At 49.8% G+C, this 70,754-nt stretch overlaps 1 protein-coding gene across 1 annotated transcript; it reads left to right on the top strand.

Moving 5' to 3' along the window:
• The first annotated feature begins 20,827 nt into the window (after positions 1 to 20,827).
• Positions 20,828 to 66,333, top strand: BLK (BLK proto-oncogene, Src family tyrosine kinase). The gene is made up of 13 exons (XM_024761407.1): positions 20,828 to 20,995; positions 47,444 to 47,552; positions 49,820 to 49,874; positions 51,356 to 51,449; positions 52,363 to 52,461; positions 53,486 to 53,589; positions 57,727 to 57,873; positions 58,312 to 58,464; positions 59,715 to 59,894; positions 61,022 to 61,098; positions 63,589 to 63,739; positions 64,846 to 64,977; positions 65,667 to 66,333. Exons 2-13 carry the CDS (start codon positions 47,445 to 47,447, stop codon positions 65,870 to 65,872), a joined length of 1,506 nt encoding a protein of 501 aa, XP_024617175.1. The 5' UTR covers positions 20,828 to 20,995; position 47,444; the 3' UTR covers positions 65,873 to 66,333.
• Positions 66,334 to 70,754: the final 4,421 nt, after the last annotated feature.

The following is a 70,754-nucleotide window of genomic DNA, read 5'->3' as shown; positions in this document are numbered from 1 at the left end:
ACTACTGGAAGTTTGCCTTACTCTTGCGGCAGCCTAGACATGGCCAAGTGCTTTTCCCAGACTCTTGGGGTTTGCAGGGTCCTTCAAAGTTATCTCATCTGCCATGCTCACAACAGCACTGGGGGTGCAGGGCACTTGTCGCTATTTCCAGGGTAGGTGTACACACTGCAAAGTGACTTGACCCAAGGTGGCTGGCCTTGTTTTCTGTGGGACTCGGCCCCCACTGTGCCTGAGACACTTGTGCTGTCCCCTTGTCCTTCACTGCAACTCCCCATCTGGGCCCGGTCCCACTTCCTTCCTTCCATCTTCTCTAGGACATCCGCTAAGGACTTTGTCTAAGGAGACATCCCACTAATGGGAGCACCTGGTGGTGCTAAAGCAACAAGTGTGCTCGAACAGGGGTTTTCTGGAGAGTCACAGCATTGACCCAACCTCTTGACTCTAGCTCCTAAATATGGATCCAATTCTTCCACTTCTTCCCGTCCCCTGTGCCACTGTCCTGGCTCACGTCAGCTCGCCCCAGCTCCAGCACCAGCCCCTTGCTCACGGCCCTGCACCCGCTCTTGGCCCCCAACCTCTTCCCCTGAGCCAGCTTTCCCTCCATAGCCAGAGCAAACGCAGAATGGAAAGCTGATCCTGGCTTCTCTCTGTTTACAGACCCCCAACAGCTCCCATCACTTCCAGGATCAAAACCCAGTATGGGGCTTCCCTGGTGGCGCAGTGGTTGAGAGTTCACCTGCCGATGCAGGGGACACGGGTTCGTGCCCCGGTCCGGGAAGATCCCACATGCCGCGGAGCGGCTGGGCCCGTGAGCCGTGGCCGCTGAGCCTGCGCTTCCGGAGCCTGTGCTCCGCAACTGGAGAGGCCACAACAGTGAGAGGCCCGCGTACCGCAAAAAACAAAAAACAGCATGGCCACCGGGCCCGTGTGGCCTGGCTCTGCCTACCTCTTGGGCCTGGCCTAGCTTGACACTCTGCTCTCCAGACCGATGCTCTTCACACCTGCTCCTCCGGCAGGGGGCAGGCCGCACTTCTGCCTCCTGAGGGAACCTAGGTGATCCTCTCCTTCCTGGGCCAGTTGTCATTTTATCTTTATTTGTGAGGCTATTTGATTAGTATCTGTCTCCCTCCAAGGCTATAGGCTTTGAGGGGCAGGAATCATGTCTGCAGGCAGAAGGCGTGGTCCCACTCAGGAACTCGGCATCCTCCTGGGTTGGCTGTCCTTGGCTGAATACTCAGCGTTTGCACCACTGCTCACCAGTGTATTCCGGCCCCAGCATGTGGCAAATGCTCTCCTTAGTGGAGCTGTCCCACCCCATCTGGAAATGCTCTCTCCCATCTTCACCCTCCCAGCCCCTCATTCGGCATGGAGCTCCTGCTTCTTGTGAGTACGTTGTCTTCACACAGACAGGCAGCCTGTCCAGGGCAGGCAGGGTCTCTGCCCCCTGCTTCCCATTCTGCCTGGTACATACAGGCCTGGATCCTCATCCAGGAGAGTCAGCAAGGCAGAGACGGGAAAAAGAGGAAGTAGAGCCCGACCTCTGCTGGAACAGTCTCGCGTCTACCGCCTAACCATAGGACAGGGTCAACTGAGTTATAGTTCGCGCTCTAGCACAGGATAGCATGTAGCCATCCAAATAACATTCTCAAAACAAATTTGATGACGTAGGAAAATGCTAATGATCTCATGCTGAATAAATAAGACTGGAACATCCAATGTCAAAGTAAACAAGACATGATGAAAGCTTTAATTCTAATAATATCTAATTCTCTTATACGTGTAGAAAAAAGATTGGGAGGGTATATGCAAATATTAGCTGTGGTTTTTCTCTCGATGGTGCGATAACAGGATTTTACATTTCTTCTACAGACTTGCATTAATTTTTTACATTTTCTGCAGCGAATAGTTTTTGTAATTAGCAATGTCAAGAGACACTATGACAAAGAGAAGATGGCCCCGTGTTTGGGGTACATACCTGATGTCTCCTGCTCTGAATGGAGCTGTCTTTTATATGAGGTGCTGTGAGGTTGGGCTGGAGCCCAGAGCAGCCGGGCCACCTGGGAGCTCTTCCCCTCCGGTGGCCCTTTGGATCAGGGAACATTGAGCCGAGCCTGGGAGAGTACGTCTGGACTTGGTGACAGCACACTGATTCTAAAGTTGCCTTTTGGATCAATCCTAGGGATCCAAGTTAGTTTTCAAGAGGCAAGATGAGTGAGGCATCTTTTGACCCTGCAGAAGTCCTGTGAAATAGGGCACTCAAGAACTATTCTCCCTACGTTACCTGTGAGGACACCAAACTTGGAGAGGTTAGGGGGCTTACTCAAAGTCACCCAGCTGGTCTGACCCCGAATCTAGAGCACTTTGTTTTGCAGCGCACTGACCCCATAGTCCCTCCAAGCAATGGGCAGGGCAGCCTCAGTAAGCGCTCGATCCACGTGCAATGGCCAGGGATGACCTCGTGAATAAGGTGACTTGTGAGCAGAGATTTGACGGAGATGAGGGAGTTGGTCAGGAGGGGAGGGGAGGAAGGGTGTTCCAGGCAGAGGGCACAGCCAATGCAGAGGCACCTTGTGGGCACACGTGCCTGCGCAGGGCTGCTTCATGCGGGAGTGCAGTGCGGGGGTGAGGGGTGGGTGACGAGAGTTGTGGGAGATGATGCCAGGGAGGTGAGAGGGCAGGGGTGCTGGCAGATCCCATGGACCTGGCAGACCATTGTAAGGACTCGCCTTTCCCCCAGGGAATGCAAAGAATGCACACCTGGGATGGGTCTCTGCTGTCTTCAGCTCCCACAGCCCAAAGTCTAAGTTAGTCTTACCTGTTCCCACCAGCCTTTTTAAGCTACTCATGGACAAACTCCTTTGTCTAAGGCTCCTGCGTATCCCTCCTGGTGATGAAAATTTGGTCCCCATTCATTGGATGAGAGAAGGAAGGAAAGAAGAAATTTCTGTTTGGCTCTATTTCCGGAAGACACGGAGGGTGCTGACACCGTCCCCAATTAGAACTCGCAGTCCCTGGCCAGAGTCCTCTAGTTTCTACCATCTGCCTTTGGGAGGGACATTACCATCATGGGTCCAGCATTTTAAGAGGATCCAGGAAGTGTTTGTCATTTGGAGGCATTGATGTTGGCAAGGATAATGGCTCTTTGCTGCCCTTATCTCTCAGAAGAGGTTGACTCAGGCAGAAGCACTGAAGGGAGGTGGGGGACCAGCTTGCCATCCTGTAGGGAGCCTTTTTCCGGGGGGGGGGGGGTCAATGAGCATTTATGGGCGGCTCACTCTGTACCAGCCGGTGCTAAGTATCGGGTGCGGTGCCTGCAGTTCATTGGTGTAGGAAGTAATTAACAAAGAGCATCCACCTTAGAACTGGAGTTGGGCAGGTGTCAGATGCCGTCTAAGCCCAGCTGAGGAAGATGAGGGACCTGGCTAGGAGAAGCAGCGGGGAGGCCTGACAAGGGACGTGGCAGGAGAGGAACAGCGTTTGCAAGAGTGTGTTCAGGCCAGAAGGGGCTTGACCGTGGCTGAGAGGATGCAAGAGAGGCATGACGGGCTAAGGTGAGGTCTTTGAACATGACTCTGAAGGCAGGGGGTTAAGAAGGATGAGTGTCACGGCTTTTGTGTCTTAGAAAACCTGGATGGATGACGGGACAAGACGGGAGGAAAGGAGACCAATAAAGAGATTGTTTCCATCTTACTAGTCTGGCAGGGAGTGGCTCACTGCGTTTCCCAGGGGATGCTGGACCGCGGGGTGTTGGGGGAAGGGGCACAGCAGGGGATCTGTAGGCCGGCAGGCTCAGGTTGAAGCCCTAGCTCTTCTGTGACTGGCGTGCGCCTGTATGGCGTCACTCAAGTTTTAGTTATAGTTACTTCATCTGTACAATGGAACTCATTTTAGTAGTACTAGCCTTATACGTGGGCAAGAGGGCCTGCCTTGGACCCCACGCTTTAGAGAGCCCTGCTCTGGGTCTCCCCGGTAAGGGGGCCGTGAGGCCAGAGAACGTGTGCCCACTCCAAATCCATTCCTTCCTTATTCTGTGCTCTAAGCATCCAGGATCCCGGAGTTTCCTGCCCAAACGGCCAGCATCTGGGCCTGTGCAGGCCTCTTTCCTGGTCTCCGGAGTGTGGGTGAAGGTTGGACCCTCAGGATGGGGCTTCTCCTGCATAAGCGCAAGGGCCCTCAGGTCAGAAAGGAAAGAGGGAAGGCCACGGGTGGGGCTGAGACCTCACCTCCCTGCCCCTGGTGTTCCAGGAGTCCAAGGGTTTGGAATTGAAACCTGCCTTTGAGGTTGTTATAAAGATATGTTTGTCCAGGCAAGAGGAAAGAACAAACATTGTCTAACAGTTTGTTAGCTTGGTTTACAACTCTCAAATATTTGGACACATGGCGCGTGGGCCTCCATTTATGTGCTGGCTTTGGACCTCTCAAACAGTGAGGGTGGGCCTGATTGCAGGCCCGGCTTGCTGGTTTGTTTAAGAAGCCCAGACACTGCACGCAAGTGTGAACTCTTGTCACCTGGGCACTCTCCTTTCCACCGTGGCTTGTCCTGCAGAGTTTGCACTTTTATGGACATTTGTGAGACTCACCATCTAGAAGATTCTGCAGAGTACTTCCAGGCCCAGCACCAGCACATTTGAGTGACAGCTGGAATGAGGCCTCCCTGGTACTCCCAACTCTGGAAGGAAAGAAGAAATGGTGACACTAATGATGGCGGTGAAGCAGCCCTGACGGTCAGAGGAGAGCCTTTAAGCATCATCTCACCTCCTTTGAATGATGGAAAGAGGCTTGGATAGGAACCGGGAGATCCAGGCTCCAGTCCTGGCTCTGTTACTCATTAGATCTTTGTCAAATCACTGGAATGAGAGGTTCAAGCTCTGGCACCTTCTGACCCAGGATTCCATGATGCTCCCCACTCACCGAATAGAATGTATCATGCCGGGCAGAAGGCAGGACCAGAGGCTGCAAAGTGGGAGGGCCTGGCAGATGCTTCAAGTCTGGGTCAGCAAGAGGTCAAGGCCAGCTAGACAGAGAGAAAGAGTCCTGTGGGTTTGCAATGAGGCTGGGGTGACAGCCAGCAGGTGAGACACTCACAGACAAGGCTGTACCCCCATATCTTGGGTAGCGCTTGCTTTTCTCTGCCTTGCTTTAATCTGGCGGGTGGAGTGGGGTGAGGTGCTCCCGACTGATGGAATCACAGCTGCAGACTCCCGGTTGCTTCACGAGCTCAGCAGTGCTCCTAGCGGCCGATGACTTTATTCTTTTCATATCCACCAGCCAATCTCTAATGATACAGAGGCCAAGGATGGGTGTCAGGAGATGTTGTCACATACAGGGATAAAGTTGATCTTTCTATCACTAAGAAAACCTAGACCATAAGCATGGGCTTTAGAGGCAGAAACAGGGCCAAGTCAAAAAAGATAACGGCATGCTTGTTATCCATCACTGGGGAGGGATTCTGGGGGAAACCAGTCTGTGGGTCTTCATGTTCACCCCCTTTCCAAGAATTGTACCGCAAGAACAGACCTCCTTAATCTCCCTTATACTTAACTGCTCTCCCCAGATCAACTCAAACTGACTGCCCCCATAGAAGTTGAAGCAAATGGGATACACACTTTCTCTCCCACCCCATCCTGACCAGCCAGGAGGGGACGAAGTATACGGAGTGCCCAGTTCGGGCTTTGGGGACCTTGGGTCTGATCCTGGCTCTGCCACTTGCTGCTGGGCGGCTTTGGGCAAATATCTAACCCTTCTGAGCCTCAGTTTCCTCACCTACACATCAAGGGTAACAATGCCTCCCACTACGGGTCGTTGTGAGGATTAGAAGCAATGCCTATAAAATGCCTGACAGAAGTTTGGAACAGAGTAGGAACCCAATAAACGATGTTTTTTTTTTTTACCATGTCTGTGCGCCAACTGATCCTCCGATTGTGCCCCATCTGAGAAGGGTCGTGCGTGTGGCTCGTTCTAGCCTAAACCGCAGCATGAGTAAATATGAAACAATCAAGCCGGCAGGATTCCCGAGCGCCTTAGCTGCCTTGTTTGTCTTCCTTGAACATGAAGTAGCTCTGTTTGGAACCTGACACTAGGAAAATAGGACAGAGCACGGAGCAGAGCAACATACCCCGTGGTTCAGCCACAGTCCTCAGGCACAGACTCAGGGCACTTCCTGGCGGGGACGCAGCCAGCGCTTAGCATGGTCGCCTGCCACTACCCTGACTACCATCTCATGACTAGGACTGTTTCTGGTCCAAGGACAGAACTGGCAGCAGACAGGGAGAAGCACCCTGAGATGGGCCTACAAATGCTCTCAAGGATGTGAGAGACCAAGGGACGGGTGACAGATGGTGAACACACAGAGAAATTACTTCTGCAGAACCCCCTGTGAGTCACTTTCAGGTTAATGCTTCATGATAGGATCAAAATGTTTAGCAAACAGAATCAGCCCTCCTTGAAAATGGTGGTTGTGATGATGCCATAGGCTTATGAGAAGGGGGAGGCGGAGGGGAGAGAGAGAGAGAGAGAGAGAGAGAGAGAGAGAGAGAGAGAGGAAAAGAAAGGGGAGGAGGGGGTGGGAAGAAAGGAGGAAAAGAGAAGAGAAGGAAAATATTCAGAATGGTTCTGTGGTCTGAATGTACCACCCTGTGTCTAGTTTCCTCTGCCAAAGAAGAAATGGAAGGAAACAAACTAAGCCAGGGATGCCAGAGTGTCCCGGATGGGCTGCTGGTGATGGGGTGGGTAGTTTGAGAGCTGGGTCGTCTGTCCTCTCCCGTCCTAGGCACGAGTCGATGTGGCTCCCTTAGTTCACCTGGGACGTGGTCTGGCCACCACTAGCCTCCCTGACACTGACTTACAGAAAGACAGCAGGGGCTCTCTCTCCCCTGTCATTAAAGGGCCTGTGTGATCAATCCTCTTTTCTCAGGAGCTAAAAGAGGGTAGTAGATTATACCATCTCCTTTTGCAGGAAATCAGCGAAGGGTCAACTTTGCTCTGTCCTTTCTGCAGATGGAGAGGCCGAGGAGAGAGTGGGCACTTCTCTAAGTGCCCCACAGCCTGCATGGGAACCTGACTGCTGACCTCGGGACATTAAAATGTTTTCCATTTATGACTTGAGAAAATTCCACAACTTGCCCCACCTTCCCTCAAGGCCCAGGGGGCTGAGGTGTTTGCACCTGGGTACCTGGAATGTGTGTGAGCCGAGTAGGGGCAGAGCCATGCAAGCGGTCCCCTACCCCGTACCTTTCCGGGCCTGGAATTCAGTCCTGTGTGTGGAGGTGGTCCCTCCCAATGCTGAAGCAGGGGAGCGTGAACTTAGGCCACTCTGGCTGTAGGCCCCCAAGTAGGCTAGAAACTCCAGCGTGTCCTGTTTGGGAGACTGTTTTAAGCTGGAATGTGGGGCAGGGCTGAGGCAGGACTGGAGCCTGGGGAAAGAAACGAGTTAACTGGAGGGTACTGAGGGCCGAGCAGTGGCGACCTCCCCTCTTGGGAGCCTGAGAGGAGAACTGAGGCCCCAAAGACCCAGGCAGCCTGTGCCTTCTCCCTGCGCGCTCTGGGCTTTCGAACTCCTGCTCTGCGTTCCGCTGAGTCACCAGGCTTGGTCTCAGCTTCTGCTACTGTCCTGCATGGGGCCCAGGACCGTCCTGGGCACTCAGCCCCAAAAGCCCTTCCACTGACTCGGCCGTGTCCCATCAGGGGTGGCCACAGCAGGCCGGGGCGGCCCCTCAGGGGTCCAGGGAGGGCCCAGAGTTGCCAAGCTGCAGACGTTGCCGATCTCTCTTTAAACTACGGAGAAAGTCTGATTTGCGGCAGCTCAGCCTTCAGGGTTTGAAGCTCCCAGAACAGCTGCTCTCAGCTCAAGCCGGTCATTAGCGGGCTTGTGGGTTGGAGGTCTGGGAAGAGTTTTCCAGGAGGCAGCACATTGGAGAGGAAAGCGGACTGGCCTGTGGGTCAGGAGCCCCGGGATCCAGTCCTCGTGTTCCTGCGCGCCAGCTGGCAGCCTGAGCAGATCTCTTTCCTTCTCTGAACCCTGGAAAATGGGGACGGTAGGACCCAGGTGAGGATCCTTCAGTCATTCACCAGCTATGACCGATCACCTTCGGTGTGCTGAGGACTGCTGGAGACCCTGGGGACGGAGTGACAGACGAGAACGGTAAGGCCTTTTCTTGTGGGGCTGACCTGTATTCTAGTCAGCGAAGGAGACGGGCAATAGCCATCAGATAAACCGATCAATACGGTAACCTTACTTACGGCTAAGTACCATCCAAAAAATAAAACAGGGTGACTCAGGGAGAGAACCGGGGTTGCGGGAGTGTCCAGAGAACGCCACTGTCCAGGCCAGTGATGCCTTGTGTGGGGTTAGAGCGCTGAGGTGGCCGTGAGCGGGCAGATGCCAGATCTCGTGGAAACGGAGCACATAGGATCCACTGTGACTGGGGAAAAGGGATGGAGAGGATGACTGCTGGACATTTTGCATGGAGCTACAGAGTCAGTGGTGGTGTTGATTCATTGATTTGGGGGACGAGTGGGTCTGGGAGGGAAAATTGAGATACTGGTCTTGGACATGTGAGGTCAGAGACCCTGAGTTGACTCCCAGTGGGGATGAGGTGAGGATAGCCAGGCACCCCGTTTCGGAGCATGGTACGGAGCTGCAGAGCAGATAGGAGGGGTTCACACACGGTGAAGGTCTCCTGAGGTGTGGACGCAGGTTTCCAGAGCTCTTTACACACCTCCCACCCACCCACCCCCTTTCAAACGCACTCCCATCCCCGCCCAAGTGCCGTGAGCACCCCACTGCTGTCCCCAAACTTCCTCTGCAGGTGGCTCTGTGCCGTTCCCACTTCTCAGCACAAAATCCACATTCGTTGCCTCCTGGATCCACAGCCTGGCTCCCAGTTAGCTGACCAGTAGGGAAGCAGCCACAGACTACTGACCACTGAGGTGTCAGTGACTCTGGACATCTTATTCTCTGGTTGGGCATTTTCCCCTCTTTCGTAGGCGGAGGTGGCTGTGTAGAGGCAACCAGACACCGCCCCAGCCCAAAGGCCTCATAGATGGAGGTGTTGGGTGTTTTGATTGGGGGCCTGGCTTTGAGCAGTTCAGAACCCTGAGGCCTCGGATTTCGGTGTGCGGAGCTTCCCGGGGCGGGGGAAAGCTCCTTTTTCCTGAGGGAGCTTTAGAAGACACAGAGGATGCTGGTTCCTGGGAAAGGGTGCCCCAGAGACACTGCATGGCGGCTCTCACCCTTGGCCCAGGTGTGAAAAGTGTAGGTTTGGGTTCTGGTGATACAGGCAGGGTCAGTGAACTCTGGGATAAAGAAACATCTTAGCAATTCAAGGAGGGAGCGCCATTGTCTCAGCTACGCTAAAACGATAGGGGTCCCTAATGAGCCCGTGGGCACTCTGTCTTGGTGGATAACGGTATCTCCCTTTGCAACTGAGGGGCAGGAAGGCCAGTTAAGGAGGGGCCTGGGGCTGTCGGCTGAGCTGGGATCTTCACCCTTGCCGGGGGGCAGGTGAGCTATGACCTGCCCAAGTGTCCCACAGAGAACAGCTCATGCTGAGGGGCTTCGAGGGGACCCAGGAGCCAGTCCCCTCTCAGTGCTGGCAGAGGAAGCCCATGGAGAAGAGAGGAGGCCAATATTATCCCATCGCCTCCCATTCAGTTTTCAAATACGGCACGTCTGCTGCCTCGTTCTTTGGGCACGATCACCCCGAATGACCCGGCCTCTCTGACTCCAAACAGGCCTCCTCTGTGCAGGAAGAAAACACCCACCAGTGGTCCCAGCTTAGTGTCCTCAGCAGAGAGCACGGGCGCCAGAGCCAGACTTTCTGCGTGTCCATCCCGGCTCAGCCTTTTTACCACCTTGTGACTTAGGCAAGTCACTTAGCCTCTCAAGGAATAGAAAATAAACCACCTCATAGAATTGTCTGAGAACTCAAGGAGACAATAGCTGTACAGGGCTAAAAACAGTAGGTGACCACAGCAACGTGCAGTCAGAGTCAGCTGTCATTACCATCATCTGCACGGCCACCCCAGGGGTGCCCTTGCTGGCCGTGCTGGGGCCCCAGACCTCTCCGCAGGCCAACCTTTGTCGTCAGAAAGGTGGCTATTATGGCCAGGAGCCATCGCCCTTCCCTGTGACCGGGCAGCACCCCTCTTACCAGAAGAAGAGGGAAGGGAAATCTGGCGAGGCACATAGAAACCAACGAAACAAACACCAAATCAAAGCTAAAAACAACAACTTCCACAATCTTCCACAGATTTGCCCCAAACTGTTTAGTCTAGTGACTCAGACGGTGGTGGTCAACTTAACCTCAACAGCACTTAGCCTGGGGCCGTCCACAGTTGAATGTCACAGGAGTGACATTGGTCTGCTCAGCTGCCATAGCAAAGTAAAACTGACTAGTGGCTTCAACAACAGACGTTTATTTTCTCTTAGTTCTGGAGGCTGGAAGTCCAAGATTAAGAGGTTAGCAGGGTTGGTTCCTTCTGAGGCCTCTCTCCTTGGCTTGCAGACGGCCTCCTTCTCCCTGTGTCCTCGTGGCCTTTCCTCTGTGCGTGTGCATGGCCTGTGTCTCTTTTTGTGTGTCTACATTTCCACTTCTTACGAGGATGCCAGTCAGATTAGATTGGGGCCGACCCTAATGACCTTATCCTAATTTAATCACCTCTGTAAAGGCCCCATCTATAAATACAGTCACATTCTGAGGTCCTGGATGTTAGGGTTTCAACATACGAACTTTTGAGGGACACAGTTCAGCCAAAAACTAATTCCATCCACAGAACTCTGAGATGTACAGAATACACAGACTTTAGGAGGACTTCAGAAATCACCAAGTCCATTCCCTGGAATTTGTAGATGAAGCTCAGGGTCCTGCAGCCATTTGTCCAGAGGCACAGAATAAGTCAGTGCAGGACAGGGGCCAGAGCCCTGGGGCTGCCCTGCTAAGCCGAGTGGATTAGGCAGTCAATGTGTGTATCTGTAAGAAGTAGGTGAGGAGTTCTCTTGCGCTGGGCTGTCTGTTGAGAACTCAAAGTACGATCACGATCGTAAACATGCTTTGTAAACAGCAAAGCCCGCACCCAGGGAGGCCCCAATGTTTAGACAGGCAGGAGAAGGTCATGGTAATAGAGGCTCTTGGTTTCTGAATCTGTTCCTTACTCAGAATAAGGAGAGGGAACGGGCTTTCTGACTGTGTGCCGGGCTTTGTGCAAACGTTCACATTTATTTATTTATTTATTTATTTATTTATTGCGGTACGCAGGCCTCTCACTGTTGTGGCCTCTCCCATTGCGGAGCACAGGCTCTGGACGTGCAGGCTCAGCGGCCATGGCTCACGGGCCCAGCCGCTCCGCGGCATGTGGGATCTTCCCGGACCGGGGCACGAACCTGTATCCCCCGCATCGGCAGGCAGACTCTCAACCACTGCGCCACCAGGGAAGCCCCACATTTATTCTTAACAACAGCCCTACTTCAGACTAGAGATTGCTACCCCATTTTGAAAAGGAGAAAATTAAAAATCAGAGGACTGAAGTGACTTGACCAAGGCCACTATTTGTCAGTGGTGGATCCAGCGCTAAGTTTTTCTGACATAGCCACACTCTCCTCACCTCCAGGGTGAGGCCAGGGACTTTGGGGAGGGCCTTAGCCAGGAACAGAACCTTTAAACACCGACTTGCAGTGAGGTCCCTGGCTGGGAGAGCGCAATGCTCACAAGTGCCTGGAGAGCCTTCCTGTGACATCCAATTTTTATCTGGGAGGCAGTGGATACAACAGGCCGTCCTAAGAAAATGAAGTGCAAAGGTTTAACACTGTCAGCATAGTCTCTGCAAACCACAGTGCAGCTGTGCCCATGGGGACATGCCACACGTCCAGGCTCATGCCCTCCCGGGAGCCGTGGAGCCTGCCTCACTGTCACTTGTTTCATGCGTCCAGCCAACACGATCACAGTGATACTGGTAAACGTCTACACGATGTTCACGGGTCAGGAACCGTTCAAAATGCTTTGTCTATATCAGCTCATTGAATCCTCACAAAATCCTAAGAGACAGGTATTATTCTTGTCCCCAGCTAGATCGAGCAACTTGCCCAAGTTGTCTGTGCTTTAAATGTCTATTGCAGGGTTTGACCAGAATGTCTTTCTCCAGTTGCCAAGGTCTCGACCACTAAGCTATTTCAAGGACACACGAGAACTCGCTCATAAGGATCTATGTTACTGGGGCATCATGCCTTTGACTTATAAGAAAAGAACATCTTTGAGGGCCTTTTGAGGGCCAGGCACTGTGCAGACCTGTCATCTCCAGAACCTGAAGAGCTGGGTTTTGTTATCTTAGTTTTAGAGACAAGGACGTTGAGGCCCGGGAGGTTAGGTGTTGCAGCTAGAGTCTCACAGCCAACAAGTTTATAACACTGGGATTTTCACTCTTAGCTGCTCCTGTGGTCTCCCTTTTGGGACCAATGCTTCCCAGACTCACAGAAGTCCCTTCGAGATGTTTCCCACCAGTGTTTTGGGCTCTGTAAGCTTGATATCTGAGTGGTAGTAATTTAGTAGGTCAAAACCAGCATTTAAAAAATGAAATAAAAGCACGCAGAAGAAAGGGGAAGGGATAGGAATAGAACACAGTAGAATAAATGAAAGGTAAGAATAGGTAATTTGGGGTGAAATTTTGGATTTAGTTATTTACATATGTGTACTGGGTTGTAATGTAAATTGCAGGTCACAATTAAAAAAAAAGTTTGGAAGCCATTGCTGTGTGCTTTCCAGTCCTTTTGTCTGCAGGCACCTCCTCTAGGGCCCAGGGGTGGACTTTCAAAACCTTTATGATGGGCCCTGTACCCTCTCCAGTTTTGAACGGAGCTATTTCTGAAAAAACAAGCCCTTTTCCTGATTCACTTTGTTATAAAGCAGAAATTGACACACCATTGTAAAGCAGTTATACTCCAATAAAGATGTTAAAATAAATAAATAAATAAATAAAACAAAAACACAAGTCCTTTTCCTATTGGAGTTCCCAAGGATTAGGGATAAGTGCAATTTGGTGAACTTCTGGATAACTGCTAAAAATCACATTTCCCTGCTGCCTCAAGATTTTTTTCAGGGCTGCCGTCCCAGAATCTCCCTTTGCTTCTGGGCAATAGTCCACCTGTGAGTACAGAAGCTCTGCCCTGCCCCCTACCCCCCGCCCCATACCCTGTGTCATCCTGTTCTCTCTCTCCCTTTCTCCTTTTTTTTTTTTTTTTAAATCTAGTTTTAGTGTCTCTCAGGGTCATACATGTATGTAGTTTGAAGATTCAGAGAGGCTTGCCATGAAAAAAGGGCTCCTTTGCCTCTGCCAGCTGCCGGCTCTCTTCTGCTCTCCAGACTCCATACTTTCAGAAATTCCAACAGATGCTTGTGACACTTACCCCCATTTCTCCAAATATCAGTAGCAGGTTTAGATTGCTACTTCTTGATTTTTTTCAGTTTCAGACACGACCTTTTGATTTCTTATTATGAAGCAAATTTAGCTCTTCTCGATCTCTCCGGCACACCCTCCTTATCTCACCATCTCTCCAGTAGAGCCCTGTAATTTTTATAAGTATTCAGTGTCTGTATTACGATCACATAAATTCTACTCGCAGCTGAGCCATATAGTATACTACACTTTTTTTTTTCAAACACAAGAATAAACTTTCCCTGGATATAATTGACTTAATTTTTCATTTGCTTAATTATCTATATGTTTATCATTAATTCAACCCTCCAAGCTAGTTGTCCCTAGTTGTGTAAGTCTCTTCTTAATACATTCGAACGTATTGGGCAATCTGATAATATCACCTTCTTGAAGAAATCCCCTAGAGCCCTCTGACCTACTCCAAAATGCATGGGTTGTTCCTAAGCCTGCATCACAGTTATTTTCTTGAGATTTCTCTTCGTTATTTTCTTGGGAATCTCTTTCACCTCTCTCATCTTGGCTGTTCTCTTTCTTGGATCTCGAGTCTTTTTCTTCCTTGATTTCTTTTTTCGTTTTAATGGTGCACGTCACCGAGTCCCTTCCTGAGAAAGGCAACGTGGAACCAATGTTCTGAGACCTTGCATGCCCCAAAATGTCTTTATTCTACTCTCTCTCCTAATTAATAGTTTGGCTTAAGACAGAATTCTAAGTTGGAGATAACTTTTCCTTAGAATTTTGGAGACATTGTTCCATTATTTTCCAGCTTCCATGATTACTTTGAGGTCATTGGTCCTCTGTCCCCTGTTTTTCTCTCTGGAGGCCTGTGGATGGGTATTCTCTTTACTTCATTGTTCTGAAATTCTATGATGCAGTGGTATACTTGATTTTATCCATCATGCTGAACACTCAGTGGGTGTTTTTGGTGGTGGTGAGAGTTGGCTGGGGTCCTCTTTGGAGAAGGCTGCTGGGATGCTCTGGTTCTCTTTATTCCCCGCGGGAGGATGTTGTGTTCAAGAAGATCCCTCTCGGTGCTGGGTTTGGCATGAAGGTATGTTCACTACCACGGTGGCACTGGAGTCTGAGGTGCAGTCGTGTGTGCCGTGGTCATAGGACCAGGTCTGGCACGTGCAGAGCGGCTGTGGCCTCCAGATCCAGGGTGCAGGCATGCTTGCTGTGACAATGATACTGGTGTCCAAGAGGCAGGCACACATGGAGTGACTATGGCTCTGAGGTTCAGGGCACAGTGAACTTGCTGTGGTGCTGGTGGTGCCAATGTCAAGTGTATACAGAGTGGCTTCTGAGCTAGGGTCTTGGCCATGGGTACAACTGTTTTGGAGAGGGGAGGATGGAGTGGGGACATGGCAGCTCTGGCCCTGGGGGGGAATGCAATGGCAGCTCCTTTCAAGGCAGGGAGCACAGCAGTGGCTTCTTCTCCAGGGAGACACAGTAGTATGGATTCCAAGCATCTCCGTTTGCTGGGGTCAGTGTCAGCAAACTCTGTGGAAGTCCTCAGTGGTGAAAGCTTTTGTTGTCTCAGTGGTGACAAGGGCTGCTGTGGTCCTCCTGATCTCCCTTCCCCCATGTGGGAAGGTCCTGCTGAGGGCATCCCTCTTGCCACTGAGCTGTTGCAGACTGGGGGATGGGGTGATCCCAGGAAGATGCCTCCTATGATTTTCTATGCAGTCATCCTTGGGTTTTGTGCTCCACTGAGTTGCTGCAAGTTCTTTCTTTCATTCAGAGCTCTGCCAGTGCTATGTTATTTCATCTGTTGTAGTTCTTTATTAGTGTGTGTGTGTGTGTGTGTGTGTGTGTGTGTGTGTGTGTGAAGGACAAGTATTGGGACTTCCTAGTGTGCTAGCTTGCTGAGATCACTTCTCCTCTTTACTTTTATAACTTTCTTCAATTTCTTTCCTTAATGTTTGCTCTAGTGATTACAGTATGCCTCTCCAATTTATCACAATCTACTTTAAATTAATACTGATTTTTTGGTGACAGAAAGAAACTCTGGGGACTTCCCTGGTGGTGCAGTGGCTAAGAACCCACTTGCCAGTGCAGGGGACATGGGTTCGATCCCTGGTTTGGGAAAATCCCACATGCTGCAGAACAACTAAGCCGATGCGCCACAACTACTGAAGCCCGCGCACCTAGAACCCATGCTCTGCAACAAGAGAAGCCACTGCAATGAGAAGCCCGTGCACCGCAACGAAGAGTAGTTCCCATTCGCCTCAACTAGAGAAAGCCCGTGTGCAGCAACAAAGACCCAACGCAGCCAAAAAATAAATAAAATTTAAAAAAAAAGAAACAATGTAGCTCCATTTCTCACTACCCCCTCTTCTGTGCTATTATTGGCATATATATTTATATGTGCTACAAACCCACAGTATGATGTCATAATTTCTGCTTTGAGCAATCATATGTTTTTTTTAAGTTAAGAAAAGATAATATATCATTATATATTCTTTTTTTATTATTATATATTCTTAAATTTACTTACATGGTTGCCATTGTCAGTGCTTTTCATTTCCTTCTGTCAACTGGTTACCATCTGGTATCATTTTCTTTCAGTTATAACGACTTCCTTTAGTTTTTTCCGTAGTATTAGTCAGATAGAAACAAATTCTCTGTTTTATTTATCAGGAAAAGTATTTCTTTCACCTCCATTTTTTAAAAGATAGTTTTATTGGATAGCAAATTCTTAGGTGACAGTTCTTTTAGCACTTTAAATATGTCATTTCATGGAAATAAAAACAAAAATAAACAAATGGGACCTAATGAAACTTAAAAGCTTTTGCACAGCAAAGGAAACCATAAACAAGACCAAAAGACAACCCTCAGAATGGGAGAAAATATTTGCAAACGAAGTGTGGAATCTAAAAAAAAAAATGGTTCTGAAGAATCTAGGGGCAGGTCAGGAATAAAGACACAGACGTAGAGAATGGACTTGAGGACACGGGGAGGGAGAAGGGTAAGCTGGGACAAAGTGAGAGAGTGGCATGGACATATATACACTACCAAATGTAAAATAGATAGCTAGTGGGAAGCAGCCGCATAGCACAGGGAGATCAGCTCGGGGCTTTGTGACCACCTAGAGGGGTGGGATAGGGAGGGTGGGAGGGAGACACAAGAGGGAGGAGATATGGGGATATATGTATATGTATAGCTGATTCACTTTGTTATAAAGCAGAAACTAACACACCATTGTAAAGCAATTACACTCCAATAAAGATGTTAAAAAAAAAAGGCATTTCACTGCCTTCCAGCCACCTTTGTTTCTGATGAGAAGTCAATCATTAATTGTATTGTTGCCGTAAATATGATGGATCATTTTTTTCTTTTGCTGCTTGCAAGATAATCTCTTTTCTTTGGTTGTCAGTATATAACTGTGATGTCTCGGTATGGTCCTCTTTGTGTCTATGTTATGCTGGGTTCATTCCGTTTTCTGACTGTGCTAGTGTGTTTGGGCTGCTGTAACAAAATATCATAAACTGGGTGGCTTCTGAGCAACAGAAATTTAGTTCCCACTGTTCTGAAGGCTGGCTAGCCCAAGATCACAGTGCCGGCAGATTTGGTGTCTGGTGAGAGCCCGCTTCATTGATGGCCATCGTTTTGCTCGAGCCTCACGTGGTGGAAGAGAGGAGACAGCTCTCTCAGGCTTCTTTTATAAGGGCACTAATTCTTATTCTTTTCCAGATAAATAAAAGTGGGGGAATTTTTTTGTATCCAGTTTACATGAGGTTCCACTCTCATGGCCTAATCATTTCCCAAATGTTCCACTTCCTAATTAGGTTGGGCACATTGGGTATCAAATTTCAACACATGCATTTTGGAGGAACACCCAAAATGCTATTCAGACCATAGCATTGACCCTTTAAGTTAACATCATTCACTAACACTGAGGAATTTTCAACTGTTTTTTCTTCAAATAGTTTTTCTGTGTCTTTTCTTCTTTCCTCTTTTTTGGGACTCCTATTTCATTTATATTTGAACATTTTACATCGTTTGTCAGGTCTCTAAGTCTCTGTTCATTTTTCTTAACTCTTTTTGCTCTCTATCTCTCTCTCTTTTTTTTTGATTCAATAACTTTTATTGCTCTATCTGCAAATTCACAGCATCTTTCTTCTGCCATCTCAAATCTGCTGTTGAGCCTATCTACTGAATTTTCAACCTCAGTTTTTGTAGTTTTCAACTCTAGAAATTCCACTTGATTCTTTTTTTTTTTTCTGTGGTACGCGGGCCTCTCACTGTTGCGGCCTCTCCCGTTGTGGAGCACAGGCTCCGGACGCGCAGGCTCAGCGGCCATGGCTCACGGGCCTAGCTGCTCCGCGGCATGTGGGATCCTCCCGGACCGGAGCACGAACCCGTGTGCCCTGCATCGGCAGGCGGACTCTCAACCACTGGGCCACCAGGGAAGCCCTCGTGTGTATTTTAGGAGTCAGTGAGGGACATGTGGGGAGTTTATTATTTCAGCCCTTTGGGGGCTCTCTTAACTTACTTCCAGGATTTACCCCCATTACATTCTTGGGTGATCTGCAGGCCACTCTGGACAGAAGTTATATTCTCAAGCCAGAAAAGCTGCAGTTTTTCACTTTGGTCTTGAACTGATTCCATGACCTTTTAACCCATAAATGGCAGGTTTTCACCTCCCCATTCCAGATCAGATCTGTCACCTCCACCTGGCTGTTGGTTTTCACTAACAGCCCTCAAACAAGTCCATCATTCCCACGAGTAGAGCTGTGGTTCTCATCACCCAAGCTAAGGCGTGGGAGCGAGGGATAGAAACTCCACGCAAGAAGACCACAGACTCATGGCCATTCTGACGCAAGAGCAGTTTTTCAAGATTAAACACTTCTCAACTTGTTGTTCTGCCTTTGGTCATGTTCCAGTGCCTTTAAATGGTTGGTTTTAACAACTTTATCTGGTTTTTATACTTGTTTTTTTCAGGGGGAAATTGACCAGCTTCTCATACCACCATTCCTAAGTGAATCTTGGACTGGATTATTTCAATGTTTCTTCCTTTCAAATATGCTATTGCCCACAGCTTTTGATTTTTTCAGAAATGTACTGATGTCAGAAGGCTGGTGCAAACACATAGAAGAATAGCTCCGAATTTTGCATAAATCACTTTAAATGTGCAAAAATAAATGGGGGAGCCAGCGAGGCTGAACACCGAGCTGGGGGTTTCACAGCTGGGGTTTAATCTCAGCGCAGCCCCAGGAGCCCTCTCCAGGGTTCTCTAACAAATGTTTCTGCTAAGGACACCCCTAGCCTCACCTAACACATCTCGCTGCTGCCCACCTTCTGCCCTGCCTCGCCCCTTACCTCCCCCTGCCTTTTGCATGGATTCTATGACTGTCAGGATGAAAGTAGCAGAAAGTAACTTTCACTTCTGCTTAGACAACTGAAACTCAAGAGCAAGGTCATTTCCTTGTTCTTTTCTGAGTAGCTGCTGGAATACATTTTCGGGTTTTTTTCCGACCCCTGTCTGTTGGGGGTGGACAGAAAGGTGAAGGGTTTTTTTTTTCCCAGATCATGTAAAAACCAGCTTACCTGAACTCCCTGCCCTGCAAACTTCTCACATCCCCTCTCACCCTAACCTTGAATAGATCAGTCTGAGTTTGAGGAAATGGATTTTCTCTTTAGAAAGGTAGATTTCCTGCTCCCTGCTATATTCTCTGTATCCTTGGGTCCAAGTATATAAAAGTTCTTCAAAACCCACAGATTAAAAAAAAAAATTAGATGTTATTCAGGCAGCATCACTGGACCCTTGGTTAGTAAAAGACTCAACCCAGGTGTCTGCCTCTGAGAATCTGCAGGATCCTTAGTGATAAACCATGTTCAAGGCCGTCCCCTTGGTAACGTCCCCCAATAATCCCTGATGGAGTTATTGTTCCTGCCTCTGTTCTAATAATGTGCCTTGTTGAGGCGTCTATGGCTGCACTTACCACATCCCATGATACTTGTCTGTCTACCAGACCCCTTCCCAGGCTCCTTAGACTGAGTCCCTCAGAGGAGAGCCGTGCCTATTATATCTGTATCCCCAGCCTCTGGTGTGTGCTTAGAGCAAACAATCACCAAAGTTTGTTGTGTTAACTGAATTGAAATAACAAGACTGAATCGTCTCATCTCAAACAGTAACTTTTAAATCATAAGCTTGGGAGTCCTTGAACTTGTGTTTAAATGTTTAGGTCCAACTCTCAGGTGTCAGGAAGTGAATACAAAAATAATAACACCTGTGATTCACTGAGCACAGCTGGTTCTGGGCCCTGTTCTGGGCCCTTTGCTCTCAAGGATAGAAGAAGACAAAGCAGGGTTCACTACGTGCTAAGTACCGTAATAGAGACTTTTTATACATTAATCCATTTATTCTCACAAAAAACCTTTTGGGAGAAATGAAGCAGACTGTTTCCAAGGAGCCTTAGAACCCACGAACTCTGTTTCTGCTGCTGATGCCATGAACATCTGTCAAAAAGCTCTTTCCTACCGGGAACTTGCAGAGAATTACTGTCTTAGTCCTAAAATCCAAGGAGAGAAACTCCATAAGGAAGCTGAAATTCTGGACTGTGGTCCCACCCTCACTGAGGCTCCCAGACTTAAAGGCAGGAGAGGAAGCCACCCATTGGCTCCCTTTTGTCTGTGCATCAGAAAGCAGGTGTCCAGTGGCCCACCATGTCTGGCTGGACCAGCAAAGTCTCCAGAGGTCATCTCAGCCACCTTCTTGGTCCCATCGGTCCCTCCGCCAGTGCGGTACAGGACAGCACCTCACCACTCTGGGTGTTAGGGTCCTTCCCCATCACCTGTATCATTCTCGGTTCCTCTGAGTTTTCATAGCTGAGTGAAATAGCACAATTGAAGAGGCTCTGAGATCAAAATCAAGGACTGGCTAGGGTGCTAGAAACAAGGGAATTAGCCGATCCTGTGCCTCCTCTCACTCATTCTGTCGTTTGTGCTCTTAGTATCCCATGGGCTAGGAATTGTCAGGACTATCTGGAGGACAAGAAAAATCCAGCAAGCCTGGGAGAATGGCCACCCTGCTCACCCAGATGGCACAAGGCAGCAGAGCCCAAGCTCCTTCTTGCCTTGAAGACAAACACTGCAAAGCAGAGCGAAATACCTTGTCGAGTTAGCTTGGAGGTTACTAACTCTGCCAGGCTTTGCTGCAGGAAAAACAACATCTGTGTTGTTCAATCAAAACCCCATGAGAAAATTTCCCAGTGGCCGAGGGGCATTGTTACCGATGTGGCCCAGGCCCAGAGAAAGACCAGCTGCTTGTGGTCCTTCCTCGCAGGCTTTTCCTGGACCCAGTGAGCCCACGGAAGCTTTTGAAGGGCTTGGCGGGAGGGGCGGGGCTCCTTGGGGGCAGCTGTGACCACAGACCGGGGAGCCTGCCACCTCGGCCGGGTGATTGCCATCGTCAGCAGGAAGCTACGAGCTACCGAACTGATTGAGACACCTGGGATGGGCTCCTGTTTTGGGATTGCTTCCGAGCTGCTGGCTGTAGCTGGAAGGACACTGCCCCACAAGGCGCGGGGATCTGAAGAGCTATGGTGAGCGGCTGCTGAGCATTGCCAAGGTAAGATGCATCTTCTGCCTTCCCGACCGTCTCATTTCCTCAAATGGTGCCAACAGTGCCCGGAGGCCTGTGGGTGGGAGACCGGGCAGGAACATTGCTATGGGGGTTATGGGCGGAGAGAGAAGACATTCTTAGGATCCGAGCTGCAGCTGTGAACAGATTGCCCTGTTGTTTGTTCATTTCTGTTTTAGAGAGTTGTTTGATTTATAAAAGTTCACCCATCCAGGGTAGATTCTGTTTCTCAGGCTTTCTAAGCTGGAAAAGGTGGTAAATGTGCCACAGAGGAAAGAGAGGAGGAGGCTGGACCGGGTGGTGGCGGCGTGCGTGGGCACTCACGGCAGCTGTGGGCTCCAGGCAAGAGCCTCCCTATACGCGAGAGTAAAGGTACCATGGTGCAGAGCTGATGGAGGCCAGCGGTGATGCATGGGAGCATCTGGCTCAAGGTCAACGATTGGCTGTTGCTTTTGTTTCATTTTGGGTTTTGTTTTTTTTTTAATAAGGTTTTCCATTTTTCAGACATGTGGGGGTAGGGTGATGGAATAGGTTTAACGATGGCCTTTTGGGCTAAGAGATCAATTTGGCCAACTGTGAAAAGGAAAGAACAGTTGACAACATATTTTGAAAGGATTTTAAACATTCTAGGATTTTGACAACTTTTCTAGTCATTTCCTAACTGTGTTTACCGCTGTGTTTAGCCTCAACTGCCCACATTACCAATGAACTAAAGAGTTATCACCGCGTTTCCGTAGTTATAGAGAATTCCATATAATATATGTTGATACTCCTCCCTCCCGGAAGGGAGCTTGGTTCCCCTCAGCTTAAGTGAGAACTGGACTTAGTAGAGTGTATGGAAAGCAGAAAACGGTAACACTATAGTGGAGAATCCTGGCCACAAAGTTAACATCTCCAGGGATAAGTCATATTGTATTTATTACGTAACTTTGTCTGCAAGGAGAAAAGTACTTCACCTGTGTGCTCTTCTTCCCCCAAACCCATAATCCCACTCTAGTCATAAGAAAACATCAGACAAACCCAAATTGAGGGACAGTCTACAGACGATTTGACCTTCTAGATTGTCAAGGTCATGACAAATGAGTAAAGATGGGGAAACGGTCACACATCAGAGGAGAGGAAGGAGACGTGACAACTAAATCCAGAATTCATATCCGGGCTGGATTGGATTCTGGACCAACAACAACCTCAAAGTCATTCGTGAAAATAGGTGAAGTCTAAATAAGGTCTGGAGTCTAATGACTATCGTTGTACTGATGTGCCTTTCTTAGTTCTGGCAAATGTACCATGGTTAGGAAAGAAGCCAACATTAGGGGAAGCTGGGTGAAGGATATATGGGAAGTCTCTATCCTCTTGGATAGAAGTCTCTATCGCCTTGGAGCTCCCCACCTTATTCCCAGAAAGCTCCTTATTTCCCTCTCTTCACGGTATTTCTTATGATTCATTTATTTTTTCATGCAGCACACATTTTTTGAGCCCTCATTCTGTGTCAGGGGACTTAGGGCCGACACCCCACCTCTGTCTCCCAGCAGAGCTCACTGCGTTGGTTCAGGTTCCTGGGCCCTAGCACATGCCTAGCTACCCACAAGTGACCCCTCACCAGTGAGGAAGTAGGAGGCCGAGCGTGGAGGCCAGGGAAGGCCCAGACCCGGCACGAAATACCCGATGAACTCTGCCGTCCTGAGCTCAGCCATCCCCACAGAATCTGTGGTCAGCCAAGCAGCAGTGAGCTGTGCTGGCCGACGCTCTCCCGTGAGCGGAGCATCTCCAGAGGGATGCAGAGCAGAACTTGGACTCTTGAAGAGCCAGCTCCTGCGCTGCCCTAGAATCTGCAGCATCCAGATGAGACCACTAGGGGCGGCATCCTTGCTTATAAGGGGCTGCTGTTTGGAAAGGTACCAGGGAGACAGAGAAGCCTGACCTCTCCAGCACACACACACACACACGCACACGCACACCCCACAGGCCTGGCAGAGCAGGTGTGCCCTTGGTCGAAGGTGATATCTCAGCCAGATTAGAGAAACGCTGCAGAAGCAGATGAGAAAGAAGAAAGAATTATGAAGCTGTGGGGTGATAGTGTTTAGATGAAAATCACATCACTTAGATGAAGATCAGAATTAAAGAGCGGAGATTCCCACTGGGCCTACAGTCCCCTCCCTGTCATGTCCCCTGCTCCCTCACTGCTCCTGGACCTCCTCCACAGGTCCGCGCTCCTGCTGGGCGCACGCCCCCCCACCCCTCATCCAGGCAAGTCCCGCTTGTCCTGATTCTCAGGATCAGAAGACCAATGTGTTCTCTTCTGTCACCAGTGCCCAGACCCATCCCTGTGTCCCCATGGCCTCCAGCACATGCTTAGGGCTATTTGCTTGCTGGTCTGCTGCCCCTCTGGACCTGGGCTCCTCCAGGACAGGGACCAGGCCCTTCCTCCCTTCCCTCTGAGTCCCAGTGCCCAGAACGTACCTAGCACAGAGTGGATTCCCTGTGGAGTGGTTCTTGAGGGAGAGAAACAACAACACATTCTGGAATGCAAATAAGCTTAAGACATGAGGAAGAAAGCTGGAAGGAGGAAAAGCATGTGAGATTTCACGATCACCCTTAGTCACAGTGGACTCCGGGACCATGGCCACACCGGGGCTTTAACGGGGGCCCTTGCAGAAGGAGATGGGGTGTCACTAGGTCTTCAGCATGTTCTGCTCCTGCAAGGCAGAGTGGACCAGAGGAAGGTGCTGGACCTTGGGGTCAGCCAATCCTGCACTGGGACCTGGCTCTGCCACTTATGGGGGATCTGGGAGGGTGGAGCAAATGGCCTAGCTCTCTGTAAAGGGGGAACAGTTGCACCCAGCTCCAGGTACAGAAGTGAGAACTAAATTGAACAAGATGATTGGAGCATGGAGGCTCTGCCATGGCCGCTCAGCTCCCCATGGGCCACTGTGTGGCTTGTGCGTACCCCCTCACAAAAGGCCTGATGCTTCCTAAAACCATGGGGGTAGAAAGAGGTTATCTCGGGTGCCTTGTCAAGGCCACTGTCTGCTGGCCTCTTTGCACACCTTGTTACCTGAGCTGCTGCGCCAGGACCAGGGTGAGGCAAGTGGGGCTCCGAGGGTACAGAATTTAAAGAGGGTCACCCTCTCAGGATCGCTCAGGTGCAGGGGATGGTCGAATATATTCATATGTCTGCAAGGATATGAGATGCTCTGTGTTTAATGGATTAAGTCAGGAGTTCTGACCTCGAGACCACAGACCCCTCTTGAGTTTCACAGGACCTGTGAGCTCCCTGAACTTTGTGGACGCGTGCATTCTTCTGCAAAGAGCATTTATGGCTTTCATCAGATTCCCAAAAGGATCTGTCCACCCCAAAATATTTGGACTCACCAAGTCCGATGGTTAGGAAGAATAGTTTAATTTTATCTCAGTGTGCTGTATGTACAAGGCAGGGGAAGGGACTTCGGCATAGGAGAGAGACAAAGCAGCCGTAGCTGAGAGGTCCTACAGCTGAGAGGTTGGATGCCTGGGCTTGTGGAATGGAGGGCCCAAGTTCAAGTTTCAGTCCTGCCACTTCCTGGCTGTTGCAACTCAGGCATGTCACCAAATGTCTTCCTGAAATAACAATTGTTTGACCTTACACTATACTGGCAGCCTCACCTATCTCAGTAGGGGACTTATACCCTTAAGTCTCATTTCTTTATTTGTTGATAATAGCACATCACAGTGTTAGAAGAATTAAACTCCAAAGCCCTAATTCTCTGGTGAATTGAAGCTGAGGAGGACAGAATATTTCCATCTAGATTCTATTCAATGCTTCATGGAAGAATCAATTCTCCGCGTAAGAGGAGTCCTTGTAATTTGAAAAGGCACATTTCACATTTGTAACTTCTTAGATTTATTGGTACGCACATTTATCTTGAAATCTTGAAAAGGGAGAGTGTGATTTGGTTTCTCAAAAGAGGAAATGGGTTTAATAAGATTAAGAAACATGAATCTAGGTGCCTTGGGTGCTCCCCCTGTGTCGAGCTTATTGGGCCGAGAGCTGTGTGTCTGGATCTCAGTGCCTGGGCTGTTCAGGGAACCACATTCCTGAATCAGGCCCATGCACCCAGCTTGGCAAGGACACACTGTGCTCGGCTCATACTAAAGGCGCCTGTAAGAAACAAGGCAGGCCCTTCGCCGTGGCATCGTTGCTGCAATGCTGTTGAGACCGCCACCCACCACTGCACTCAGGACCACCCTAAAAGGAGCCTCGGGAGAATTTCCAGACCCGGGAGACACCAACTCTTCCAACGGGTCATTTCCCACCTGCTGCTTCAGACTCCAGGACACTTAGAGCCAAATTTCCATCTAACCATATTAGCAGCTGGGGAGCCCCATCTCAAGGTCTGTATTTCTGTGTACCTGCCTTACTGTCAAATTTGTTTTCCTGCCCTAACTTACCCTTTGGTCTGATTTCTTTGTCTACTTTTCTCTCCCGTTATTTCATACTTATTTTTATAAGTGGCCCCAAATCTTTTTGGAAACATCAGGAAATGAATAAATAAGTCAACAAAAACAGGACAGTGTTCTGGAAAGAGCCTGATGCACGGTGAGGGTACTCAATAAGAATTAGCTCCCTTTCTGTGTACAAAGCATAGAACAACCTATTGTGAGATATCCAGCTGTGGGTCTATTATAGTTAGACAAATAGCCTGTTTCAACTGTCTGTTTTTACAGTTATTGTAGCCTCTATTGTTACAGAGATTATCTAAAATTATTTCATGGTAAGATTCTTTTTATTCCTACCATTTCTAAAGTAAATGGGACTTTTCAAAAATAAATTCATTTTTTTTAAAAAAGCATTGCACTTGGGGAGTTCCCTGGTGGTCCAGTGGTTAAGACTCCGTGCTCCCAATGCAGGGGGCCCGGGTTTAATCCCTGGTCGGGGAACTAGATCCCACAGGCATGCCGCAATTAAGAGTCTACATGCCGCAACCAAGGATCCCACATGCTGCAACGAAGATCCTGAACACAGGCACAAAGATCCCACGTGCCGCAGCTAAGACCCGGCACAGCAAAATAAAATAAATAAATATTAAAAAAAAATTAAAAAGTATTGCATTTTAAGATAGGACCAAAAGTAATAAGGCATTTTATGAGTTTATTTGGGTGGCTTTATGGGAAAGGCTGAAGTCTCCTTTTCCTAATGAGAGCCATTTCTATTTTGTGGTGTCCATCTGTCTGTCTGTCGGTCGGGCTGGCAGACTCCCTGGCACCTGTCAGTGCCGTCAGGGATGTGTCAGGTTAAGACAGGCGTCTTCAGGACTGACAGCAGGGATGTGCTGTCACATGCTTAACCACCAGCTTTCCGGGAAGCAAACATACACATTCACACATATAAGTTAATCATCAGTTTTACTGGTATGAAGGATGTATGATGCATAATTTACAAACATTAATATATACAATACCCTTTCTCATAAATACCATACAGCCCATTGATTCTCCATAGAATGCTTTTGTGAACTTTTGCCAAACCCTTGTATCCAAAGTCAAGCTATGGTTGCCATCAATGCACATGAACTTCACTGATATTTTCACTTATGCCAAGAAGTAAGATCAGACTGAAACCACAAAGACATGTCGGAACTGCTCTTGTTAGTCTATGTGGTGACGCACTTCTTTACTAAATTGGAAAATAGTTTTTTACTACTTTAAAATTTTTCCCCATTTTGGGGGGCGCTATTCACAGCTACAAATATTTTTAAATGAAATCAACATTATCAACATTTTCTCCATCACTGTCTTAAGTTGGGAAAATCAGCGCAACAGATCAACCCCAGATGTATAGCCCTTGCCTATTCCTGTGGTGTAAACACTCTCGCTGTGGCTGATTTCAAGCCGCCAGCATGACTTGGCTGAACACAAAGCTGGGAGGCTGGAAAGAGGCGAGGTAGCACACCGTTATACTGTGTCCACCCTACAGATACAACTGATATAAGTAACAAGAGCAGAGACGAGAGTAAACTATCTAGGAAGTGATGAGGTTTGAGTGTGTATTACCTCCGTTTTTAATGTCATTTAATTATATTTTATGTAATTTTAATTTTGTACATTTTAATTTTGAATAACAATGTACTTAACAAACAGCTCACAGATACCCCCCAAATTTAACAATTGGCTCTTACAAACCAGCGTGAGCTGGCTCCAGCGCATGGCTGCCTGAGAGGCATAATATCTCAGTGCCAAAGTACAGATCTGTGCCTTTTCTGTACCTGGGCTTTGCTGAGCAGGGCCAAGTAGAGACTAACCTGCCTCCTGGGCTCTCCTGAGTCCCAAGCCTGGCAGAAGACGCCCAGGGATCTGGTGGTCCTGCCGTGTGCTTGGTGGCAGGGAGAAAGGAGGGGTGCGGGACCCTGGATGGAGACCCTCTCCCCACGGCAGGCGTGTCTCTGCACCTGCTGCTGCAGCTGGCGACCTAAGTCTTGGAGATCATGGACCCCTGCTGAGTTTCATGGAGCCTATGACCTCCTTGAACTTGCATGCAAGCTTTTGTGGAATGGACAGGTCTTGAGCAAAGATCGTTTATAGCTTTCATCAGATTTCATCAAATCAGGAAGGTTTGGGGCTGCTGGCACGGGAAGGATTGGTTTCTGTTTGACTTCCAAGGGGAGAAGGCGGCTTTTCCGAGTACTCCTGGGACCTGCTCCAAGAATGAGACAAGGTGGCCCCCGCGGGGGAGGCCCTTGCCACTCACGTCACCTAGAAGTGTGGGCGGAGATGCTTCCTACAGGGGACCGGGGCTCAGTGCAGGACACAGTGCTGTGGCTCCCAGCCATCAAGGCTGAGATTGTAGATGTTGCCCTTGACAACCAGGCCCGGTGGCCCTGTCACAGGTGCGGAGGAGGGATGGGGCTCAGCGAGCCCATGTTTCTGCCGCGGCCTGACCCCCGCTGAGGCTGCTCCCACCTGGGCAGCCAGTGAGAGGTGTCCGCTCCCACCCTCCCCTCCTGGTCAGATGGAGCTTCCCAGGGTCCTCCATGCCCCATTGTCACCAAGACAAGTGCCCTCTGAGAACTCGCAAACGGGAAGCGAAAATAACACCCCCAGAGAGGCTCCTGGCCCAGAGCCGAGGGGACAGGCCCTGTGACTGTCTCCCTCCTTCTGGTCTTTAGGAGGATTTCATTTGCTTGCACAAGAGTTTGCTCATAGGAAGGTCACACTTTGGTGGCGTCGGGAGGGTTTAACACCTTTCTCCTCAAGGCCCCTTGAGGGACGCGCAGGTGGACCGAGGTGGGTGCAACTCAGCCTTTGCTGCATCCATGCAAATGGCTCCGCCACATTCATCCTGGCGCGTGGAACCTCTACCTGCAGCCTGCGCAGAAAGCCACTCTCTCGTGATGTGCACCCTGCCCTCCTCCCGTCTGTTTGTGTGCCATCAGAACTGCCGTGGGGGCTGCCTGCCTGTGAAAGAGTCACCGTCACCACGTGTGGTCCTTCTCGTCCTGTTGATCAGAAAGGCCCTTGACAATGAAGGGAAGGGAAAGGTGTAAGAAGGACTGGAGAGAAACACGGGCCTCAGGGGCTTCCCTGGTGGCGCAGTGGTTGAGAGTCCGCCTGCCGATGAAGGGGACATGGGTTCGTGCCCCGGTCTGGGAAGATCCCACATGCCGCGGAGTGACTGGGCCCGTGAGCCATGGCCGCTGAGCCTGTGCGTCCGGAGCCTGTGCTCCGCAGCGGGAGAGGCCACAACAGTGAGAGGCCCGCGTACCGCAAAAAAAACCAAAAAAACACGGGCCTCAAGAGCTGGTTTTGTCCAGGTCTATAATGTTGTCAGAAGTTTTATATTTAAGGTCTTTGATGAATTCTCTTGGTTAAATACTTTCAGTTCATTGTAAGTGGGAGGGGCGCCTAGCCAATCTCCCCTGAGCAGGTGCTCAAAAGATGTTTCCAGTGTGGTGATTGCTGCTCCATGGGGCCCTGTGACTGAGGAGCGCGCCCCCATCTCCCACCCCTGAGACAGGACCCCTTGAGGTTTTAGCCTCAGGAGGCTGGAACTTGCCGGCATGCAGTGTTTGGTGCGGTAGTCCTTTTTGGACCCTGTTTTAAGAATTTTATACTAGAAAGACGAAAAAGAAAATCTGTTGCAGGCAAGGGGCTTGTTGATGTAGGTGTGCTCACACACACACACGCACACACAGACACACAAGCACACACAGAGACACACCGGCTCATACGTACACATGGACACACACACACACACACACACACACACACGTCAACAACACCAAGAAACCACCCAGCACAACAAATTGCATTGGCAACAAAGGTGAATGAATCCATTCTGCCCCATAAAGAGATCTCCAGGCCTCTTCCATTCTGGAGAAATCTAGTCGCTGGAGCACATCCTCCCCAAAGTCCTTCTCCTGCTACATACTTTCTACCGCACAATGTTTTCTGTCATCAAATAGCAAGACATGTCTTCTTCTGCTCTGAGTGGGTCTCGGGAGGGCCGAGAGCACCCACCACCACTCTCCCACCCAGAGCCAGTCCTGGCGTGTTTGCAGGAGCACGGGGCTGGGACTGGGGCTGTGGGCAAGTCAGAGGGGAGGATGGAGGTGCCAGGCCCGCCCGTCCTCGGGGTCTGGTGTTCCTTGGCCTGACTCCACACTCTGCAGGAGAGGCCGGGTCTGAAATCCCTGGGTGCCCTGCCAGCCCTTCCTCCCATCTCCTGCTAAGGTGACCAGCTCCCCTGGCATCTCCGGGAGGAGCGTGGAGTGTTCCTACAAAGGAGCCCTGAAGTGCAGGGGAAGCAGGAGTCGTAGCAAAGGCAGAGGACGGCCGGAGCTCCCCCAGGCTTCCCTGTGTGAGGGCAGCACTGATCACACTGACTTCTCCTTTGTCAAATGCGCCCCCAGGTCTCCATCGCTTTAGCTCAGGTCCCCCCTACTCCAGCCTGGATGATTGCACATCCTGGGAGCTCATCTGTCTTCTTCCAGTCTCTTCCACGCCAGTCCATCCTGCATGTGGTCGGTGAGGTCTTTCTAAAGGTCAAACGTGGCCCTGTCACCAGTCAGGGTAAAATCTCTGTTGACTCCTCAATGCCTGAGAGCAGAGACCAGACGGTCTGGGTCTCCGTCCGCTCTCCTGGCATCCACCTCCAGGCTCACTGGGCCCACCACAACTCAGAGCTTTTGTTAAATCCTCTTCTCTGCTGGAAATGCCCATCTCCCCAGGGAGAGATCCTGTGGGACCTCGAAGGTCCAGCTCTAAAATCTCGCGAGCTTCTTATGGCCGTTCCCCTCCACCGGGGCCTGGCTAGAGGCTCCCTCCATGGAGCCCAGCAGGGAGCTTAAGAGAAGCTGGGTGGCATGGTCTCCATCCCAGGTCCCATTTACACACCCCAGTTGTATCGCCAACTCCCAGCCACACACCCAGAGAGCAGAGTACCGTTCATGAGGTCACACAGATCATCAGTGACTGGCCTGGCCCTCGGGCTGGACCTCGTCACTCTTCACTTCCGTCTGTCTGGCCTGAAGACTGCCTTGAAGCTTTCCCATGCCGCGCTTGCCAACCTAAGGGGAGGACAGCGCGGTGCTGAGTTTGTTTCCTTGCTTTATTCTCTTTTACTTTCCCAAGGCCACACAGCCTGGGAACACTCAGGAATAAGTATTTGGCTCATTTATTATCCCCCCACCCCCAAATAAAGAAGAAGTAGAATGTCCTGCTTGTGAGAACAATGCCGCTAAGGGGAACCTTTGAAATTGTTGACAAGGACACCAGCTTCACAGACCGTAGCAGCACGGGTTGAGCAAGTTTATGATGAAGGTGTTGCTGCCTCTGGAAGGATGTCTGGTGGGCTCAGGGGGGTCAGGACAGAGCGTGGACCCATGTGGGAGGGTATGAATCTCAGCCGCACTCAGTGTGCAAAAACAGACCATCTAGTCTGAGCATCTTCGTTTCTGCTGGGTAGTGGAAAACCCTCCCAGGGAGCTCAGCACCCTCCCCCTTTCTCCAGGGTTGGGTCCAAGGTTGGGGGTGGGGAGCTCAAGGGAATCAGGCCTTTGAGGCGGCCTATCTGATCCTACTTCTCTATCCACACAGGCCCTGCTGGGATGTCTTATTCCAGCCTCTGCCCCGGGTCAAGGCTGTCAGGGTGCCACACCCTGGCATCCACATCCACGTGCGCTAAGCCAGACTCACACGAGTCCCCGAGGGCGCAGAAACGAGAGTCTCTGTGAGGGCTGTGCCCACCCCTATCTGATCTGTCTGTGACGGGGCTGTCACCCAGGTCCTGCCACGGGCTTCGGGACCATCAGACGAGGTAGCCACGCATCTCTCTAGAGGCCAGCAGAGCCTCGGTGGAGGAGCTGCAGAAGGAGGGCAGCCCCGCATGTGCTGAGCGCTTTGGGAAGGAAAAGCCACATGTGAAGGATGGTGATGGCGGCTCTCGCTGTTCACGACCCCCCCAGCTGCAGGGCTGCAGAGATGAGAGGGAGGCGGTTAGGAGCTCGCCTGAGGGACGTGAGCCAGGCCTGAGGTCAGAGCTGGGCTGTGAAGCCTCCATGCTAATGACTAGTGCGCTGACCATGACCTTAAGAAGGTCAAGTCTTTATTGATGAAGCTGCTGCCACTCCGCCCCGCCCCCCCCGCCCTCCCCAGGCTGGTTGCACTGCAGGAAGATCCTGGGCAATTTTCTCTTGGTGGCTGTTGTGAGAGTAGCTAAACTCCCAGGACCCATGCGGACCCTGCGGGGACCCTGTGTCTATTTCCAGCTTGGCAGGGGAGTGGTCTGTCACCTGGGTGTGTCCTTTACTTCTGACTCTGCTTGTGGATGGGGGAATCTAAAAAGCAGAAGGTCACGTACATTTAGACATGAAATTCCTCATGCTGTTTGCGGGAACCAGTCTCCCTGTCAGCCCAGACTCGGATGACGAGGACCCAAGCCTAGGAATAAGGATGCGCTCCCTCTGCTCTTCCAGTTGCAGCCTGGGGTTTTGTGCTCCGTGAGGTCTGTGGAGCTCTGACCAGGTCCACGGGGGGCCTTCCTTCTTCACCTGTTCACAGGGAAGCCACAGAAAGGGCCGCGCCACTTAGAAGCAGGAGATCCGCCACAGCCATTTGGAAGAATAGGCTGATTTCGTACAGAGTTATCATTTATCTCCTTTCTTTAAAGCTATAAGAATCATATAATACCAAAAAATTTTTGGAAATAGATATGAGCCATCAATAATTCCACTAACCTCTGATTTCTACCCAAGACTTGCTTGTCTTGGTTCATACGATGCAGCTTCTCATTGCTGGAATCATAAGGGACAGAGACCTTTGGATTCTGGAGGTTTTTTCCTTGCTTTCTTTCTTTCATCTTAACATAAGCATCTTTCCCATGGCTACATGTCTTCACAGTGACCATTTTTGAAGCTGCGTAATATTTCATTGTGTTAACTGTATTTCAAACTGAACATTTCGTTTCCTTTTTTAAACATCCTAGAGGGCTATGATTAAAAACAAAATAACATGTAGCTTGCAAAGTCATTCTGAACTACGTCACTCAGCCAAAGAGTATTCTTTCCTAGTCCTTCCGAGGAACGACAGTTATATAGGGAGACGGAATGCTTATTTGGGGGTGGAGTGGGGTGGACTTGGACTTGCATTTGAAGCCGTGGTGATAGTGGCCTGAGTTTTCATCCTCTCATCTAGCTCCCTCGTTGTCAGCAACTATATTCGCTGACCAGGGTTACTGATGTGGTCTTTGGCCGGAAAACAGACTTTCCTCTCTGTGAAATGAAATGACTCATAAGGAAACAAAACCCAAGGCTTTGGCCTCATTTGTCCCATAGTCTAAACCAAGATTCTTAATCAGGGGTCCATGAATCGTTGTGAGGGTTTTGGGGGAGAAGCGTCCTGAAAATGAATACACAATTGGACATGTATGCACATAAGTGTATTTGCTGGGGGAGGTATCTGTAGTTTTGTCAGATTCTCAAAGGAGGCTGTGGCCCCCAAAATGTTTTTAAAAACAACAGACCTCTCTTTCTCTCTCTCTCCTTCCCTCCCACCCCCTTTTGGGAGTCTGGGGTTGAAATAAAAGAATCCGAAAGATCTGTGTCTCCATACAGGAAGTCCAGGCGTGGAATGGTGACCATATGATCCTCATCTGGGGAACCTTGGATTCGAACCCAAGCCTGTCTCACTGCCAGCTCTGCGTGTGTGTACCCATTGTGCTAAAGTGCCGTATGGTTGAGAGAGTTGCTTCTCTTTTTACTTCTTTAACCAAAGCCAATTGCTAATGTGTTCAAATAAGAGGCTCTGCCATGATCATGGCCATCCTTGGTTCTTAACAAGAGGAAATGTTTTGGCCTTGCATTTCTCTCCAGGGAGTTGGCCTGACACAGAAATATTTGTGGTTGGTTAATTAACCATAGGAGATGAGCTGAGTTTATCACAGGAAATGTTATCACTCAAGGCTTAAGGAGCCAAAGAAACTTTGAAATCCAAGAGACCAAACCCAACAGTTCAACCCAACGGGTGGCAGACTTCAACCCATGACTTCCTGAATACCAAGGGGCCTCTTCTCTTCAAACAGATGTTTTTAGTAACAACAAACTATTTGGCACCCTTAAGTGACTTTGGCTTCCTAAATGTGTTTGATTCCCTTTCTCTCTTAGTAATCCTGTCCTGAATCTCCTTAAACACAAGCGTGCATACCTGGAGGCAAGACGATGGGGCAAAATTCAATCTCAGGTCTCCTTGTTTCCTCTGAGAATCTCTGCTAAGTTAACCACTTATTATTCCTGAAAATTGGCAGCCGTTAAAGGGGAAAGACTTCCTGAAATATGGGAAATAATCATGCGATAAAAAAAGAGTAAATTATTTCATTTTGGACAGCTTAGATGTAACACAATATTAAACATTAAATCAATGTGCCTTGTTGACCACATAGTATTGGCTAGGGTTCGATAATCAGTACACAGAATAACACTGGCTTTTGGTATAAATGGCATCTTTTTACTATAGTCCTGGTAAATTAAACTGATTACTCTTTATGGCAGCGGGATATTAGGGGGAAGTGGATCAGTAGGCATTTTCTTATATTTGGGTTCTCTCTGATTCATTCATTCATCCCAAAGAAGAGAAAGCTCTACTGCATATTAGAATACGTTCCAAGTGCTGAGATGGGTCCTGGAGATACAAAGATGAAAAATTTTAAAAAGCCCCTTCCCTTGAGGCATTCACAAAGTCTAATTTAGAAGGCAGGCGTTAAACAGAAGGCCCAAAGGACTGTGATTGGTGCTGTAAGAAGTGCCGTGGGCCAGAGGAGGGGGTGACGTAATGGAAACAGGGTGCCAGGATGATGGATGGGCTACGCCATGAATGAAGACTAGCTCTTCAATCAGACCCAGGGACCAACACCCAAGAAAATCATGTTGGGTGTTTCCTTAGCTCTTTTCCAGAACTTATTATCATTTCTTAATGTGGTCTAATCAATATCATCGTTAGCATGTAAAACTCTTGACTCAGTAAGTCAGAAAGAGAAAAACAAATACCGTATGCTAACGGATATATATGGAATCTAAAAAATAAAATTTTAAAAAAGGTTCTGAAGAACCTAGGGACAGGACAGGAATAAAGATGCAGACGTAGAGAATGGACTTGAGGACACAGGGAGGGGGAAGGGTAAGCTGGGACGAAGTAAGAGTGTAGTATTGACATATATACACTACCAAGTGTAAAATAGATAGCTAGTGGGAAACAGCTGCGTAACACAGGGAGATCAGCTCTGTGCTTTGTGACCACCTAGAGGGGTGGGATAGGGAGGGTGGGAGGGAGACTCAAGAGGGAGGGGATATGGGGATATATGTATACATACAGCTGATTCACTTTGTTATACAGCAGAAACTAACACAACATTGTAAAGCAATTATACTCCAATAAAGATGTTTAAAAAAAAACTTCACTGTAAACACTGCACTGAAAAAAATAAAAATAAAAACCACTGCACTGAAATCCACCTGATGACATATTAGTTATCCAGTAGGGAGATGGATAGTCTGGAAGATGGACAGTTCTAAATTTTTAGGCTTTATTATTTGGTCTTAACAGAGATTTTTATTATGTATGGTACTTTAAAGTTTACATATTATTTAAATGATTTTCACTTGATCCTTTAAGGCAAGCAGGAAACATATCCCTAGCCCCATTTTATAGATAAAGCAACTGAGGCTCAGCAAGATTTAAAAATCTTGCCCCAAATCACACAAGCTTCTAAATAAACAAATATAAGTATTTCTTGATGGTTTGGGGGTCTGTATAATAATATATTATCAAGCCATGGTATAATAATAACTGACATTTATTGAGTGCTTACTGTGTGTCAAGGCACTATTGTAAGTAAGTTATACAGTTCAACTTATTTAATATAAAATCATTCAGGAACTTGCTTTCATAAAAGTATTTTTGGCTTTTTTGCCTTTGCTCATCTTATAGATGAGTCCAGATTATTCACTTTCAAGGTTTGCTGGGCAAAAAGCATGATTGCCTTTCCAAAAATGTAATTAATTATTCAAGAAAGACTGAAGCAAAGTTCTCCCTTTTTTTTCTTTTTGCCCTTAGTAGGATATTTTCTTTTTCTTTCTTTCTTTTTTTTTTTTTTGGCCGTGCCACGCGACATGAGGGATCTTAGTGCCCCAACCAGGGATGGAAGGCTTGCCCCCTGCAGTGGAAGTGAGGAAGGACTCTTAACCACTGGCCCACCAGGGAAGTCCCAGATACAATATTTTCATACTCCCCATATAGTATCTTCTTTATTCAAGTATTTGTTAAGTTGAACTTTTGCCTTCTTTTATTACATTGAAAAAGTTATTTATATACTCTTATATCAGATATATGTTTTTCAAACATTTTCCCCTGTCTGTGGTTTACGTGTTCATTTCTTTAATAGTGTCTTTTAAAGTGCAGATATTTTTAACTTTGGAAAAGTCTAATTTATCAATTTTTTCTTTCATGCTTACATGCTTTTAAGTTCTAAGAGATTTTTTTTTGCCTAAGCCAGGATCACAAAGATTTTCCCCTATGATTTTTTTCTAGAACTATAATGTATCTTTTTTAGCAGCTTTTAGGATTTTTTCTTTACCACTAGTTTTCAGCAATTTGATCATGATGTAACTTGATGTGGTTTTCTTCATACATGAGGTTGAGTGACTTTCTTGAATCCTTGGGTTTATAGTTTTCATCAAATTTGGAATTTCCATCTTTCATTTCAATTTTTTTTCTCTTCCATCCCTTTTCTGATAATCCAATTATGTGTTTTTTGACCACTTAACGTGGTCAGTTGTCTCACAGTTCGCTGTGCCCTGTTCTTTTTCTAGTTTTATTTCTCTTTATTTATTGAAAGCACTTCACTTTAGTTTCTTTTTCTATTGCTGCTATGTCTACAATCTCTAAAACCTGCATCCTGCTCTAAAATCCTACCATAATCTACTTTTACTTGTTTATCACTTATTACTTATACATAATTTTCTAATCATTTTTATGTTTTTCACAGATGTCATCACAAGTGTTTCATTTACATTACTTCACATACTTTGGAACACAGTAGATTCAGCCAGATTTCGAAGCCAGAGAATTGGTTTTTAAATGTTAGTCTCTGACTCGGTGTACAGTCTTGATCACTGAGCCTCAGTTTCTTCATCTATAAAATGAGAAGGAGTATGTCTACTGTCAGGTCTAGATATACTATATGTAAAGCACATGGCAGAGTGTCCAGCCTTGAGTAGGAAGGAATACTAGGTCGAGTGCTAGTAATCATTAGTATTCATGCTCCCCTGTGATAGGCAAATCCTACCACAAAGAGTTTTATAAGTTAATTTTAGATCTCTGTGCCTCTAGCCGGACATCCATGTCTCACAATAATTACAGTTAACCCAAAAAATGTCAGAGGGGGCTTCCCTGGTGGCGCAGTGGTTGAGAGTCCACCTGCTGATGCAGGGGACGCGGCTTCGTGCCCCGGTCCGGGAAGATCCCACATACCGCGGAGTGGCTGGGCCCGTGAGCCATGGCCACTGAGCCTGCGCGTCCGGAGCCTGTGCTCTGCAACGGGAGAGGCCACGGCAGTGAAAGGCCCGCGTACCGGGAAAAAATATATATATATATCAGGAACCTAAGACCTTTCTTTTTTTTCTTTTCTTTTCTTTCTGTCTTTAACCTTTTCCAATTTCCTGTTTGCAAGCATAAAATAGAGCCAGCTTTTTCAGTCCGAATGTCTCCCTGCCCCCTCAAGCCTGGTAGAGGTGCTTCTCTGCACAAGCCTCCCTTCTGTTTACAAATTCCACCTCTGAGTTGCGCATAATAAACATTGGAGAGGCGGCTCAAAAGGACTGATGATGGCTAGTGCCTTTGAAAGCAATTCAGGTCGTGAACAGACGCGCATCTGGGAAGACACCTGTGAGCCTCAGCTTGAGAGAACAAGGCTTCCCGTCAGAGATGTGACACAAATCCCTGTTCAGTTGCTTCTGTTTCTTCACCTCCGTCTTCAGCCTCCTGAGGACGAGGATGAGGTTTCTGTTCAGCTCACAGGGTTGTTTTGAGGGACATGTGTATGGAGGACAAACAAAAGTCATTCCTTTTAAAGACAAGAGGATCACAGGCAGGAAAACTACAAGCGTTATTTATGAGGGACTCATATGAAGAAATACCCAAGGTCTTCAGGACTATCTTTTCTTTTTTTTTTTTCAGGACTATCTTTTAATCCTTTTTGCAAGTAATACTCCAGAAATGCAGCCAAATGAAAGAAAGGGTCTTCATGAAGTGGGGTTGATGAACCTGTCTGCATCAGCATGTTCAGGGCAGTAATTAAAAATGCAGATCCTGGGGCTCCAGGCTGGACCTACGTGTCAGAACTGCTGGGACTGGGCCTCAAACTGGCTGTAAACTCCCAGCTTTGATAATGCAAGCTTAGGAACTACTGTGCTAAAGAATCATAACTGACTCCATTAGGAAGTGAACTCATGATTTAAGTTTTTAATAAAATCAATGCAAAAAAAATAGAAACTTAAAAGTAGATTAAGATCCATGGTCCCATCAGTACCAAATACACCAGTAGTTTTTTTGTTTGTTTGTTTTGACATATGGGTAGCATGTTTTACTTATCACTACTGTGTGTTTTTTGTTTGCTTATTTTTTTTCATTTACTTTCTTTTTATTTATTTTTGGCTGCACTGGGTCTTTGTTGCTGAGCACGGGCTTTCTCTGTTTGCGGCGTGCAGGGGCTACTCTTCGTTGAGGTGCGTGGGCTTCTCATTGTGGTGGCTTCTCTTGTTGCAGCACACGGGCTCTAGGCACGCGGGCTTCAGTAATTGCGGTGCGCGGGCTCAGTAGTTGTGGCACACGGGCTTAGTTGCTCCACGGCATGTGGGATCTTCCCTGACCAGGACTCGAACCCGTGTCCTCTGCATTGGCAGGCAGATTCTTAACCACTGCGCCATCAGGGAAGCCCCTGGTTGTTGGTTTTTTTTTTTTAGTATAAATGTACATGGTGTCTCCCAATAAAAGAATTTTATTCACAAGCTAGTAATTATCACAAGAATTTAAATATCATCATGGTGCCATTTTCCGCCTAATTGCCTAACAAATTTCAAGCTTGCCTATGTCAGCAGAATCAAAGGTAGGTGACACAGGAAGCATGTGTCTATATTTTACTTAACACATTGTCACAAGAAGGCTGTCTTCCTTCCTGAAGTTTTGCTCAGCACCCTCAAACGTCTTACCACCTGAAAATCATTTTGATCAACTTTACCATTGCGGGGAGTGAATTTCCACTGCTGAAATATTTTCAGTTTACAAAATTGAAATAGCCATATGTGTGTCTCCTCTCCACTGGGCCTAAGTTGGCGACCGCTTTGACCAAGGGCACACACAAGTCCAAGTCCACTGCTAGCTCGCCCAGTGGCCCTGACGTACTCAGGCAGGAGTTACAACTCTACAGTGGGTCCTGTGCTAGCACTGGGCAAATATTCTACTAGTATTGAAAATATCGCACAAGGTGTTAACTGTGGTTTCTTGACTAATTCTAGCATTAGAATCCAGCCAGTGGAAAACTCTGAACAAGGTTCTTGCGTCGACGTCTTTGGGAAAGCACCATTTCTGTATATGTAGATACTACCCAGCCCTGGTGGAATTATGCAGGGCATTTTTTTTCTGGTGTTCTCTCGCTCTCATCCTTTACTCTCTCAACTCCCAACTAACAAGCGTGGAAGGAATGCTGGAATTAGCACATCAGTATTTAGTGACCCCTCATGGAACCATTAGTTGAAATGTTGATGAGGAGATGATCGATGGAAGGATCAAACCAGCATCACCTGAACCCAGATCTATCTCAGCATCACTGAAGCGGTGCCGCTGGACAGTTGGGCCTCCAGATAGGTTGTGACACAGAGCTCACGTCACCCTCATAAGGCATCCCTACCAGGAAAAGCTGAACCTGGATGTAGTGGACCCGGCAGAGTTAGTTCTATGTGTGAGGAAGAGGTAGGTAGAGCAGCAGGTTGTGAGCCACCACGAGGATGCAAACTCCAGCACGCAGAACATTCCACAGGACCACCACTCTGGATCCGATAACTCAGTGGCATGAAACAAACCTAAGCAGGGGCTGGGGGGCAGTTCCAGTAAAGATGACTTGAGAGAGACTCAACCATCCCATAGCATGTGTGAAGCTTGTTTGAACCCTGGATAGGACAAACCAACAGCAAGAAGGCATTTTTGAGACAACTGGGGAAATTGATTGCGGATTGGATGTTACATAAAACCGCAGAATTATTGCTCATTTTGTTAGGTGTGATAACGACATTGTGAGAAAATGTCTCCATGTTTTAAAGACACGTGCAGAGTATGTGGAGGTGACACAGCATGTTTCAAGCCATGAGTTTCATTTCATTTCAAAGTTTCAATCCTTTATTTATAAAATGATTTGTCTTAAAACACCTAAAGTACTTCAATCAAGAAAACAATTTCTAGGGCTTCCCTGGTGGCACAGTGGTTGAGAGTCCGCCTGCCAATGCAGGGGACACGGGTTCGAGCCCCGGTCTGGGAAGATCCCACATGCCGCGGAGCGGCTGGGCCCGTAAGCCATGGCCGCTGAGGCTGCGCGTCCGGAGCCTGTGCTCCGCAACAAGAGAGGCCACGATAGTGAGAGGCCCGCGCACTGCGATGAAGAGTGGCCCCCGCTTGCCACAACTGGAGAAAGCCCTCGCACAGAAACGAAGACCCAACGCAGCCAAATAAATAAATAAATAATAATTTAAAATGAACATCTGGTTAAAAAATAATAATAATTAAAAAAAAAGAAAACAATTTCTAAAGATAACTGGTGAATCTAGGGAGATGAGTATGGAGGTGTTCATTATACTCTTTATTTTTATATTTAGAAAGTTTTCATTAAACATAGTTTTAATCTAAAAAAGTGATATCTGAGCCATCCGTTAAGGACTACCTAGTGTTTTCTTCCAGGTGGAAGTGATTTCTTCTTGCTGCGCTCACAAGACCTCTCTTCTGTACGTCACCTGCCTACCCTGATTGTTGTGACTTGAGTGTACGTCTCACCGCTTATCGTCCCCCGAGAACGGACGCCTTCCTTGTTTCATCTCTATGTCTTCGCTGTGTCTGACACAGTACACGGTTGACAGTGACTGAATGAACACAAGAATATAGTTTCTAAGAGCCAACACTGCAGCTGTTTCATGATCACATGTGGGGGGAGCGATATGGGCAAAGGTGATATAGCCTCATTCAAGTTGAGTTATCCTGAACTTGAGACTCGAAAAATAAGTTTCAATTCAAGTTCTTTGGCCTCTTCTTTAGTTTAGAGTCATAGGCCCATCACTGTACTCTCTAGGAAATGGGCATTGCACTAGTGGATTCGTGGGGGGCAGGCCTTGGAATGCTTGGAAGTAGACAAATGTTCCACGAGGGCAGAAGGAACTCGCCAATGAGAGCCTGGCGTCTCACCACGACGTCCAACCCCCAGGATGGGCCCTGGGTCTGCACACCACCACCCAGGCTCTCACCCCCAAAGGAAAGGTTAGGAAATCCCGAAGGACCCCAGTGGTAGCTTAGGGCACCGTGAAGCTCTCCTCTGTCACCCAGTTCATCCTCTAGTTAGAATTTATTTAGCACCCTCTCTGCTCTCGTTCCTTTCTGACCGTCATGTTGTTTGGTCCACATGACAACCACGTGATTTATGTACGGGCTGTTGGTCCTTGAACTCTAAAAAACCTATGTAGCTGTGCATTATGTGTCAACATCCCCAAACATTTTCCATGTGTTGAATTCGGACTTGAGCACGTCAGCTGGGGAATGGACTGCCACCCGCCTGCCAACAGCTCCGTCTTGGCAGGATGACATTTTCATCTGGGTAATAGTGTATGCACAACTGTTTTAATGTTTTGGTGCATCTGCCCCTAATTTGACACAAGTAGTCATTGGAATTACGCCTGTAATCATGGGTAAGTGCGTAATTAAAAGACATCTGTGAAAGGCTAAAAATAGACAAAGATTTGCCAAATAGGCAAGACATAATTGACACGTTATTAGTTTTTGTTTAAAAACATGCTAAAGATATGGCATTCCATAAAGCCAGGATCGGGATGAAGGAATCGCACCCATAGGGCATTGCAAGCAGAAAAGTGCACTGAAACCTGGTTTAATTTCCACAGAAACAGAACTGCCCCTTCACCCCCAAACAAGAAAGTCCATTGTTTGGCTTTTTTCGGCATTCACCTTTGAGTATGTTTTCTCAGGAAGTCTTTATGTATGAAAACGGGGAGTAGTTTCATACTTCCCAATTTTATAGGTCAGGAGACTGAGCCTAGGTGATGTGATTTGCCCAGGTTCACACAGTCAATTCGTGGCTTGCTTTTGAGCCCAGCTTGCTTGGACCACCCACTCCCCCCAGAGCCAGGGAGGAGGGAGATGGCTGTACGAGGCTCTGCCTGGAATTCCAGACCTCCCCCATCCAGCAGCTCCCTAGAGGTTTTTCCTCCCGGCAGGAGGGCTTTGGAGGCAGGTGCAGCCTCCACAAAGGAGAGGACTTTGTGTCTGAGCCTGAGCTGTGGGCCCAGGGGATGGAGCCCCAGGCGGGGCACCCATGTACCTGATTTGGGCGGGGAGGTCGGGGGCAACGTGGGGGCTGAGAACCCCCTCCAGCACCTGGCTCTGTCACCTTCAGTGTGACCTTAACAAGCCACCTTGCCACTCCATCCTCAGCTGTGAAATGAGAATACAGTTAAGTCCCCTACATACGAGCCGTCAAGCTGAGAACTTTCAAAGACGCGAACGTGCCCCTGGGTGCCAGCTGTTGTACTGGACTACTGTACGTCTCAAGGAACTGGACTGTAAGATTGAAAATGTTTATTTTTTGTGTTTGCTTTTTATGTATTATTTGTGTGAAAAGCATTATATACCTATTACAGTACAGTACTATATAGCCGACTGTGTTAGTTGGGTACCTAGGCTGTTTTGGACTTACGACAGCGCTGTCGGAGAGGAACTCGTTCGTGTGTAGCGGACTTATTGTAATTGTAACCACCCTATGGATGCTACATGAATATTGAATGAATCATACATGTCAAGTGCTTTCATCCTGTGAAATGCTGGCCACTGTGAATAAAGGCTTTCCAGTCTCTCTATTTTTAGTTACTGCCTCTGCCACATCCCCTGCCAGGCTGAGGCTGTGTTTCAGGTTTTGTCTGTTTGTTTGTTTGTTTTTGCGGTACGCGGGTCTCTCACTGTTGTGGCCTCTCCCGTTGAGGAGCACAGGCTCAGCGGCCATGGCTCACGGGCCCAGCCGCTCCGCGGCATGTGGGATCTTCCCGGACCGGGGCACGAACCCGCGTCCCCTGCATCGGCAGGCGGACTCTCAACCACTGCGCCACCAGGGAAGCCCCTGTTTCAGGTTTTCAGCGTCTCCCCGGGGGCCTACATTGATCTCCCTGCTCTGGTTAAGGTGGGCAGGGGCGTCTAATTCATTTCAAATAAACAAGCAGAGGTCGCCTCCCCCAACATCCCCTCCTCTTTCTAACCCCTACCCCCTGCACTACACACACACACACACACACGGGTGCATTCACATGCTTGCTCTGTCATGCACTCACAGACACACGCAGGTGCACGTGTGTGCACTCTCTCTCTCACACATACACACACACACAACTCACATCCTTCTCCCATCCATCCTTCACCGCTGGGAGGAGGCCAGTGCCCTCTAAGTGCAGCAAAGCCCCCTGAACACCCAGGGAGCCGCACGTGTTGCCTTGGGCTTCTGCGTGGACGCTGCGTTTGTTTCCTGGCTCCACCCAGCCTGAAACTGCTAAAATATCACAGCGGGGTGGCAGCCCAAGCACGCGGACACAGCTCTGCTTGTCACATGGCTTCCTGGGTAACTCAGGCTCCCGTCAGAGCCTCTGGGGTGGAGGGACCCTAGAGAACCGGTGTGTTTATAAAACCCATGGAAAAGCATCTGCATACACACTGCTAAGGAGTCAAAGGACGAGGAAGTGTAAGTAGTGGTGATTTAATCTGAGGAATTTTACTTCCTGTCAAGTTATGTAGATGTTCAGTTCTGCTATTTAAGTGGACATAAAGGTCTGCCCAGGAAGTTTAAAATTGGTGGCAGTCTGGTTGATGCTTCATTGCGCCAGGAGGCTGGGTGGGAGAGGGAGGAAAGGCCTGAGGCCCAGGCAGCCATTCTCCAGAGCTGGGGCTGACCCGAGTCCAGGCCTTACGCCCCTTCTGGTCCCCGGCAAGGCATTCACATCTCTTTTCATTTTCTGCTTGTACCAATAAGATTATGTTTCCTGTTAAAGGATTCAAGGAATACATAAAATCATAGGAAAGAAGGTAAAATTCACACGAGGTCTCATTACTTGAGATAAACAATATTAACACTTTAGGAAATATCTTTTTGGAGTCCTGCTTTGCATTAACACCCACACACACACTTTTTTTAATTTGCTGTTTTTTCTGTTGGGTGTGGGCGTGCTTCCTCCCTTTCTGTCTCTGCCTCCCCTTCTGTCTCTACCTCCTCCACCAATCACCAAAGTAAACACCTTCGTGTTTACCCTCCCAAACCTATTTCCATGTAATATAAAAACACGTGCATGTGCCTACATAGGGGTTTCTTGTCTCATTCTTTGGTTTTTCCGAATATGGGACAGCCTCACTTCTTCACATCCTGCTTTTCCCACCTAACTATATGTTGTAGCAATTCCTCTTAGCCTCGCTGGTAAAGATCTAACATGTTCTTTTTGATAGATGCATAATATTTTAGAGACTTTTAAAGTGCAGATTTACTCAACAATTCCCCAGTTGGTGAGCAGTTACAAAGTTTCTTTTGTTTTGTTTTTTGTTGCTACAATTATTGTGGCAATAAACGTGTTTGTATCTCATATATTCCTATATAAGGATGTCTTAGTACACAGTGAGATTCTTGGAAGTGGGATTGTAAATCGAAAGGTATGTGTAGTTTTTCCTTTTAATAGAACTTGAGAGATTGCTTTCTACAAGTTTGGCAATATTTCATATTTTATTTGTTCAATATTTATTAAGCACTTACTCTGTACCAGGCACTGTTTTAGCAATTTGGATTAACAACGTATAATGCAAAGATCCCAGACGTCACAGAGGTTTCATCTTAGAAATGGAGTGGGAAAGAACAGATGAAATAATAAATAGTTTTGTACCAGAAATGTAAGAAAACACAATTTTCCTTTTCTTTACCATCAACAATTGGTATTACCATTCCTCTTTTTTTTCTTTTTTTAACAACTTTATTGGGGTATAATTGCTTTACAATGGTGTGTTAGTTTCTGCTTTATAGCAAAGTGAATCAGTTATACATATACATATGTTCCCATATCTCTTCCCTCTACCATTCCTCTTATATATTTCCCCATCTTATTGATGCAACGTTCTTGTAACTTTGATTTGCATTTTCCAATTGGTAAGTAATTTCAACGTTTTTCACATGCCTATTTAGTGATTTGGATTTGTGTTGGATGGATTGTCTATTTATAATTTTTACTCATTTTTGTATCAAGTAGATTATATGCTAAACCCATACTTCTGGCCAAATTTCATGACCTCTGCGTATAAGTGGACATTTGTTTGCCATATGCTTTGCAAATCTTTCCCCCAATCTATTGCTGATCTTCATGATGGTTTCTTTTACTGTGTAGTACCTTTAACATTTATGAATCTGTCCTTTTGTTATGAATATGTCTTTTTGTCCTCTCTCAGCTTCTAGCTATTCCATCTTTGTCAATTGTTATCTCTAAGCTCTGCGTCATATGTATGGTCTCCTAAATTTTCTTCCAATTAAAATTGTTTAATTTTTAATATATTTTTTCAATACACCTGGAATTTATTTTTTTAATATGGCGTGAGATTGGCATCCAATTGTATTTTGTTCTAGGTAGATAGCTATTTCCCCAATACCTTTTATTAAAATAAACCCTCACCTCTCCACTGAATTAAAATGCCACTGTTTTCATATATGCAGTTTCCGTATGTACTGGAATCTGTTTGCATTCTAATTATTATGTGTCACTGATGATATGTCTATTCCTATTCCACTTTCATGCAGGTTTGATTTTACTCTCCGTTTTCATAATTTTAAAGCTAGGGTAGGACTTTGTTTGGTCATAGAAACCTTCAGATAATGTTATCCAATTAAAAATTGTAATTATTGAAAGTACATTTAATTTATATTGGGAACATCAAATAAGTCATAATCAAGAAAGAGAAGAGATGAAAATAATTACAAAACAATACGATGTAAAACTTCATAGTAAATTGGAAATGGAGAGGAAATCAAAGATGTCCTATAAATCATATAAATTATCAAAGTGGTGCAAGAAGGAGGAAAAGTGGCAACAAATTCCTGTGGAAGAAACTGGAAATTTATTTAGAGATCTACTATTTAAAAGGGTCCCAGGAACAGATGACTTACCAGCTGAGTTCCATGTAGTCTTTAAAGAACAGATAACCCCAATGTTATTAAACAATTCAAGATCATAGGAACAAAGACGAAGAGATCTCCGGTATGTTATGAAGCCAGAATCATCTTAAGGTTAATTCCTTATAGAACAATCACGCTCAGGAATATAGATTTTCATTCAAAATAAAATATTAGCAAATAGGACCCATCCGTGTATCAAAAAGACTAAGGCACTGTAACCAAACAGCTTTTTGTTTGTTTGTTTTTGTTTTTATTTTTTCGCGGTACGCGGGCCTCTCACTGTTGCGGCCTCTCCCGTTGAGGAGCACAGGCTCCGGACGCGCAGGCTCAGCGGCCATGGCTCACGGGCGCAGCCGCTCCGCAGCACGGGGGATCTTCCCGGACCGGGGCACGAACCCATGTCCCCTGCATCTGCAGGCGGACTCTCAACCACTGCGCCACCAGGGAAGCCCCCAAGTAGCTTATATTCCAGAATGCAAGGATGTTTCAGTAGCAGAAAATTGATCAACATAACTCATTACATCAACAAATGAAAGAAGAAAATTATCATATAAACAGATATTAAATAGTCCCCTGATAAAAGTCAGCAGCGCTTCCTAGTACAACCCCATAATCTGTTATCCAAAATGTGGGTAAGTGTGGTGGTCTAGTGTCCGCCAGGGCTCCACAGTTGGCTCTGCATCGCTTGACTCTTTGACCGGGAACCAGCTGCGTAACATCTCAGACCTCCTACTTGCACTTATTTTAGAGACTTGAAAGGATGATACAAGATAGGTGAAGTTCTTGGTCAAGAGTAAGCTCTCCTTGAACAGCCGGCCCTGGAATGGGGGTGGTGGTGAAGTGGCGATGCTCTTGGCTGTGGTCCCCGGGGTCTTTCCCACATCTGTCATTTGAAGATTCTTTACCCAAGAAAAATCTTGATCGTATTTCACTCACCTCTCAAGAAGATTCCCTGATATTGTTGAAAAGTTGGCATTAGATGCCTGTACTATCTTTGTGACCTAAATTACAGCATCTCACCTGAAAATCTGAGCTGGAAAGAACCTCAGAATGTTCTAACGTGGGCCGGGAGAGGGAATGTGACTTTCCCAAGTGAAGACTGAAACCCAGACCACCAGACACGTTGGTCAGCCTCTTTCTAGACGGCAAGGCTCCTACCCCCAGGGGCCTGGGATCCACCCTGGCGGTTTCTGGTAGTTTCCTCAGGCCAGACCATCTCTGTGTCCTAAACCCAGGAGCCTCTCCTCTCTGGGCCACTTCTTCCTGCTCTGGGAAAAAAGATGGAGGCAAGCTTAGCCCAGCCAAGCCCCTCCTGACCGCATGTTCTGACTTGGACCTTCTCTGTCCCCCTGCTTCCCCACCTTTTTAATCGGCAACCAGAAGGGGTTTGGGGACACTCTTGTGCGCAGAGGCTCTGAAAACCTACTCACATGGCCAATCTTCTGTGTGCTCTCTGACAGAATGGGAGTGGTGAGCAGCAAAAGGCAGGTCAAGGAGAAGGGGAAGGGCAGATGGAGCCCCGAGAAGGCCAGCACCCAGGGCAAAGAGGCCCCACCACTGCCGCCCCTGGTGAGTGACTGCTGTGCGCAGCTGGAGGGGTGGGAGAGGGGCACACGGAGCTCCCCTGCGCGGCTCGTCTGCAGCCAGCACCAGCGCCATCTCTGGACAACGCGGGGCACCAACAAGTAGACCCCTCCCACTGCCACCACCACCCACGTCGCAGTGGTGGCATAGTACCAAGCTTAGCAGCCAGATTGCCGAGCTTAAATCTATGAGCGGTGTGCTTCCAGGGAGGTTACTTAACTCCTCTGTGCCTCAGTGTCCGCATCTGTAAAATGGGTACAGTAAGAATGCCTTTCTGATGGGGACGTGACCATATGCAGGTGTGCAAGGCACAGGACCTGGCCTAGGGGGCTCCCGGTAATCCTTAGCCAGTTTTCAATGCACACGGGCAGGCTTGAAGAGGAAAGGAAATCAAAAATGTCAACTTGAAGAAAGGGTGGGGCGAGGGGGGGTCTGGGGCATTTAGCAACATCTGCTGCCCCCACCCCCTGCCCAGAAGCTCCTGATGGTCATTGTCCCTTTCGTGGCACTGCTGCTGGCATTCCAAGCAGCTTGCCATCCTGGGATAAGGCAGCCTAGGACTGGAGGGGCCCCTCAAGTTCTCATGGAGCCTGTCATGCAGTTCTGGTCTGTTCACAAAACGGTTGGCACCCTTTGACAGTAGCATTCCCAAAGAGGCACTTTTAGATGATGATGTTCGTGTCTCCCCCGCCCGGCCACCTACCCCCTTTTGGTTTGGGTCAGTTGGGAGTCATGCCTGGGTCCCCCAACCCTCACCAGCACATTCGACTGGCCATTGCTTTATTCTGACAGTGACCTGATGGGGGAGGGGAGGGGGGATTGCCAATCCTGTTTCTTAGAGAAATCTTATCTATCCGTGTCCCAATTTAGTGCAGGGCTTGGCAGGTAGCAATGAAATGTTTGTTGAATGAATGAATGATCGACTGGGAAAACGCCAACTTCGACTGTGTTCGTTATATGCTAATAAGTAGTAGAGCCTGGAAGGTTTTGAACTTTTTTAAAAGTCACATCATATCTATTAATTATGGGAAAAAATCGTAAATACTCATTATTCCACTGCCCAATGATACCTGGAGTTAGCACTTCAGAGCTTCTGCCTCCAGACCCCTTTTCTGAGGGTTATTTATATTACATGTTTATATTGTCAATGGAACCACGCTATACATGCCGTTTTGCAAAATCCTACTTCAAAATTGTGTTCAATAAATATGGAATACAAAAAGAATATTTGGAGACTTCCCTGGCGGCCCCAGTGGTTAAGACTCCATGCTCCCAATGCAGGGGGCACGGGTTCGATCCCTGGCGGGGGAATCCCACATGCTGCGTGGCCACAAAAAAAAAAAAAAAAATTTGTAACGCATATGTCAAGTTGAACAAAGAACAGAATGAAGAGCCAGCACAGCTCCGTCATCTTCAGAAGTAGAAGGTGACCGGTTGAGACTGTCTGCTGCCCCCAGTCTATCCTCGTCACCCCGGGTCCCACTATCCTGAGAGTGTGTATCATTCCTTAGCTTCGCTTTTTCGGTGTGATCACATATGTATGTGTTTCTAAACACTCTTCAGTTTGATTTTACCCATTGTGGACTTTAAATCATTTGAATCAGACAGCATGTATTTGTCCGAGACGTGGGTTTTGGATCTCTGTTACGTTTGTGGGTTTTATCCATGGGGATGCCTGGGGCTGTAGCCACGAACTTGCCCCGGGTTTCGTTGCATGACTCGCTCCAGTTTGTCTATTCGTCTATTTTTTTGGTCAAAGCGTGATTTCCACACTTCAACGATTTTTTTTTTTTTAATTTTTTTTCTGGGAGCCTTCCGGTGCAAAAGTTTCTCTACAGGGTACATACCTGGGAATACATCTGTTGAGTTTGAGGGAAATATGCTTTTAAAATAATTTCCCTTGAGAGCAAATACTCTTTTGCAATTTCTCTTTTAAAGAAGAACCAGGATTTTAACCTGGGTGATACGGCTTCCTCCCACAGTTCCACAGCTGCCTCTTATGAAGTTGGGGCATCCCCACGTACCCCTCCTCCAGCCACATGTGTGGTTGGGCAGGCAGTCCCGGCTTGTGGGACGTGGCACTGGCACCTGAGGCTTGAGGCAGCATGTGTAGAATTTACCTGTGCAGCCTCCTGGGCCAGCAGAGAGGTTCCCCCAGATCCTCCAGCTGGCACGCAGCAGTCTCACCCCTCCTGCCCTGCCCAGGCCTCGGGGCCGTGACCTAACACAGAGCACGTGCATTTCCACTCTAGGTCGTGTTTAATCACCCGGCTCCGCCCCCTCCTGACACCAGGCACCCGGACCAAGGTAAGAAGGGGCTGCTTCAGCAGCTGAGGCTCCCCTGGCCACGACCTCCGGGCCCCTGGCTTCGTGCAGTTGGAAGAGGGGCCGAGATGGGAGTGGCTTCCTGGGGAAGATGGGCCCTCGAGGGTCGGAGAGGAGGAGGCCTGGGGGGAGGCTGAGTGAGGTGCCCTAGGCTTCACCTGCCCTTAGGGGGTGTCCCTCCAGGAGCCAAGCACCAGCTCATTTAGTGTACCTGAGCCTGGGTGGGCTTTTTTTTTTTTAAAAGACTTTACAAACTACGAACGAGCACCAAAAGAGTTACAGCAAATACAAACAGCATCGTCAAACCGTGGCTTTCAAAAATTCTAGCTCCCAACCTCCACGGGCGAAGGCCGATGGCTCTGCATCCCAGCCCTTGCTCTGTTCCATATGGAGTTTCCCATATCTAGTTTCCCAGCCCACTTTCAAAGGCCCCCTGCCGGCCTTCTAACCACCCCTGGTCTCCACTTCCACTCTGATGGGCCGGACTGTGGAGGTGACATAATGAATGACCTCGGGGGTTCAGGCCGGGGCAGGGGGCTCACAGGATGGGGCTTCCGGGAGAGCTCTGCCCCAGCATCTTCATAACCCACCTGCATCCAGCACCGGGAGGCCTCAGGCATTAGAGCACTCTCACGACTGCACTGAACAAACAACCCAGAGCCCGGCTCTGCCCCAGGACTGCGGAGGATGCAAAACTAATTACGATGGGGCCTCTCCGCGAAGGAGCTCAGAGTCTGTCAGTCAAGAGCTGCAACCCAGTTAGTGGCCTCACCTGGTGCCTGGTGTTTCTTATCCGTGCTGAGGATCACGGTTAATTACCATTAGGGGAGATCCTTACTTCCTGCCGGGGGCTTCGCATCTCCAGGAAGGAAGTCCAGGAGAAGGAAGTAAAAGCAACTGCCTTTGGCACAAGACCTTGAATCTCAGAACCGGAGGCGGCCTCTGTCATCTATTCCAGCCCCCCTTCCCGCCGAGGGGAGGTGAACAGCTACACTCTGGTGACAAAGCTGAGTCATCTACTTCTGGGGACGCTAAGTGGTCTCCAGGTGACCTTTTTCGGGGCGGGGGGTCTTCGCTCCCCAGAGCTGTGCAGAAAAGCAGAGGTCATTGGAAAGACGATAAGCCAAGCTCCGGAGCCCGCTCCGTTGCAGGGACCAGCAGCTCGTCTGGGTGCTGCCAGCCAGAGCACTGTGACAGGGCCCTGGGTACCGTTACAGGTCCAAGTTACAGCTGCTGTGTTCCGAGACCACTACTCCCCTTGGAACAGAGGCAGGGAGGGCAGGGGGAGAAGGGGAAGAGATGGGAGGGTCATGGCCTCCGAAGTGATAAGGGATGGTTCCCGGACGTGGGTCTGCGTCCCTCAGGTCCACACAGCTGATCTCCCTAGATCTTTGGGATTTTTCCAGCCCCTACCATCACTCTAGCAGCCCAAGCAGTGACCACCTCTTCCCTGTTCACCCTAGAGGAGCACTTCGTGGTGGCCCTGTATGACTACAAAGCCGTGAACGACCGGGACCTGCAGATGCTGAAGGGGGAGAAGCTGCAGATCCTGAAGGAGTAAGTGTCCCGGACACCGTCCCTGTGACTGCAGGACCCCACCCCCGGCCCACCTACCTTTCCCCCAACCCACCGCCCTGCACGGCTGCCTCCAGAATATCTTCTCCAGTGCCCTGCCCCCCAGCCCAGCCCAGTCACTCAGTAGTAGGGGTTCGTATTCACTACCTCCTGCTCTGCTGTCAAAACCCTACTCTTCCTTCAAAACCCACCTTTAACGTCACCTCCTCCATGAAGCCCTCCTGATGCTCACAACGCTTGCCTGGCTGCTCCATCACAGCTCTGGGCTGGAGTCTGTTGTGTCCAGATTTGTCTCCCTTGTCAGACAAGCTCTCGCATGAGACCCTACCCGTGAATTCAGCTTTAGTTTATCCAGAGTTTCTTCTCAGAAACTGCTCTAAAGCTACTCTCTCACACATTGGGCTGGTCCTGTGGAGGCTGAGAGCTCCTTTATTTCTTTATGTTCTGCGATAAAGTGTGAAGGCCCTGACCTTTTGACCATCTGTGGGCTCTGGTTGGTCCTCTCCTCCACAGCCCTCCTTGTTTCTGTCTTTCCCGTCCAGTCCAAACTCAGTCCCCAAACCCTATACGTGTCCCATTAATCGAGAGGAAGGTGGTTCACCAGAGGACTGGGGCCCTCGTGGGTGGATCAGGCTATGGAGACAAACCTCCCCCAGAGGCTGCATTGTTCCCTTTCCTCCCCTGGGCCAGGAGCATCTTGGGCCCATGGGATGCTGGCGAGTTGGAATGACCTGGACACCCCGCATCACTGAGCCCCTGGCCCCAGTTCCCTCCCTCTGCCCGACCACCTGCCTCTGGAATCCTCTGCCTCCCAGGGGTGAGATGCTGTGGGCTGTGAGCTGCCCAGAGAGCCTTGTGGGAGCCACTACCTCTTTTGTTTTTCTTTCCCACCTAGAGCTGGAGACTGGTGGTTGGCCAAGTCTCTCATCACAGGAAGAGAAGGCTACGTGCCCAGCAACTTTGTGACCCGAATAGAGACCCTGGAAGTGGAAAAGTAGGTGGACAGACGGCCCCTCAGAGCAGAGGCGTGTGCTGGGGGCTTCTAGTCTGCTCAGGGCAGAGCCAGAAAGTATCTAAATAGCAGAGCAGGGTGTGAACCTGGCACAGAGGGGGCAGGAGAGGGGTGGGGACTTGGTGCCGCTGGGAAAGGCTTGTCTAATGTCCCAGCAACGTTTAAATCTCTGTGTGACACTGAGGGTGTCACTCAGGGAGCCCATCTCACCCTTCCCATCTGTAAAATGGGAGCTGCCCCTTTCCTGGCTAACCTGGTAGAGACGACCCCATGTCCCACCGCCTTGATCAGCCACCCTCCTCCCCTGCCTCCAGGACAGGGCTCAGGGATTGCACCTCGGGAGACTCACAGGATGGGGGCCTTAGGGGACAGCTCCACCCCAGCATCCTCATAACCCACCTGCACACGGCACCAGCCAGGGCCTCGAACATTAGTGCCCTGAGCAAACAGAGCCAGAGCCCCAGCTCTGCCCAGGACCGGGGAGGATGCAAAACCCATTATGACATGACCCCTGCCCTGAAGGAGCTCAGAGTCTGTCAAACTCACGAGCTGGCACGGGTCTGCCACCTCGTCTAGTGTTCCCATCCAGCGATGCTCGCCCCCAGGAGGGCTCCTTGCCCAGCACGCCCGGCCCTGTGCCTGTCCCTGGACCAGTGTGGGGTGGGCACATCCACCCTGACCAGCCTGTGCTCAAGGGGCACTAGAGACCCAACCCCAAGGAGGGTGGGCTGTGAGGGAAGGTGTCAGGTGCATTCTCCCAGAGCAAAATTAACAAGGCACCAAATACTGCTCTCCTTTCATTTCAAGAAAACACCAAGTCCATCGCTGACAGCAGGGAAGGGGACCGAGGGGTATTTCATGTATCAAAATGTGAGGGGCTCAGCTCAGGGTTAAGTTGGCAACAGGAACACATTTCATCTCTGGAGGGAAGGGACTTGGGCGACAATATCCCCGGGAGTGTGGCCACTCTCTGAGGTCTGTCTGCCTTTGTGCTTTTCTTTTCCAGGTGGTTCTTTAGATCAATTTGCCGGAGAGATGCCGAGAGGCAGCTTCTGGCTCCAATCAACAAGGCCGGCTCCTTTCTTATTAGAGAGAGCGAAACCAGCAAAGGTAAGCCTGGGCCTCCGCTTCCCTCCCTGTGCAGCCCGGGAGCCCCACCTGCAGCCTTGCTTCTGGGAGTTGGAAGGGGGCCAGTGTGTGGGGTGCTAGGCAGGAGAACCTGGCGGCGTCCACCCCAGGGGGTCCCTCCCACATCAGGACAGCCAGGACAGCCCATGGGTATCCGGTAACTGAGCGTGAGGCTGTACACATGGACAGTTCTCCCAGGGCCCCGCTGGAAATGTGCCCAGCACGAGAGCTGCTCCCATCTCGAGCTGGTCTCGCACTGCCTCGGTCAGCAGGGGTGCTGAGGCTGGCGGGGGCAGAAGAGGGGGTGTGACCCCGGGCCACGTCTGGAATCAAAGGATTTGGGAGCTGAAAGAATCCTTAGAGATAATCTCAGCTAGAGGCTGTGACTCAAGACACTTCCAAGAGCCCATGAGGTATAAGTTTGTGATATACAAGGACGGGGCAGTGATCACTGAGATCTGGTGGACTCACAGATTCAAACCCACTGACCCAGCAGAACGTTTCTGCCACCACCCTCAAGTCACTGGGTTTTCTCTTTCTCTGTCTTTAGTTTTCTCTCTGTCTTTCCTCCTCAAAGTTCTTTCTTCTATAAAGTATAAAACACATCTAAAAATTGCATAAATTATAAATGAGTACATAATTATAAACGTAGAGTCACGCTAAGTAAACACCCGTGTGACCACAAGAGCGAGAACATTCCAGACACCCAGAGCCCCTCTCCCTGCCCCACCGGTGCCCCTTTCTGATTCACCTCCCCACCCGCCAGAGAAGCCACCACTGTCCTGACTTGGATGGAAATCCTTCCTTATCTTTCTTTCTAGTTTTACCACCCATGTTTTGTCTGTTTCTCACCTTTATACAAATGGAATCATAGTATTTTAGTTTTTGTGTGTGTCCTATTCCTTTCACTCAACACTGTAAGATTCTGTATTCGTGTGCCAGGCCTTCTGAAGCAAAGTACCAGGAACTGGGGGACTTAAACAACAGAAATGTGTTTTCCCACAGCTCTGGAGGCTAGAAATCTGAGATCAAGGTGTCAGCAGGGCTGGTTTCTCCTGAGGCCTCTCTCCCTGGCTTGTAGGTGGCCGTCTTCTCCCTGTGTCCTCACATGGTTGTCCCTCTGTGTGTGTCTGTGTCCTCATGCCCTCTTCTTATAAGGACACCAGTCATATTGGATCAGGGCCCACCCCAATGACCTCATGTTAATGTAATCACCTCTTTAAAGACCCTATTTCCAAAGATAGTCACACTCTGATGTACTGGGGGTTAGGACTTCAGCACAGGAATTTGTGTGTGGGGGGGACACAATTCAGCCCATAACAGACTCACTCGTGTTGTTGAGGATAGCAAGAGTTCTCTTTGACTGCTATACGGAATCTAGTAGATGAATATTCCATAAGTTACTGCTATTTCTCCACGCTAACGTTGGTGGGCGTGGCGTTGTTTCCGGTTTGGGGCTGTTGTGACCGTGCTGCTATGAACCTTGCTATATATGCTTCCTGGTACACGTTTGCCGCTAGGGCGAAGAAAGCCTTTGTTATCAGGACACTGTACAGAGGGACCTGTTACAGGAGAGGAGGTGGCAGCAGCGACATCAGAGGTGAAGGGGAGAGAGGGTGGCCGGGCTGTGAGCCTGGCCCCCCTGTGTTGGGGCAAAGAGAAAGGACAGGGCTTTCCTGGTGGGAGCACCACCCCCTCCCCCGCCCGCTGGCTTACGCTTCAGCTCCATCCACGGCTTGAGAACTGCAGTGACTGGAAACACAAAAGCAGCAAAAGCTGGACAAAGAGAGCTGCTTACAACCCACCGGAGGCTCAGGGGAGCTCCCACAGCTCACTGCCCCTCGAAGGGTCAGAACCAGGTGGGGGAGGTGGAGGGATGCAATGGTGCGTTGGGGTGCTCTGTGCAGAATTTCCGGAAATGCACCCATGGATGCATTAAATTATATACACATACATATTAGAATATTGCCACTACTCCATCTGAATAGCAGGGCACCTATGTCCAAGAAACAATATGGGAATCATTAGAGATGACATAAGTGTTTTGTTTGCTGTAGAATATTTCAAATGCATATGGAAGTAAAGCGAATAGTATAATGGAGCCCCTGTACCCAACGCCCAGCTTCAACAATAATCAACCCAGCTAATCTCGTTTTGTCTATATCGCCACCCACCACTCTTACTTTGAAGCAAATCCCAGACATCACGTCATTTCACCCGGAAATGATGTTTTAATTGCCTATTGCTAAGGGACCCCCTGGAGGGAAAGGGCGTCCCCAACCTCAGTGTGAAGGAGGAAGGGGTCTCTAAGGGTGACGGCTGTCTCCTCCTGTCCTTGCCCCCCTCCCCAGCTAGTCCAGGCTGGGATTGGCCAGATGGAGCTGAGGCTTCAGGACCCCACGCACATATACACATCCCTGCATACACATGCACACACTCCACCGAACTCCAAAGCATCTGGAGGCCACAGACAGAGGATGGGAGATGGGGAAGGAACACTGCCCCCAGAAGCCAGGGAGCGAGTTCTAGCCCCGAGAGGCCTCCAGGACATCCCTTAGCTTCTCAAGCTTCATTTAATTGGTATCTGTGTGAGGACTGACTAGTTTCCCAGTTCAAGGGCAGGTGGTCCTTACAGTGTTAAGAAATCTCAATCTCTGGGAGCCCAGCCTTGCCTATGCCCAGCGCAGCCCACACGCAGCGTGGAGACAGGACAAGGGGATCCAGATTTTGTGAACCGCAAGGATTGAAGTCCCCTTTAAGAGGAAGGAATGCCAGATTGTAAATAGATATTCGGGACAGTCCCTAGGAGGAGCCCACACAAGAGAGAGGCCCTAAATCCGAGCTTCTGCAGCCCTGCTGGAGGAGAGCCCGGTCTCCTTGGCTGATCTAGAGGATTCGCAAGCAGGGTGCAGCGGAGGGAACGGGGAGAACAGCTCCCTTCCTCGCTAGGGTGATGCGCGGATGAATGGACTCACTAGAGCCACTCTCTGGTTCCTGAGATACCGGGGCACGTTGCACCCACCCGGAGCGAAGTCGGGGCCACAGTTTGCCGCGTGCGGGCTGGGCTGGGGTCGGGCGCGTGGAGCGGGCTGTGGCGGAGGCAGGGCGCGCCGCGGGGCGCAAGGCTTCTCCGCATCCTTTTGCAGGTGGGCAATAAGAGAGGCGCAATGGCCAAGGGTTAGGGGAGAAGGGATTTGAGATGGGCTGATGGTCTGATGGGGGAGGAAAGACGCGTGAAGACAAACACCGCAGAGCAAAATCAAGCGCCCACACCCAGGACAAGAGGTGTCCAAGCCTGACACCTGGCGGGGAGGGCTGGTACTGCTCGAGGTAGGCGAGCCCTTAGGAAGGGCACGGGAGCCCCCAAGCCTGCCGCTGGCCAGCGGAGGGCCCTGGGGCAAAGCGACATCCCCCTTCTGGGCCTCAGCTTCCTCATCTTCCAAATAAGAGTGGAGGAGTGTGGTGCCTAGAGAGCTGGAGAGAGGCGCTTTATAAAAACCATCAAGTTCGTGGAATGTTTTTCAGCTGAAAACTCTTGCCACCTAAATTGCTCTTAACGCTTGGCATCTGCTACATTCACCTAGAAGACGGAATACCTAGTTGTGTGTATGGATTTGAACAGAACCCCTGGGGAGTGTCTTATGTTCTCCCCCATGGACAGGGGTGCTTGGGGTTGTAATTTAGTATTGCATGTGGGGTAGGGTCAGCCTTTCAGCTGGAATGAATGAATGAATGAGTCAGTCTCTTAGTCCCTCCAACAACTCTATATTTCTCAATATCCCATGGCAAAGGGTCCGCAAGCCCCAGGGCCCAAGTTGGGGGACAGCCTGATTGCTAAGATAACGTCCTGCCTGCTCCAGAGCTCTGGGATTCTCTGGCTGAGTTTTGAGAGATTTGGGGAGGAACGTCAAGGACAGAGTCAGATGGAGCAGAGAGGAAAGGCTTCCAGGAGGGTGGAGGGTGAGATGAAGGAAAAGATAACTTTTGATGGAAGTGGTCAAAATGGAGAGCAGAATTTGGGGAACTTTTTTCCAGGGTATTGGAATGAAGCCCAAATCCCGGTCCTGGGTTTCCCTCTATGCCTTGCTTCTCATGTGTGTGTCTTTATTAACCCTCCAGGTGCCTTTTCTCTGTCTGTGAAGGATGTGACCACCCAGGGGGAGGTGATCAAACACTATAAGATCCGCTCCCTGGATGAAGGCGGCTATTACATCTCCCCCCGAAACACCTTCCCCACCCTGCAGGCTTTGGTGCAGCACTATTCTGGTAAGAGGGGGCGTCTGGTGAGGGCGCCTGGGGGGCTTGTACCAGAGGAGCCCTTGTATCTCCCTATCACTAAGATCTCAGGATGGTGTGAATTACCGTCGCCATCTTGGTGCAGGGGTGGAGGACTATCCCAAGGCTGGACCTAAGGAGTTGACAACTGTCAACATAATGATTCACATTCTGTGTCCCTAATCCCCTCTGGCTGTGAGCACTTGGGGAGTAACAAGTATTTTCGGTCTTAGAGACAGCAAGACAATGATAGCATTCCTTGCTTAGTGCAAAACGAATGCAGAGAGCTACGTGTGTGTGGTGTGTGCACGACGGGTGGGGGTGGGGTAGGGCGGGCAATAGGGGGCAGGGACACAGCTGGGAGTGATATGGCTCCCATGAGAATGAGACCAGTCTGGCTCCAGTCCCACCTCTTCTTTCCTAATGCAGAGAAAGGGGATGGTTTGTGCCAGAGGCTGACGCAACCCTGTGTGAGCCTGGCTCTCCAGAACCCCTGGGCCCAGGATGAATGGGAGATCCCCCGGCAGTCTCTCAAGCTGGTCAGGAAACTTGGGTCTGGGCAGTTTGGCGAAGTCTGGATGGGTGAGTATGTGTCACGCCGGGAGCCGCTGTCTCCCTGTCCTGCGTCCTGAAGCACAGAAGTCTCGGGATTTGCACAGGGCATCGTGCTTCCCATAAAGGCTTATGAGGGGGAAGGGACTGCGGCTATATACCCATTTTACAGATGAGGTAATGGAGGCATAGGACACTAAAGTGACTTGCCCTCGGCTGTTCCGCGCATGATGGTGAAGCGGGAGTAGAATCCAACTCTCCCACCCCCTCAGCCCAGTCCCTCCTTTGTTCTTTGCTGCCCAGAGCTGCCTTTGCCATTGATTTGTGTGTGACCTGGAACGCCTTGCTAACTCGTAGAGTGGCAACAGCATGTTAACCGTGGTGAGCGGTGAACCAGGGGCCCCAAGACTCTGGTAACAGACCAAAGCCACCACTTGCAGCTGTGAGACTAGCCAGTCCCTTAACTTCTGGACTCCTGTGGCCTCACCTTCAGTTACAGTTGACGGCCACTCCTCTACTCAGCATGGGCGCTCTCAGAGCACAAGGTGCTTTATTTTATCCCCGGAAAGGTCCGTGTCTATGGGCATGATTTCACGGCGGGATCCTGCTGCCCCCCCACCCCCCGCAATCCTCTGGCACCCAGGACTGGTGCCTGAGGCGCCCCTGGCAGGAGCTCCACCTGGATTGTTGCAAGTCTGAGCCATGACTTGCCTTCTCCCTTCAGTGTGGATGGGGACCTCATGGTGGGGGTGGGGGTGTGCAGGTGCCGGCGCTGTAAGGGAAACATCACAGGGCGCAGAAAGGGGGAAGGAGGCTCCAGGCCCCCTCTGCGTTCTCTATGCTTTTGTCGTGGGCTGTGATGCTCCCTGCCACGCTGAAGCTATCAAGTGATAGAAGAGACTCATTACGTAGGGGTAGGAGGCAGCCTATTTAAAGGACAAGAGATGCACCCCAGACCCGGGTGTAGGGGCAAGGAGGTGAAATGGCCCCCCTCCCAGGCCGGGTAAGTTCCTCCACTGCCTGGGGCTCCCATCTGGCAGGGGAGGCTGGGACAAGCTGGCATCCCGCAAGGTAAGCAGGCACATCCATCTGTCTCAGGAGCTGTCATTCCAGCCCAGGACCACTTCTGGGGGCAGGGCGGGGGCGGCTGTGGCCTCAGTGCCCCATCTATAGAACAGAGATGGCTCCTGGAAGCTTATGTCGATTTTGGTTAAGGGATCACCTCCCATAGCCTCTGGGTCTTCTGAATGTCCTCTTCATTCTCTGTCCCTGGGGCTCAGGTTATTACAAAAACAACATCAAGGTGGCCATCAAGACCTTGAAGGAGGGAACCATGTCTCCGGAAGCCTTCCTGGGTGAGGCCAACCTGATGAAAACTCTCCAGCATGAGAGGCTGGTCCGTCTCTACGCCGTGGTCACCAAGGAGCCCATCTACATCGTGACCGAGTACATGGCCAGAGGTGGTGCCCTGCCCGGGACTGCATCCTTCAGACAGAGGCAGGGAGGCTTGAGGGTGGGAGTCCAGGCTTGGGGGCCCAAGAAGGCTGAGGCTGATCTGCTGCCATGGGCTTGCCTGGCCAGGAGACCTTGGCAGGAGATCACTGAGCCACGGGCTGGATCGGTTAGCCAACATCTTTCAGGTCTAGGGTGTTCCATGTGCGTGGGGGGCGGAGGGAAGGATGATGAGAACAAGACGGATAAGTGGTCCTTACAGAGCGGTGTCCTCAGTGCAGGAGCCCTTGAACCAGCATTTTTGGAGCGCACCTTCTGTGCCTGGCACTGCTTGATGCCCCCTGGGGAGGACAGAGCGAGGCAAAGTCCAAAGAACAGTAGGCTGGGTGTCCAGAGACGGTTCTAGTCCAGAGAACGTTTTACAACCCTATGAGCATTTTACAACATGGATGAAGAGAGGTCGGGCGAGATGGCCTCTGAGGTCCATGGTGTGGTAACGCTCTCCCGGGGCAGGGGTTCCTTCTCACCCCTCCTGTGGCCCTGACCGCACACTGATTCTGGTCAGATCCTAACGTGCTGTGCTAATACAGTTCCTTAAAGGTCGTCATGAAGGGGGCCCACGCTGAGCACCTGACTCCCCAGCTCACCTCATAGCCACCCCTGTGGTGAGCATCCCCCAACTCTTAGATGCCAAAGGGGAGCTGCGTTTGTTCCCTGCACCAACCCAGGAGACGGGTCTCTCTGTTCTGGTGCTTTCTTTTGCCCTTGGTCCTCGGAGGAAGAATCTCTGCCAACAAACGGAGAAGGGGGCAAGAAGATTCTTCGGAATGTGGTCCGGGAATGGGCAGGTTCTGCTCCGGTTCCCTGGCTGCATGACCCTGAACTTGGCTGAGACCTAACGTCCTCCAAGCAGCTGGTAGCAGATCAGCACCTCCTGGGCACTGGGAGGGCTGAGATGGGAGTTTCTGTAGAGCAGAGGCACCTGCAGCTGTGGGTGGGTTTGTTCTCTGGGCACTAGAGATCCAGTGCCACCCACTTCCTGCCGCAGGTGGGGAACAGCCCGTACCCCGAGAGGCCGGCCCAGCCAGGGTTGGGTCACTCTGCACAAATGCACCTGCAACTTCTCTTTCCTCAGGCTGCTTGCTGGATTTCCTGAAGACGGATGAAGGTAGCCGATTGTCCCTCCCAAGGCTGATCGACATGTCGGCCCAGGTTTGTGAGAACCGAGTGCAGCGGGCCAGGCCCCCAGACCCTCTCCTCCGTCCCCATGGCTTAACAAGATCAAATATTTAGAGGTTGTGTCCATTAGATTTAGGCTGGGCTGTGAAGGACAGAGAGCCTAAAGTCATCATGGCTTAAATGTGTGAACACCAGAGGTGGGCAGTCTGGGGTGGGCAGCGGGGCCATTCCTCAGAGCAGGGACCCAGGTTTCTTCCACCCTCCAGGTCTTAGCAGGTCGTCTTCCCACCCAGGGAGGCTGCTCACACTTTAGCATCTTGTCCTCCTCAGTCAGCAAGAAGAAGTGGGGGGGCGGGGGGGGGAAGCCCACCTCCCTCCCTTTAGAGACGCGTCCCCAAAGTCACCCACTACCCTTGCTCTCCCAGCCCCCTGGCCAGCGGTCACCAGCCAACACCTACTGCAAGGGAGCCTGGGAAGTGTAGTCTTTATCCTGGGCAGCCGTGAAGGAGCGAGGTGGGTTCCATTGCTAAGGACGAGAGGGAGGAAAGGATGGTGTGGGAGACCCAGAGAGTTCCCACGAATTCCATGCCACACGGTAGGCCCGTGTTTGGTGGTGACTTCGCCTGTCCTCAGACGGTGCCCACAGATGCCTTCTGTAGACTCAGACGGCGTGAGGTAAAGAGCAAAAGGAAGAGGAGGGGTCTTTCCTCCCCGGGGATTTTAGCTGAGGGTTCTAACCGGCAGCAAAGCACATCTGGTGGCTCCAAGAGTGCATCTATTAAAACTGGAACACTTAGCAGAAAAGCTCCGGTCTGTGGTCAGCCCATGAGACGCATAAACACACACACACACACCCTGCTGCAGAGAGGCACCCTCCTGCATCTACCTTCTCCTCTACTGTTATCTGCTCTTAATATCAGGACAGGCACTGAGGTCACCACCCCTCTTCTCTCCACCGAGGTGAGCACAGGCCGGGTCCAACAGGCTGGTGAGGTGATCTCGGAAAATTAATGCTGGTGACCGGTTTCAAAGCACAGCGCAGTGATCAGCCTGCCCGCTCTTTTTTGCCCCCGTTCTTTTCCTTCTCTCTCTCTCTCCGCTGTCTCTTAGTCAATCCTTTGGGAAATCTTGGGTCACCCAGAGGCAAAAGATGCGAAAAGCCACCTGAGTTTCTAAGTAGGTGTGGTCAAGAACCTGAAGGTTAGGAAACAAGAAAATCAGAACCTTCCAGGCGAGCAGCTAACACCTCACTGCGTGCACACACACACACACGCACACACACACACACACACACACACACACACACACACACACTCACCGCCTCCTGGGCGCTCCTTTTCCGGCTCTAAGGCATGAAATGCCAAGCTCCCCTCCAACCACAAGCCCATGTGCCCCACTTTGCAGCCACACAGCAGCTCCCCCCTGTCCTGTCACATCTGGGAGCCTTTGCCCAGACTGTCCCCTCTGCCCGGGATGCCTTTGCCTCTCTTCTCAGCTGGCAGAATCCTAATCAACGTTCACGACCCAGGTCAAGGTCACTTCTGTTCAATTTTTCTGGACGAGAAAGTGCAGAGAGCACCTTGGTCATGTGTTCCCCTAGCATCGTGCCTGGTGGATGCTTCTTGAAAGCAGATCTGGGTCCTGCTAGACCTTTTTTTTAAATTTCTAATACCGCTCATATAGTACATATATACATGAATACAATATAGTACATATTTGTTAATGGGATGAATACTGCTAAATGCTGTCCAGATATAAGATATTTGGTATCAGCCTTATAGTCCTCACAGTACCATACCAACACATACGTATGATGGAATGACTTAGCGAAGGAATAAATATGAAGATATAATATACAAATGAATGAATAAATGAATAAACCAGTGCATTGGAAGCCTAAGTAGGAGTGGGATCAATTCCAGTGCTGGCTTTGAGGAGGTAAATTGGCTTTCTATTCTCTGCCTCAGTTTCTTCACCCATCCACTGGGAGTGCAGTGAATAAACCCTGAGTTAGTTTCTTTGGCTAAACGGCACAAGAGCAGGACAAACAGCTCCTCCTGGCCCAATGCTGGTGACCTGGGACAGAAACAACTCTCTTCTTTCACTGCTTCTGTTCCGTCAGGATCCTGCTGGGTTAGGTCCTCCTACCGGTCTCACGTAATGCTCACCGCAACCCTGGGGCCCTGGAGACCCATCCCCTCACGTTCCATGTCAGGGCAGTGATTCCCCCTCCCCCGAGGAGCTTAAGCAATGATTGCAATCCAGGGCTCCCTGCTCCAGGACCAGTGCTTGCAACTTGCCGAGGAAATGAAACCCTCTGCCCAAGCTCCTGCCTTCCCCTCCTCTCACGCCCCTTCCTTCCTTTTCTCCTGCCCGCCATCTGCCACCTTCCTGCCCTGCAGACCCTTGGAAGGAGAGGAGAGGTGGGTAAGCAGGGCGGAGCCCCTGGCTCTGACGCAGAGGGTGGCCGGAGTCCTTCTCCCCGAGGGGTGCTGGCCTTCACCGTGGGGCCCATTCCCTCAGATTGCAGAAGGAATGGCATATATCGAGCGGATGAATTCAATCCACCGCGACCTGAGGGCGGCCAACATCCTGGTGTCTGAGACCTTGTGCTGCAAAATCGGCGACTTCGGCTTGGCCCGGATCACCGACAATGAGCACACTGCCCAAGAGGGTGAGCAGAGCCTCCCAACTCCCCCAAGTCCCTTTGGACTCCTTGTCATGCAATTCTGGCCTTGACCCCAGCTAGTCCAGCCTTTCCCTAAAGTGTTCTGTAGAGCACAGGTGCCTCGGGAGGAATAGCTCTGTGAGGGAGGGAGTTTGGAGACACCGCCCAGTCCATCCAGCCCTCCCTTGGAGACTCCCAGCCCACAGCAGCATATTAAAGGCACTGAGAAGTCCTGCAGCCAAGGAACAGTGTACTTGTGCCTCACCTCGGGTCTCCCAAACTAATTGGAATCCCAAATACTTGTTCCACGTAACTTCTGTGAACCTCCCACAGAACCAGGGGTTCACAGAACACACTTTGGAAAACACTGCTCTAAAGTATGAGCGGCAAAACCTAATACCTGAATTGGGGTCTCCACGGGCACTCTACTTTACTTTGTAAAACTTTGGCAAAAAACCCTCTTCACAAGAGGATTTGAAAGGATCAAAATACATTTCATCCAGCAAGTTAGTGAGCAATGTTAGCTCAGCACATTCATCGCCTGATAAGGGAGAGGGATCGACATGACTCGTTCCCTGAGGGAACTTCAGGGGATAAAGCCAGGCAAGGTGCAGGTGATCAAGGGCAGGGCCATCCGGTGGGCCTCGTGGACAGCAGGATTTGAATTCCTTCCTCACTGTGACCCTAGGAGGTATATGAGTCATGTGTCACCATTTCCCTTTTGCAGGAGAGGATGAATGCAGGGACAAGTTACATGACTTTCCCAAGCCATGGGTTCCTGTTAGTAAACAAGACTCAGGGGAGGTGCCAAAGGAATCTTCCATCCCAGACGGAAACACGTGCTGGTTGCCCAATGAAACCCACTGGGCAAAGATCCAAAGCGGATGACAGGGGTGGTCTTTGTCCTTTCATGCTGCGGACCCCCAGGGTCTGCTCACTCCTGGTCATGTGTCCTAGGGGTCGGAGTGACTCCCTGGATGCATCTGTGTCTGGCACAGCTGCCCTAACTCCGCCAGGCAGGGCAGGGTGGAGGGGAGGGACAGCAGGGCGTCGGGGGGCGTGCAGGGGCAGTCAGTCACGGCCTCACAAAACTGCTCTTGGCTGTCTCACAGGGGCCAAGTTCCCCATCAAGTGGACTGCCCCAGAGGCCATCCACTTCGGGGTGTTCACCATCAAAGCAGACGTGTGGTCATTTGGAATCCTCCTGATGGAGATCATCACGTACGGGCGTGTGCCCTACCCAGGTAGGCGGCTGCATCGTGCAGTGACTCTACTGCTCAGGGCTGTCCTGACGTGACTGTGATGGCAGATGTCCCATCCTCAGTGCCTGGGGCTGCCCACCTGCACGTCAGAATGGAGCCCAGTGGTTGAAACAGAAACCCAAGCGTGCCACTCTGGGGGCGGGGCTTCCACCCCCTTCCTCAACGTTGCTCTTGGCAACAGAGCTATGTCCCCTTCATCCAGCAGAGGTCAGTGAGCCCCCAAACCTGGAATTCAGTTAAGGTCGGGGTCTGAACTCAGGTTTCCTCCAACTAGTTTGCCCTCAACCCCTCCCTTGGTCTTGCACCTTGTGTACAAAGCCCCATCTTGAGGGTCAACCCCCAGCCCCCCAGCCTCAGGCCCGGAGGGCTGGGGCCTCTTAGCAGCCTCTGGGGTGGGGGGGGTGGCTGGGGCCTGTTCACCAAGTACCTACGCAGTGAGTGATGCTCGCCTGTGTGCCGCGCAGTCACAGGTAAGCGAGGTAGGGTCCCACCCAGGAGGAACTGTCCCGCACTGAGATAATCTACAGCCTCGTTTCCAACTGTTCTCCAAGCAATGGAAAGTAAATGGTGGGATGCGTAAAGGTGGCACCAGCCGGGCTGCGAGGGCGGAGATGGCGGTCCGTGCCTGGCGGGACCCTGCCGCCCTTCAGCTGCGTCCCCTCCGCCTCCAGGGATGAGCAACCCCGAAGTCATTGGCAACCTGGGGCGCGGCTACCGCATGCCGCGCCCAGACTCGTGCCCACCCGAGCTGTACAGCAGCGTCATCGCCGAGTGCTGGCGCAGCCGGCCTGAGGAGCGGCCCACCTTTGAGTTCCTGCACTCGGTGCTCGAGGACTTCCACACGGCCACCGAGGGCCAGTACGAGCTGCAGCCCTAGGCCCGTGTGCAACTGGCGGCTTCCTCAGCCCCAGATGCGCTGGAAAGGCAGGGAGGGGTCGGCAAGCCCATTTCTCAGATGAGCAAACTAGAGGTAGAGTGGCCTGGCAGGTGGGTCATGGCTTGGACTCCGGATCCAATCTCAGCACGAACCTTCTCCGGCTGTGTGCCCCTGGGCGAGTTACTTAGCCTCTCTGTGCCTCCGCCTTGTCATTGGCACAACGGGAAAGAACCACAGTTGTATCTACCTTGTATGTTCTTCACGAGGATGACCCGCTAAGGTGTTCAGAATAGTGTCCGGCACACTCGTAAGTGTTTGTCATCATGTCATATAAGGCTTCCTGTGCTGGCACCAAAAGCCAGGAGTCTACCGCAGGTAACCTGAGTCCCGCGGGCTCCCACCTGACCTGACCCATACTGCGCTGGAGCACTTTGGGACTTTTCCGTAATAAAGTCACGAGATCTGACCTTTCCCGTGTCGTTCCTGGTGACAAGCCTGGACAACGCATACATGACCTTCGTGTTTGCATGAGTGGTGCCGCTAGGGATTCGCGGACGGCCCTGGGTGAAAGTCAAGCCCCCAGCCCCCCAGGACGAGGACGCAGACCCGACCGTCACTGCCTTTTAGGGCAGCTTGAGTAGGACCAGCAGGTGGCGCTCTCACCTCAGAAATCCTCGGCCTCTAGGTCTGAGTCGGGGTCGCGGGTGGGAGGGTCGTTGCTCTGCAGAGCGCAGAGCTGTCAGTGCGCGCACCGGGGAGGCGAAGCAGCCCTGGGCTCCGGTGGTGCCGGGACCAGCCGCCTAAACCGTTGAGGCGGGGCTGGTAACACCAAGGAAGGTTCCAGGGTTCCTCACTGTTCATGGAGGCTCCCCATTTGTCATGTTTTTGTTTTGTTTGTAACAGATTTTCCTTTTTTTGAGCTGTTAGGTTTACAGAAAAATAAATGAAAAGCGTAGAGAATCCCCATTTACCCCTCACCCCGCCCCACCCCCAATTTCCCCTATAATTAACATCTTGCAATAGTGGCAGGACATTTGTTACAACTGATGAGCTGACACTGACACATTATTATTAACTGCAGTCCATAGTTTACGCTGGGAGCCACTCTTTGCCTTGTATTCTGTGGGTTTGGACGAACGTAAAATCGCCTGTCGTCATACTACCATCCGGAATACTTTCATTGCCATCTTCTGCGCTCCACCTGTTTCCCCTCTCCCTCTCCCTGGACCTCTGGCCAACAACTTGCCTTGTTTCGACTCCTCTGATCATGTGACAATCAAAGAGGTGGGAATACAGAGAAAGAAACCAGCAACAGAGAGCGTACGTGGTGTTTCCATGGTCACACAGCTCGTTAGTAGCAGGGTAGGGATGTGACCCCAAGCAGAGCAGCTGGACTGTGGCAGCAGAGAACGGGGGATGCTGGGCTGGGAGAGCCTCAAGGAGGGGCTGCCGCACAGGCAAAGGAGGACAGACATCTGCACGGTATTGCTGTTTCCAGGGTGCTTTCCCAAACAGCCCAGAGGCGGGCAGGGGCTCACCATTGTTATGCCTAAACTCTTTTCCCAAATGAGGAAACCGGCAGAGACTCCACACACCAGGCCTGTCCAGAGGCTCTTCGCTGGCCAGTGCTGGACCCTGGATCTGAACCCACTCTTTGCCCTCAGCCCCTCTTCATGGCTGTGGAGGTAGTATTCTCCCAGCCCCAAGCTGTCCATGTGAGGGTATTGGAAAGGGGCCCAGGCCTGAGAGAGTGGAGCCTATGACTGCTGCCCCCCAACCAGAGCTCTGGTAAGGAGTACGCCCCAGCCTCGGACCCCTCATGGATTTTGTGCTTCCCCTTCTCTCTCCCTCCCCAGAGCCAGGGCATTTGCAGTGCTATTGTAAAATGAGTAACAGCAAGACCTTTGGGATCAGATACACCTGGGTTCAAATTCAAGCTCTTCCTCTCCCGGGTGTGTGAACTCAGACACTTTGCTTGACTTCCCTGAGTCTCAGTTTCTTCATCTGGAAAATGGGCACATTAATAACTCCTACGTTATAGGCTTGTTTTGAGGTTTAGCCAAAATAGAACACATGGGGTGTTTATCCCAGTGCCTGTCTTATGGTAAGTGCTCAGAAACTTCAGCTCTTTTTTTTTTTCTTTTTTTCTGGCTGCATTGGGTCTTTGTTGCTGTGCGCGGGCCTTCTCTAGTTGCGGTGAGCAGGGGCTACTCTTCGTTGCGCTGCAAGGGCTTCTCATTGCAGTGGCTACTCTTGTTGCAGAGCAGGGGCTCTAGGCGCCCAGGCTTCAGGAGTTATGGCACGTGGACTCAGGAGTTGTGGCTCGCGGGCTCTGGAGCGCAGGCTCAGTAGTTGTGGCGCACGGGCTCAGTTGCTCCGTGGCATGTGGGATCTTCCCAGACCAGGGCTTGAACCCGTGTCCCCTGCATTGGCAGGCGGATTCCTAACCACTGCACCCCCGGGGAAGCCCAAGCTCTTAGTATTTTGACAGCCCCCAAAGAAAGACCTTCAAAGACCCTGATCCACAACCTCCAACTGCCTTAACTGGGTGTCCCCTGTCCTCTTTGTCTCCCAGGGTGGGCTTCAAACTGTGCCCCTCAGCGTTTTGTTCTTTATTGGTTGCTAGGATTTTTCTTTGTCTGCCGTCACACTGCTCCCACCCTCGGGGCAGAACTGCGAGAAGAGCAGCCCCTGGTGTTGAAGTCAGGGACCTGGGTTTACCCAGCACTTTCCAGCTGTGTGACCTTGAGTTAGTAACTCAAGTCCTCTGAGCCTCGATTTCCCCTTCTACAGGCAGGGAAGAGCAGTGACTCCCTTGCAGGGCTGTTTTCAGGATTTAAAGAGACTTTGAGTTGGTGCATTTGGCTGCAGTAACAAACCCCGCAGCCTGCGGGGCTTCAACAATAGACATTTATTTTCTCACAGCTCTGGAGGCTGGAAGTCCAAGATCAAGGTGTCAGGAGAGTTGTTTCTTTTGAGGCCGCTCTCCTTGGCTTACAGATGGCCGTCTTCTCCCTGTGTCCTCGTCCTCACGTGGTCTTCCCTCTGTATGTGTCTGGTCCTTATCTCCTCTTCTTACAGAGACAGCAGTCGTGTTGGATTAAGGTCCAGTCCAATAACCTCATTTAATTTAATCACCTCTTTAAAAGGTCCGTCTCCAGATACAGCCACATCCTGAGGTCCTGGGAGTTAGAACTTCAACATAGGAATTTAGGGGAAACAAAATTCAGCCCATAGCAAATAGTGACACATAGACATAATATAATAATTATTTCTTCTTTTGTACCTTCCATTCTACCTTCCCAGTGCAAGACATAGAGTAGGTGTCAATGTATCCTTGTAACTGACCAGTTTTAAAAACAAGAATATTTAGTGCGAATAAACTTCCCATCTACGAATAAGGAAGAACCAAAGCTAAGGTGGAAAACCAGTGGACCAGCTCTCAGCAAACTCACACACAATAATCCAGATTTACGCAAAGGATACAACTGTCTCCAATGATTTATCTTACAAAGGGGTCCACTACATACTCCTTTAGGTACTTTAAAAGGAAGGCTCGAGTTTCCCCAGGCTTCACGTTGTCTGGGGTTTTTTTTAAGTGTGGTAAAATACACATAGAATAAAACTGACCAACTTCGGCACTTTTTAAGTTCAGTAAGTATCAAGTATATTCACATTGTAGAACCACCATCACCACCATCCTTCTTCAGAAGTTTTTCATCTTCCCAAACTGAAAGTCTGTTGCCATTCAACACTAACTCCCCATTCCAGCCTCTGGCTCCCCCCATGCTACTTTCTGTCTCTGAATTTGACTATTCTCTGAACCTCATGTAAGTGGAATCATGCAATATATGTCTTTTTGTGATTGGCTTATTTCACTTAGCATAATGGCCTCAAGGTTCATCCAAGTTGTGACATGTGTCAGAATTGCCTTCCCTTTTAAGACAGAGTAATATTCCATTGGACATTGTATATATTGCATTTTGTTTATCCATCTGTCGATGGACACGAGTTGTTTCCACCGTTTGGCTTTTGTGAATAATGCTGCAATAAACGGTGTACAGATATCTCTTGGGACCCAAGCCTGGATCATCTAGTAGTTCTATTTTTAATGTTTTTGGGAACCACCATACCGTTTTCCACAGCGACTGCACTATTTTACTTTCCCACCAGCAGCACACAAGGGTTCTGATTTCTCCACCTTCTCACCAACACCTGATATCTTGATAATAGCCATCCTAATGGGATTGGGGCGGCTAGTGTCATTTTAATAGTATTAACCCAAATTTCTGTGACTTTGGACACCACAGGACCTCAGTCCTCTTTGATGTCTGAGTTTCCCGAGTTTTTTTCCCTGTATTTGCTGGTGACAAGCCTCTTCAGGCTGGTGCCTCTGAAGTTCTGCTGTTTGTGGCTGGGTGTTGGGGGCTTCGTGGGCCTGGCTGAGAGGTCCCTGCTGGGTGGAGGTCTGGGGTGGGGGGATGGGCAGGACTCTATTCTGGGGAAAGGACTCTATTTCTGTTTTCTCCCTGGGTGAGTCTGCCCAGCACTGCCTCGGGGTTTACTTGCCCAAGGCTCTCACCAGCCGTCCCCAGGTGGGTCTGCATCCATGGGCATGTGCTCAGACCTCCACCCCAACATGTTCACAGGGGAGAAACACATCCTGTTCTGGGCACCCAGCCGCAGAGGCAACAAGGAGAGAGCTGAGGGCAGCAGCCACCATGACTCACAGGCAGATCAGGGCAAACAGACAACTGACATAGGCTTGTTCGGTGCATCCCGCAGCCAGCCAAGCTGAGCTCATAAAGTCTTCTGGATTAAAGAAAGAGCTAACCTTGGCACCATGTGTACATTCTGAGCTGAATAGACCTTCATGACCAGT

The sequence above is a fragment of the Neophocaena asiaeorientalis genome, unplaced genomic scaffold (assembly GCF_003031525.2).
Source record: "Neophocaena asiaeorientalis asiaeorientalis breed wild unplaced genomic scaffold, Neophocaena_asiaeorientalis_V1.1 scaffold635, whole genome shotgun sequence".
Classification (NCBI taxonomy): domain Eukaryota; kingdom Metazoa; phylum Chordata; class Mammalia; order Artiodactyla; family Phocoenidae; genus Neophocaena; species Neophocaena asiaeorientalis.
Note: the sequence above shows the minus strand (reverse complement) of the source record. Positions and strands in the feature narration are given on the sequence as shown.

Coding starts and splice junctions, on each gene's coding strand:
- BLK (XM_024761407.1), top strand. CDS start 47,445: ATGGGAGTGGTGAGCAGCAAAAGGCAGGTCAAGGAGAAGGGGAAGGGC. Junction 53,590..57,726: donor AGAGAGCGAAACCAGCAAAG/GTAAGCCTGGGC, acceptor TTAACCCTCCAG/GTGCCTTTTCTCTGTCTGTG. Junction 63,740..64,845: donor TGAGCACACTGCCCAAGAGG/GTGAGCAGAGCC, acceptor GCTGTCTCACAG/GGGCCAAGTTCCCCATCAAG.